Source organism: Lactuca saligna, chromosome 9 (genome assembly GCF_052625555.1).
Source record: "Lactuca saligna cultivar CGN05327 chromosome 9, ASM5262555v1, whole genome shotgun sequence".
NCBI classification, from domain to species: Eukaryota; Viridiplantae; Streptophyta; class Magnoliopsida; order Asterales; family Asteraceae; genus Lactuca; species Lactuca saligna.
The window spans coordinates 192,574,608-192,646,696 of record NC_136425.1 but is presented as its reverse complement, the minus strand read 5'-3'; the positions used below and the strand labels follow the sequence as shown (position 1 = coordinate 192,646,696).

The window sequence follows — 72,089 nt, the reverse complement described above, 5'->3', positions numbered from 1 at the left end:
TTTTAGGATTAGATGGATATTACCGAAGGTGTATCCAATGCTTTTCTTCGATAGCTGCTCCATTAATAGCTTTGACCCACAAAGAAGCTACATATATGTAGAGCGAGAAGAACGAATAAGCATTCGAGAAGCTAAAGAAGAAGTTATGTGAAACACCAATTCTTTCTCTAACCGATGGAATTGAAGAATTCGCAGTATATGGTGATGCTTCGGGAGTCGGGTTAGGATACGTTCTACCTCAAAGAAAAAAGGTGATAGCATATGCATCTCGACATTGAAAGAACATGAGAAGAACTACCCCATTCATGATTTGGAGTTGGACGCGCTAGTATTTTCCCTAAAGATATGGAGGCATTATCTCTATGGCACAAAGTGCAAACTTTTCACTGATCATAAGAGTCTCCAGTATCTCTTTAATCAGAAGGAAATGAATATGAGGCAACAACACTGGCTAGAGTTACTCAAGGACTATGACTGTGAGATACTTTACCACCCCGGTAAAGCAAATGTTGTCGCTGATGCTCTAAGTCGAAAAGTCAACTATGAAAGAAAAAGGACAAGAGCATTGAGAATAGAAGTTGTCTCGACTATTGTGGAAAGTATCAAGAAAGCTCAGGAAGAAGCTTTAGAGAAAAATGACCGAAAGGAAGAACGTTTAGGAAAAATATTAGTGTTCGGTACAAACAGTCAAGGATTACAGGTATTCCAAGATTGGATCTGGGTACCTAACACAGGAGGAGTAAGAGATATTCTGATGGAAGAAGCTCACAAGACCATGTAATCGATTCATCCTAGCATCACTAAAATGTATAAGGATCTAAAACCCTACTACTGGTGGCTGATGATGAAGTTCGATGTTGCAAAGTATGTGGTCGAGTGTGTAAGTTATGCAAGGGTTAAGGAACAACATAAGAAACCGTACGGGAGTTTAGAACCTTTACCTGTACCCATGGGTAAATGGGAAGACATCACCATGGATTTTGTGACTAAACTGCCATGATGAAGAATGGTCACGGCATGATTTGGGTACCCGTGGATTGTTTTACTAAGAGTGCACACTTCATAGCAGCCAATGAGAGATGGTCTATCGATAAGCTCGTAAACGCTTACGTGAAGGAGGTAGTAAGACTTCACGATGTTCCTCTAACAATTGTATCAAATCGTGATAGTCGTTTCACGTCAAGATTTTGGAGAAGTCTACAAGACGAATTGGGTACGAAATTGTGTTTAGTTACAACATACCATCCGCAGACTGATGGTTAGGGTGAAAGAATGATTTAAACACTTGAAGATATGCTAAGAGCAAGTACCTTAGAGTTCCAAGGTAACTGGGATGAACACTTACCTTTGGTAGAATTTTCCTACAACAATAGTTTCCACTCGAGCATCAAGATGACGCCTTATCAAGCTTTGTACGGACAAAAGTGTTGTACGCCGTCTTGTTGGCTTGAGGCTAGAGAAAAGCAATTTATGGGACCCGAAATAATCCATCAGACTGCTGAAAAGCTGAAGGTGATCAGGGAAAGAATGTTAGCAACTCAGGATCGTCAAAAGAGCTATGCTGACAAGAAAAGACGATCGATGATATTTGAAGTTGGAGATTCAGTTTTACAAAAAGTCTCACCGTGGAATGGACTTATAAGATTCAGGAAATGAGGAAAGTTGAGTCTAAGGTTTATTGTCACAACTAAGTATTTTGAGGCCTTGTAACTACAACATTTATAACAACTATGAATCAATAACATGAGAGCATGCATGATGCTTATCCTATAACAACAAAACTTCATCAAATACTTCATTCTAACACTACAAATGGTCAACAAAGAATTAGAAGCCTTTGAAATCCCGATTTAAGTCCATTTTAGACTAGGATTTCCTTATTGGGCCTAATGGACTAATAAACATCTTGAATCTAGAACTCTCTAATGGGCCCTAATTGGACCCATACATATGAAACATAATATTTTGGGCCTTAATGGGTCACAACCAATTTAATTTAGCCCTAATAGGTCATAAAAATCATATTTTGATTTATTTGGGCCAAAAATCACCTAACTTAACCATAGAATGGGCTTAAGCATTCAAGGCCCAATTTTCTTTTCTTCCCTCACCATTCTCGGCCCAAACCACCAAAGCAAGGAAGAAAGAGTTGAATTTAGGAGGTTCCACCTCCTTATTGCACACCATGCACCCATACATGGACTAGCATGTATCTAGACAAGTCACTTCACACTCTCTCTTCCCCTTTCTCTTCTTCTCTCGGCTGAGAACCCCCCAAGACACACTCACACTCACAAAAATTCATCTCCACTCTCTCCAAATCCTCTGAAGAACACTTACACTCATTCATCAAATTTTCGAGATTAAGGGAGCTTTCAAGAAGATCTTCCCACAAATACATCATCTAAGGTAAGATATTGCTTGGATCCATAATCTAGATACTTCATTTCATCAAAAATCTCTTCTAAATCTATTCAAACTTGTGATCTTACATCCAAGAAGCCACTAAACTCGAGATCTACCAAGAGGACTTGCTAGGATCGAAATTTTCTTCCTTTCTCTCTTCAAAACCGAAACTACAACTCAAGGTGAGCTTCTGTAACAACGTAAATTTTCAAAACAATTTTTCATTTCTTTAAAACATAATTTCATTCAAGACAAACCATAAAATCCAACGTAACATAGTCATAATACAAAACATATCAAATCCCAAGATCAAATATATCCAAATCCGCCTGTGTGTGTGTGTACGAGTCATGTCGGCACCTTCCCACGGTCCTCGCTAGTACCTGAAACACATAACACAACAACTGTAAGCATAAATGCTTAGTAAGTTCCCCAATATACCACTTACACACATACGCCTTTCCAGGCCATACTCCACACGACCTTCCGGTCCATGTGTCTCAGGGGACTTCCGTCCCAACCCGGTAAACCTTCCGGTCCTACCCGTGTCGACCTTCCGGTCCATGACTCCCAGACCTTCCGGTCTACATCATAATGCCTTCCGGCCCATATCATAATGCCTTCCGGTCCATATCAAGCATAGCATACATATCGCATACAAAACATACAACTCATAGCATATAATGCATATATCTTATAGCGTACCAGACCTTACGGTCACACATAGGTACCCTTCCAGGTACAATATAGTGAGAAGACTCACCTCGTATGATGTCTAGTGTCTCACGTGCTCGATATCTTTGAATCTCAAAACAACGACCTAGCCTCACCTAATCACATCAAGTAATCATTCCAAATCATTAACGACTCTCAAGGATATACTCCATTCCTTTCTACACTTCCACAGAAGGGTAAAATACCATTTTACCCCTCCCTGACTCAAAAGTCCACATGTTGACCAAAACCCTAAAAGTCAACAGCAAGCAGTACGCGGGGCGTACCAACTCTTGTATGCGGGGCGTACCCTTGCACTCCAGAATCGGGGAACGCGACCCCCTACGCGGCGCGTACTGGGATTACGCCCAACGTAAATCCTAGTTTCTTACTTTCTTCATTTTAGGTCTTAAACAGTTAAGACATAATCTCACATTCCAGATCTGGCCATTCTAATACCTCTTAATCCATAAAGTCGAAACCTTTAAACCTTTGCATGGCTATAAAGGTTCCCACACCTTTTAACACCTTTCCTTTCTCCTCCAAAAGTCTAGATTTAATGCATGGTCCAACATTTACGTCCAAGATTGCATTTTTATGAACATACAACTCATATACTCCTGGAATATGATAAATCTAGGCCAATGGGGACTATTTTCTCATAAAGTTTCCATTTTGGGACCTTAACCCCTAGAATTTGGTCCAAGAAGCACACAACACAAATAACAAAGCAAGTTCTGAACTTTATACCTCAGGAAGAAGCTCCAACCTTTGTAGACCTCAAATCTACTCTTTCCCACCAAATTCTAGCTCCTACAATGGCCCCCTCTTCTCTTTCACCACCTTAAAATGGCACTTTGAAGCGTAGAACACTCACACACAAGCTAATGACGAAGGGAAAACTCTCTTAGGGGTTCTTTCTGTGAGATGGTGGGTGAGAGACAAAACCCTCTCATTCATTTAATAGCCCTCAATATTAGGGTTTTGCATCTGGGCTGGTTAAGCCCGTCGTGACCTTAGGTACGCCCAGCGTACCCGAATGAATCCGCGTACAAAATAAGCGTGCGAGTACGCGCAGCGTACTCACAAGCCTAGAATTTACAATAAGGGACCTAACATGACAATCTTGGAAAAGAATAAGGGTTAAATGGTTGAACCTGAATTTCGGGATGTTACAGCTTCATATCCCACTCTTTTCGGTTTTTATATGTTTTATGGGGGAGAATACAAGAAAATGTGTAGATCTATGTGTATGTGTATGCTATCTGTGATTTTATGCATGTATGTGTATATTTATGTGTTTTTGTGATAAATATGTAATTAAAAAGGGGTAAATCTTGAGATCTATGGTATGAGGAGAGAAACAAATATAATCTAAGTTATTCTACACTAATCAAGTCAAGAATAATAATTTATAAAGTTATGATAAACATCTTTCAACATATTAACCCATATTTGGGCTTAAAATGTCAAGTATACAAAACTAGGGTTAAAAATGGCCAAGTCACGGTTTCTTAAGGGCCAAAAGAGTCAAAATAGATTTCACAATTGTTTTTCTGAATAATAAAATTTTCAACGGACTTAAAATGTAAATTTTTAGCTTAATGGGCTAATATTGGGCTTTTTGGCCCAATAAGCCTCAAGTTGAGAAAAATGACAAATTTAAGGGGTTGAAAGGAAACTTTTTGTAAAACAGGGGATAATTAGCATAATAACACTATTTTAAGGGTCAAAAATGTTTTTCACTATCAAAAAGGACAAAAAATGTAAAGTTTTTAGATTTTGGGCTAAAACTGTAAAAGTTGCGAAAAATGGGGTTCTAACCGAGAAACACCATGTAACAGCCCGAAATCTCAAGTATTGTTAAAATTACATTTTTGGGGTGTTTTAAAGGGGGGACTCGGCGAGTTGGAGCCAGACTCGCCGAGTAGGATCGCAGATCGGGTCACGGGTTCGCGACTGGACTCGACGAGTCCAGATAGGGACTCGGCGAGTCTGTGCTGTTTAGCGAAAACCCTAACCGTTCAGGTTGGGACGTATAAAGGGGATCATTGGCCGTCATTGTTCCCTTTTAGCCGTCTGAGAGGAGCCCTAAACCGATTGTGTGCATCTGGAGCAAGGTTAGAGGCCATGGGTGATTGTGAAGGAGTTGTTGTGCAAGGAAGGGAAGGTTTTGGCTAAAGGAACAGCAAGGGAGTCACATGCTGAAGATTGGGGACACAGAGAATACATTATCCAGGTATGAATTCGGGTATACTCTGCTATGTTGATATATTTAGAGGATTAGGGTTTACGGAACCCTTTTGTGGATAGATTGAGTGTTACCCAGGTCCCCCAAGCGATTGTAACCCTGTGTTGGGACCTTTGGAGGTCTAGATTATTCCATGTCTGGGCATTTCGGGAATTGGTGAAGGTTTTGGATTGAAATCCTTATGCCTTAGGTCAACATGTAAACCATAAGTCTTGGGGTGTAGCATGAGCACCTAAATGAAGACCTTATGTAAAGGACCAGTCGAGGAAGGCCAGACCTATGAATGGTCGGAGCAGTTATGACCTTAGGAAGCAGTTTGAGCGACTGCATGGCATGGACTCGCCGAGTCAGATGAGCAGACTCGGCGAGTAGCTTGAAGAATAACTGGGACTCGCCGAGTTGTTCCTCAGACTCGGCGAGTGGAGTCAGGGTGGCCCCGCGATTCTTCCAGGAGTAACTCGTTGGGTCAAGGAGGATACTCGACGAGTAGAAGGGAAACTTTAGAGGACTGGAGGATGACTAGACTCGCCGAGTCGCCAGGGTACTCGCCGAGTCCGGTCAAGTTGACCGTGGACTGTTGACCAGAGTTGACCTAGGTGTGATTTCTTAGGGTCAGTTGTCTTGAAAGATAAAAGTGTTAATAAGGGACATACGATATTACAGGGAGTCTGTAGCTCGGCGGATCGAGTACGAGGGATTTCAGGAGTTGCTAGCTTTCAGTATCCACGAGGTGAGTCTTCTCACTATACTGTACCCGGAAGGGTTTGATTGTGTGACCGGAAGGTCGGATATGATATGTGTTATAAGTGCTATAAATGGAAAGGTAATTGCTATGCGTGCTATGTATGTTATGTGGGCCGGAAGGCAGTATGTTATGTGACCGAAAGGTCGGATATGATATATGATATATGTGCTATATGTGTTAGGATAAATGTATTATGTGCTGTGTATGTTTATGGGCCGGAAGGCAATATGTTATGGGCCGGAAGGCAATATGTTATGGGCCGGAAGGCAATATGTTACGATCCGGAAGGCAAATATGTTACGGGCCGGAAGGCAAATATGTTACGGGCCGGAAGGCGATTATCTCATGGGCCGGAAGGCATTGTGCAGTGGACCGGAAGGTCAGGGCCTGGAAAGGCGTATGTGCGTAAGGTGTATATTGGGGAACTCACTAAGCTTCGTGCTTACGGTGTTTTATGTTATGTTGTTTCAGGTTCTTTCAGTAACGCGGGATGGCACCGGCTCGATTGTACACACCAAAGAAAGAGTTGTATTTTGGAGGATCCTGGTTTCTATTCAAGTGAAAATGGAAATATGTTTTGTAATTCAAATATGAATAAGATTTTAAACAAGTGTTTTAATTTTAAATTGATTATTTAAATGAAAATTTTGTCTTGAAAATCACGGTGTTACAAATTGGTATCAGAGCCTTGGTTTGAGGGATTCGGATACGCCTTCGGGTAAATCTGGACTCAAACTGAGGAAGTAAGAAAAAGTTTTCAAATAAATAGTTTTCTAAAAGTGAATAAGAGTTCAAAGAGAAAGCAAGAAAGAGCAGTGTGTACAATCAGCCAGAGCCAAACGGTGATTTCCCAAAATACCCTTACTTTTGTGTTATGAAATATCTATGATGCACTTTATGAGATATTATTGCATGCTAGAGACAGGCTAGGTATTTCATATCTTAGGACTAGAGTGGCCTGATTTGTGATGCCTTAGCCTAGGGTTTGTTGTTATATGTGCGTTATGCTTTTGTGTGTATGTGATGAGTGAGGGTATCTAGTTAGAACGCACGAGGGGTAGAGCTACAGAGTTCAGTGGTACTTCCGAGGATGAGCCGAGAAGGTGGAGCTATCACAGATAGGGAGTCCTATGTATTCTTCGATGCTCGAATGCTGCTTGCTTTGTGCTTTGTGGAATTCTCGATGATGGGAGTCACCTACTAAGTGAGTATGACGATATTCAGGAGGTAGATGGCTGGCATCATTAGGAGCTCTTCAGCAGCTGATAGCAAAGAAGTGGGAGGACGACGGAAGGGACTAGGGAGTAAACCTAGCCAGATGAGTGCGCTGGTAGAGTAGAGGATTTCGCTGGGGAGCGAGCACGCGCGATGGGATTGGTGAAAGAGCAGGTCGATCAGCTACTTAGGAACTCTGGGATGGTCCGTGTGGAAAGTATGGGTAGATGTGGCAGGTAGTATGGGCCCGTACTACTGGATACAGAGGACCCATACTTGATACAGGGAGCATTCTGAAGGTCCTAAGGAATGGGATGAGAAGTGATGTGATGGTTCGAGTACCATACATCGGAGCGGATTGCGGAGTGATGTTATGGTCCGGGTACCATACATCGGAACAAATTGAGGATAGATGTTGTGGTTCGAGTACCATACATCGGAGCGGATTGCGGAGTGATGTTATGGTCCGGTTACCATACATCGGAACAGATTGAGGATAGATGTTGTGGTTCGAGTACCATACATCGGAGCAGATTGAGGAGTGATGTTATGGTTCGGGTACCATACACCGGAGCAGATTGAGAAGGGATGTCATGGGATGAGTACCATGGTTCGTAGTGGATGATGCTTGTGACTATCTTGTTATCAGGTCATGATCGATGAGGTAGAGATCGGATGCTATGGGTTTTAGGCCTGCAGACCATGATTGAGTATGGAGAGGTGTCCTCGAGGGGAAAGGCGAGTGCCTATCAGAGTATTTTGGTAAGGAGTTAAAGACAGAGGAAAATTTCGGTTGGGTCGAGCAATCAGTCGATAGAGGAGAGGTCACCTTCTAGGTGGGTGGTGCCATTATGTTCGTGTGCAAGACACGAGAGGCCTGATGTTTCAGTTTTGGATTGGGAATACACCCTGCAGGTCGTTATCGATAATGATTTCCCTCAGGGTATCAGGTAGCAGGTGTGCTGCGAGACAGTGACTTGTCGTGAGCGGACAGTCAGTTGGGACGGAGGTAGTCGAGAACCACACCACACCTAATTGAGAATAGTAGGTTGTGTTATAGTGGTAGCAGTGGGGAGTTCAGTCGAGTGTTGCAGTGCAGAGAGTTTTCGTCTATGTTGGGAGTGGGTCCCTGTCCTTGGGACAATTCCGGTGTTGGAACATGGGTTGATGAGTTGAGGTAAGAGGAACGATGATTTTGCAGTGCAGTCTATGAGCCAGGGATGTTATGGAACAGTTGAGATGCTTAGTGTTAGATTGGTATGGGATTTGGAACGATTAGAGGCAGTCGTGAGGAGAAGTTCTTGGAGAGTTAAGCAGAGGTTCAGAGTATAGAGGGTTGATTGACTTCCTTAAGGGGGGGGGGGGGAATTATCGGGCGTTGCGTAGCACTTCCTGGAGCAGGTGCGATTTCGCTGGTGAAAAATAGTCATGGGTTGGTTGTGTGCTAATTGGTGATGGTTCGAACCCTAAGTGGGGGAGAACCGGGTGCAGTATGTAAGAAAGCAAAGATTTGTCAAGAGTAGTTATAAGTGGAGTATAGAGATATGCTGTAAGAAATCATGAGACCAGAGGTGTCGGTGGTCGAGGAAAAAGGGTCAGAGTGAGTTAATGCGGGAAGTACTTGAGGAGGAGAACGAATGTATCCATGACAGGTGTTTGGTGTTGTTGCAAGTAGACAGAGAATGAATGGGTCGGTATGCGTATCCTTATTTGGATTTTGAGTGTCGGGACAAAGGGTTTCGGAGAATTATCAGCATATTCCGTAATGTCAGTGTTTTCTCATATTCCAATCGAGAAATTAGATGCACCGAAGTTGTAAGGTGGAAAAATTATAGATCTAATTATGGGGATCAGAAGAAATGTATTATTGTGTCTATATGATGCTTGGGGCAGGAGATCAGTGGTGGTGGCAGGATCTTGTGATGTTCTGTTGGGGTATTCTGAGATATTCGGGTATGATATCTTTATTTCGGAGTTATTCGTGAATCTTGAACTGAATCGACGTGTGGCATATCAAGTATCTGCGGATCTAGTGGGAGCCTTCGAGTATGGGCATCCAGGGAGATTATTTGGGAGAGTGGATTTTCGCAAGATGGGCGTTTGTTATGATGATTGCCTCCATAGTCTATGATGGATATTCGAGTCGCGGTACTTACAAGACAGAGGGCGTTGTGATACTGCGGAGAGCTGAAGTACTCACTAGATGGCAAGACAATTTCGATGTTGGAATGTTTTCGAACAGTGTATGAGGTGGAAGAGTTGTGAGTTTGGGTAGCTCTGGTATTGGTTCAGTGGCAACCTCGGAGGGGATCCGAAGTGACTGGGGAGCCGGAACGTGAGATGCGGGAGCAGCATCCGAGACTATTTTCAGAGTGAGACTTCGAGGGCGAAGTCTGATTCTAGTGGGGGAGAATTGTAACAGCCCGAAATCTCAAGTATTGTTAAAATTACATTTTTGGGGTGTTTTAAAGGGGGGACTCGGCGAGTTGGAGCCAGACTCGCCGAGTAGGATCGCAGATCGGGTCGCGGGTTCGCGACTGGACTCGACGAGTCCAGATAGGGACTCGGCGAGTCTGCGTTGTTTAGCAAAAACCCTAACCGTTCAGGTTGGGACGTATAAAGGGGATCATTGGCCGTCATTGTTCCCTTTTAGCCGTCTGAGAGGAGACCTAAACCGATTGTGTGCATCTGGAGCAAGGTTAGAGGCCATGGGTGATTGTGAAGGAGTTGTTGTGCAAGGAAGGGAAGGTTTTGGCTAAAGGAACAACAAGGGAGTCACATGCTGAAGATTGGGGACACAGAGAATACATTATCCAGGTATGAATTCGGGTATACTCTGCTATGTTGATATATTTAGAGGATTAGGGTTTATGGAACCCTTTTGTGGATAGATTGAGTGTTACCCAGGTCCCCCAAGCGATTGTAACCCTGTGTTGGGACCTTTGGAGGTCCAGATTATTCCATGTCTGGGCATTTCGGGAATTGGTGAAGGTTTTGGATTGAAATCCTTATGCCTTAGGTCAACATGTAAACCATAAGTCTTGGGGTGTAGCATGAGCACCTAAATGAAGACCTTATGTAAAGGACCAGTCGAGGAAGGCCAGACCTATGAATGGTCGGAGCAGTTATGACCTTAGGAAGCAGTTTGAGCGACTGCATGGCATGGACTCGCCGAGTCAGATGAGCAGACTCGGCGAGTAGCTTGAAGAATAACTGGGACTCGCCGAGTTGTTCCTCAGACTCGGCGAGTGGAGTCGGGGTGGCCCCGCGATTCTTCCAGGAGTAACTCGTCGGGTCAAGGAGGATACTCGACGAGTAGAAGGGAAACTTTAGAGGACTGGAGGATGACTAGACTCGCCGAGTGATATGTGCATATTTAGTGTGTATTAAGTGTAGTTTATTATTCATATATTAGCTAAATTGTTGCATATTATGGACGAAAGGTACTTAAAAGTGTTAAATTGTGTTTTTCAGTCCAAAGATGAAGCTCGGAAGCGAAAGGAAGCAAGAGAAGCGGTTAAGAGCTCAAGAGTGGAAAGAAGAAAGAAAACAACCAAAATAAGGCTTCTACTCGTCGAGTTATCTCTTGACTCGACGAGTCCGGTCGCGGATTCAGAAAGATAAGCATTCGGAAGTCAAGACAGTTATCAGGTTACGACTAATGTGAGAGGGACTCGACGAGTCGCCATATGACTCGACGAGTCGGTATGCATATATAAAGATAACTCTTTAATGCGAAAAAGAGAGAATTCTGGGAAGTTTCAGAGGTGTTAAGCTGCGAATAAGAAGCCAGAAGAACCCTAGAAGTCGACCAAAGAAGCTAGAATCCAATTCCGGAAGTAATTGAGGCGTAATTTCATCATTCTACTTAATTCTTTTGTTTTGTCAATATGATTAAGCAACTTGAACTTATTTGTTTGCTGTTATTCACCTTAGTTATGAACTAATTTCTTTATACTTCTGTTTGGGGATACAAAGTTGACAATATGGTTTGATTGATTGGTAGGATTAATTCTAAGTTGGTGATTAATTGTTATTTTAGCTTGCTAAAGAACCTTGTGTATGAATGATAATTTATTTTCTGTTAATAGGAAGATAGTTAATTAGCATGAACATCTATTAATTATCAACCTCATATGATAAGTGACCACTAAATCATATGTCTAGGATTAATGAATATGAAACTAGGATTAATAAGTAAATTGAGTAAATTCATGTGCAAGCTTGTAAGATGACTATTGAACAAGAGGTTAATTAAAAATAACAATTTAATTGGCTATTGCAAGTCTAACTTAACCCGAATAATTAATCTAGTAAATATAATTAAGTTAAGCAATTGGCCACTGTTTGAATTAGTTTATTTGCTAAGGATTAGGGTAGTGAACACAACTTAATCACTTGAATCGGTAACCAACGAAAGAATTAATCCATTGCACTATTACCTTAAAAGCAACCATAAAGTTAACCGAGTTGAACTAAACAGAAGTTTCTTTCCCATTATTGAATCTAGTTAATTTGTTCTTTTCTAGCCTTGCATTAGTTTTGTTTAATAAGTTTCTAGTCTTGTAAAACTAGAGAAAAACCCTTATTTGCTAAAGTAATTTAGATAGAATTAGTTTTTAATTTAATTTGCCGTTCCCTGTGTTCGATACCCTGCTTATTTAGCTATACCACAATTGATAGGTTCACTGCCTTTTGTGTGTTATTTGATAATTAAAGTAGGATTAAAACTAAGTGAGTTTTACACACATCACCGAGTCGCCAGGGTACTCACCGAGTCCGGTCGAGTTGACCGTGGACTGTTGACCAGAGTTGACCTAGGTGTGATTTCTTAGGGTCAGTTGTCTTGAAAGATAAAAGTGTTAATAAGGGACGTACGATATTACAGGGAGTCTGTAGCTCGGCGGATCGAGTACGAGGGATTTCAGGAGTTGCTAGCTTTCAGTATCCACGAGGTGAGTCTTCTCACTATACTGTACCCGGAAGGGTTTGACTGTGTTTCCGGAAGGTCGGATATGATATGTGTTATAAGTGCTATAAATGGAAAGGTAATTGCTATGCGTGCTATGTATGTTATGTGGGCCGGAAGGCAGTATGTTATGTGACCGAAAGGTTGGATATGATATATGATATATGTGCTATATGTGTTAGGATAAATGTATTATGTGCTGTGTATGTTTATGGGCCGGAAGGCAATATGTTATGGGCCGGAAGGCAATATGTTATGGGCCGGAAGGTAATATGTTACGATCCGGAAGGCAAATATGTTACGGGCCGGAAGGCAAATATGTTATGGGCCGGAAGGCGATTATCTCATGGGCCGGAAGGCATTGTGCAGTGGACCGGAAGGTCAGGGCCTGGAAAGGCGTATGTGCGTAAGGTGTATATTGGGGAACTCACTAAGCTTCATGCTTACGGTGTTTTATGTTATGTTGTTTCAGGTTCTTTCAGTAACGCGGGATGGCACCGGCTCGATTGTACACACCAAAGAAAGAGTTGTATTTTGGAGGATCCTGGTTTCTATTCAAGTGAAAATGGAAATATGTTTTGTAATTCAAATATGAATAAGATTTTAAACAAGTGTTTACATATAACATCACGGTGTTACACACCATTATGGAAGGGCTGAAGCTGTTAACAAAATATATTTTGGGTTAAAACTGTCCTTTCAACAAATTTATGATACAAAAGGTTCAAGAAAGTGTTTTAAGGACTAAAAATGAAATTCTTTTATATAAAGGACTAAAAGTGTTATTTTTATAAAAGAAAGGTAGTGAAAAGGTCAAATTCTACTTTTAAACAAATTAATTCATTAAGACAAAATACAAGATCCACGACTATTGACAAAACGGAAAACAAATACTCATTCAACACCAAATATCGTTATAAACGAATTGATTCGGTCTCGAATCAATGTGTGACATCCCCAAAGTCACGGCCAGAAAAGACCGGTTTTGTTTATACTTTATTTCAAAATCAGAGTTATCTTTTAATAAATGGTTTGCGGAATTTGTCCCAAAACAATAATATGATAAAGATTTATCAAAAGCATTTCCATAGAAATGTATTCATTAAAAGACTCGGGATGTCATGTTCGTACAGATCAAAAGTATAAACAGTACAATATAAGTCTTACTACATTATTTCATATCTACAGGTCTATATCCGTAATCCCTCGTCCAAAACATCACACCTATGCTCATGCGCCACTACCTGTAATACATAAAACTGAGTGGGTCAGGCTTGGGAGCCTGGTGAGCACATAGGGTTTTCAACCCACAATAAATAAGTTTATTAATTTCATCAATCAACAATAACCCGATTACCCGTTCCCGTTATCCTCACTTTACGTCCCTAAACACCTATCATAAGGGACCTAGCCTAAGGATTATCATCGGGACGAACACTACTGCTAAGGGGATTCCTCAGCAATAAATGTCCTAATAGGCAACCATGTGGGGGATGGAGTACACCGGTGAACACATCGTTCACAACACCTACAGGTTGCGAACCTGCTAGTGTTCCACTGGACTGTCTAGAAGAGTCCGTGGTCGTCATCTATACTCCGCTAGATGACTGGATCAACAACAACATCGAGGCCTCTCATCATTTTATCACACATCACCTATTACATCTACCCATGTTTTACCCCAACATTTTCGTAGATATAAAATACATATACAGTTTAAATCATTGAAAACATGTATAACAACGTTCATCTAGCATAGATAGCAAGTATTCAGATAATATGCACACATAGCACGTAATTTATATAAAATACTTCATATCTATGTGTAAGTTGAAGGTAACTATGCACTCACCGGAAAAGGTGGTGATTCCGAACTCAGACAGCGCTTCGCTTCTTAAAAAGAATTTTTCTTCGACGAAACCTAGTATTATTACCACTAGAGTTTAGTTTATTATTCGTCGAGACTAATTAATAGTCTAGCTATTATTATTATTATATAAGCGTCAAAAAAAATACTTATATAACCCATAATAATAGCCCAAGTATTTATTATAAGTTCCTAATAACGTTACTATAATTAAATAAAAGTTATATTAAAAATAGCGTAGGCGTAGCTCACTTACAGCGGGTTTTATAGAAAACCGGGCTTTGCTTGGAGCAGCGTTCCCGAGCCGAAAAGCTATTCTTCTCGGAGCCTTCAAGCACTCCGGGGCTTCCGCCTCGTGCTAGGGAGGTTCCCTAGGCTTTTCGGGGGATTTCGGGGCTAGAGAGAGGTTCTAGAGAGAGAGAGAGAGAGTAAAGAGAAGAAAGAATGGGAAAGGTGTGAAGAAAATGAGGGTGGGAGAGGTGGTATTTATAGGGTGAAATGTGGCTGAACTTGGTGCCACATGTCACCATCTGGTGGCAAGCCTTGGGGAGAAAGCAATGGCCAAGATTGTGCCACATCACCCATTTTCGCACAGCACACTTCCGACTTCTAAAATCCGTAACTTTCACATACGACCTCCGTTTTTGACGTTCTTTATATCCACGCGTAGGTAATAATAAGATCTACAACTTTCATTTTGACACCGTCAGCTAATTCTCGACCGATCTTAAATTTAACAGTACAAGGAGATTATACTGTTAAACGTCTGCGTAAAATTAATAACTTCTACATACGGACTCTGTTTTTGTCTGTCTTTTTACCGTTGATTTCCTATTAATGAGATCTTCAACTCTCATTTATGTTGCGTAAGCCAAAAACCGCTCGAACTAAAATTCGAGTTTCAGGCCGTGCACTGCTAAGCCGAATCTTAGAAAAATCATAACTTCTTCATACGAAGTCAGATTTGGGCGTTCTTTTTATCGATGTTCTTAGTTTAACATATTCTACGACTTTTGTTTAGATTGCTAAGGCTAAAAAGTCTTCTATCGTAAATTCACTATTTACGTCTCCCGGTGTCGTGCCGGTTTTGTCGTAAAACTTCGGCGGGCCATAACTTCTTCTTTATAGCTCGGATTTCGGCATTCTTTATATGCACGGAAACCTTGGGACATATTCTACAACTTTATGTAGAGATATCGGGATTATCTCACACTTTAATTTTGACGCTCATTTTTATTCTTTATTAATTATACATTTATAATTAAATAATAAACACATAAACACACATAATTCACATAATACTCAAATATTTCATATTTATTACTTCAAAAAGAGTTACAATAGTTGACCTAGACTATTATATTGACAAAAATGCTTAGCCCTGAAAACCCGGGCGTTACAATTCTCACCCCCTTAGGATGATTCCGTCCCGGAATCATGCATCAGCAAACAGATGTGGATAGCGACTCATCATGTCATCCTCTGTTTCCCAAGTGAGATTCGGCCCATTCGAATGTTTCCATTGGACTAGCACCAAGTCGACCATCTTGCGTCGTAACTTCTTAGTCTTACGGTCAATAATTGCCTCAGGCTCTTCGATCAGCCTTTTATTCTCATCCATCCTTAATTCCGAGATTGGAATTATGTCGGGAACATCTCCCATGAATTTCCTCAAATAACACACATGGAAGGTGTTATGAATACCATTGAGTTCTTCGGGCAATTCCAGCTTGTAAGCTTGGTTCCCAATTCTCTGAAGAACTTTGAATGGTCCAATAAACCTTGGACTCAACTTTCCTCGTTTCCCAAATCGTATAAGTCCCTTCCACGGTGAGACTTTAAGTAAAACGGAATCCCCAACTTCGAAGGTTATCGGTCGTCTTTTCTTGTCGGCATAGCTCTTCTGACGATCCTGAGCTGCTAACATTCTTTCCCTAATCACCTTCAATTTCTCAGCAGTCTCATGGACTATCTCGGGGCCCATAAACTGCTTCTCTCCGGCTTCAAGCCAACAAGACGGCGTACGACACTTCTGCCCATACAAGGCTTGATAAGGAGCCATCTTGATGCTCGAGTGAAAACTATTGTTGTAGGAAAATTCTACTAGAGGTAAGTGTTCGTCCCAATTCCCTTGGAATTCGAGGGTACATGCTCTCAGCATATCTTCCAACGTCTGAATCGTTCTTTCACTCTGACCATCAGTTTGCGGACGGTAAGCAGTACTCAAACACAACTTTGTACCCAACTCCTCTTGTAGACTCCTCCAAAACCTTGACGTGAAACGACTATCACGATCTGACACAATCGTAAGAGGGACACCGTGAAGTCTTACAATTTCCTTCACGTAAGCATTTGCGAGCTTATCCATAGACCACTTCTCGTTGGCGGCTATGAAGTGTGCACTCTTGGTGAAACGATCCACGACTACCCAAATCATGTCGTGACCATTCTTCGTTCTGGGCAGTTTAGTCACAAAATCCATGGTGATGTCTTCCCATTTACCCATGGGTACAGGTAAGGGTTCTAAACTCCCATACGGTTTTTGATGTTGTGCCTTAACTCTTGCACATGTTACGCACTCAGCCACATACTTTGCAACATCGAGCTTCATCGTCGGCCACCAGTAGTAGGGTTTTAGGTCCCTATACATTTTAGTGCTACCGGGATGAATCGAGTACATGGTCTTGTGTGCTTCTTCCATTAGAAGATCTCTTATTCCTCCCGTCTTAGGTACCCAAATTCGATCTTGGAATACCTTCAGTCCTCGACTGTTCGTACCGAACACTAACGTTTTTCCCAAACGTTCTTCCTTTCGGTCATTCTTTTCTAAGGCTTCTTCTTGGGCTTTCCTGATACTTTCCACAATCGTCGAGACGACTTCAATTCTTAACGCTCTTGGCCTTTTCCTTTCAAGATTGACTTTCCGACTGAGAGCATCAGCAACAATATTTGCTTTACCTGGGTGGTAAAGTATCTCACAGTCGTAGTCCTTGAGAAGTTCTAGCCAGCGTCGTTGCCTCATGTTCAACTCCTTCTGATTAAAGAGATACTGGAGACTCTTGTGATCAGTGAAGAGCTTGCACTTCGTGCCGTAGAGGTAATGCCTCCATATCTTTAAGGCAAATACTACTGCTGCCAACTCCAGATCATGAGTGGGGTAGTTCTTTTCGTGCTCTTTCAATTGTCGAGATGCGTATGCTATCACCTTTTCTCTTTGGGTCAGAACACAACCCAACCCGACTCCAGATGCATCACTATATACTGCGAAATCTTCGACTCCATCGGGTAGAGAAAGTATTGGTGCTTCACATAACTTCTTCTTTAGCTTCTCAAATGCCTCATCGTGTTTCTCACTCCATGTATACGTAGCTCCTTTATGGGTCAAAGCTGTTAATGGAGCAGCTATCGAAGAAAAGCCTTGGATAAATCGTCGGTAATATCCGGCTAATCCTAGAAAGCTTCGAATCTCCGTGGGATTCTTCGGACGTTCCCACTTCATTACAGCTTCGATCTTGGCAGGGTCAACCATTATTCCTTCTTGGTTAACAACATGACCCAAGAATTGGACTTCCCGTATCCAAAAGTCGCATTTGGAGAACTTTGCAAAAAGCTTCTCCTTCTTTAACACCTCTAACACTTCTCGTAGATGCTTGCCATGCTCCTCCTGGCTTTTCGAGTAAATGAGAATGTCGTCGATGAACACTATCACGGATTTATCGAGGAATGGTTTACAAACCCTGTTCATCAAATCCATGAATGCTGCGGGAGCATTGGTTAGTCCGAATGACATAACCAAGAACTCGTAGTGTCCATATCTTGTTCTGAATGCAGTCTTCTCAATATCCTGCTCTCTCACTTTCAGCTGATGATATCCTGACCTAAGATCGATCTTTGAGAAGTAGCTCGAACCTTGCAGCTGATCGAATAGGTCATCAATCCTCGGCAATGGATACTTGTTCTTCACCGTTGCCTTATTCAGCTCTCGGTAGTCTATGCACATCCTCATGCTTCCATCCTTCTTCTTCACGAATAACACCGGAGCTCCCCAGGGTGATGAACTAGGTCGAATGAAACCGCTGTCCAACAGCTCCTGAAGTTGCGTCATGAGCTCCTTCATCTCCGTTGGTGCTAATCGGTAAGGTGCCTTTGCTATCGGTGTTGTTCCTGGTAATAAGTCTATACGAAACTCTACTTGCCTATCAGGTGGTAATCCGGGAAGATCTTCGGGAAAGACTTCTGGATAATCGCACACAACCGGTATATTCTGCACCTCTTTCTTTTCCTTCTTAGCATCAATTACGAATGCCAAGTATGATGCACATCCTTTGGACAAACATTTCCTGGCTTTCATCAGGGAGATGATTCCAGAATTTACTCTGCGTTTGTCCCCGTACACCATAAATGATTCCTTTCCGGGTGGGTTTATCCTAACTATCTTCTTTCGGCATAATATCTCGGCATCGTTGGCGCTAAGCCAATCCATACCCAAAACGATGTCGAAACCGTTTAACTCTATGGGTAATAGTTCCTCATGGAATTCGTTTCCGTTTAGGTCAATGACGATGTTCCTAATACGATTACTAACAGGTACGAATTTGCCACTGGAAACTTCTACAATTAGGGCGTTATCAAGTTTTTCTACAGGTAATGCTAATTTCGCACTAAATTTATGCGACACAAAGGAGTAGTTGGCTCCGGAATCAAACAGTATATTTGCAGGCAAACCATTTACAAGAAAGGTACCTGAAGCGACGTCTGCTGCCTCCTTTGCAGCCTCGAGCATCATCTGGAAGGCTCTCGCCTTCGGCTTTGGTGGTATGTTGGGTCTTCCTGCCTCCTTCTTCTTCGGGCAGTCCTTCAAAATGTGCCCTTCTTCATTACACCCATAACAGGCCTTCTGGTTAAGAGTGCATTCGTTGGCATAGTGCCCAGGCTTTCCGCATTTGTAACAAGTGACCCCTCCATCACACTTCCCAGAGTGCTTCTTCTTGCACTTGTCACACCACTTTGCTTCTGATCCTCCTCCTCTCGAACTAGACTTCGAGAATCTACCTTTCTTACCGGACCTCGAGGATCCGTCAAATTTCCGTTTCTCTCCCACTTCCGCTCTCTCCAGACCCTTTTCTCGTATCTGGGTCTCCACATTCTTAGCAGCCCAGATGGCAGCTTTTAGAGTGGTAGTTTGCTTGACCATTGGACCAAAGTCCGCTGGTAATCCGAGGGCAAATTTGTTAACCTTGGAGAGTTCAGTTGGGACGAGGTGAGGAACAAGCTTCATTTTCTCAGTAAAACTTGCAGCGTATTCAGTAACGCTTATTCTTCCCTTCTTCAGATTCTGGAATTCGTTGCTGATCTCCAGAAGATCCTGCTCAGAGCAGTATTGCATCTTCAACTGTACCAGAAAATCCTCCCACGACATTTTGCTTGCTTCACCTTTGGGCATTGAATCAGCTAATAGCTTCCACCAGCTTAGTACTCCAGATTTCAATAGAGGAACTGCAAGAGCAGTCTTCTGCCTATTGCTACACTCGCAACTCTCAAACATTGTCTCCATCTCAGAGATCCAGTTCATGACTTCCACCGGCGTCGGGCTTCCGGATAGACTCGGTGGCTTGGATGCCATGAAATCCTTGTATTTGCATCCACGTCCATCATTTCCTCCATCCTGGTGGTTTTGCCTAACTATCGGTGGGTTGGCTTGACCAATAGTCCCACTGTAGTTTCCTTCTTCAGTCTGCCCTTCGTTTAACTCGGGCTGTTCGAGTTGAATAGTCGCTTCCTCTCGATTTTGCTGGAGCAAACGCCTTGTTTCCTCCATTTGACGATCCAACATTGCCTGGATCATCGCTTGCACTCCGGCCATCGTTATTGGTCCGGCAGCGGCTTCCACAACTGGTATTTGCTCGATCATGGGGGGTTGGTGTCCGTTCCCATTTGCGTTTACGTTTCCGCTACGGGTCCTTACCATCTTGATCTATATACCGAATAAGGTGGATTTAGATCTTTATTTAGGAGAGACGTTTTAAATCGTCCTTATCACTCCGAAACGTTTACATGCTAGTTCTAATATCGTAGTCGTACGTTTAGAATCCTAAACACATAAGGTTTCCAGATCCGGTCGGCAACAGACCATAGATCCGAACAAAATAACAGCATATCATGCATAAAGCATTTAGCACATAAAAGCATTTTAGGCACAATTCCTAAAATAAGCTAGTGCTCACACCTCACAATCATCGCTTAGCATTCTAAGTTTAAGTCTAGAAATCCTACAAATTCCTAGTTCGCTTAAACTAATGCTCTGATACCAACTGTGACATCCCCAAAGTCACGGCCAGAAAAGACCGGTTTTGTTTATACTTTATTTCAAAATCAGAGTTATCTTTTAATAAATGGTTTGCGGAATTTGTCCCAAAACAATAATATGATAAAGATTTATCAAAAGCATTTCCATAGAAATGTATTCATTAAAAGACTCGGGATGTCATGTTCGTACAGATCAAAAGTATAAACAGTACAATATAAGTCTTACTACATTATTTCATATCTACAGGTCTATATCCGTAATCCCTCGTCCAAAACATCACACCTATGCTCATGCGCCACTACCTGTAATACATAAAACTGAGTGGGTCAGGCTTGGGAGCCTGGTGAGCACATAGGGTTTTCAACCCACAATAAATAAGTTTATTAATTTCATCAATCAACAATAACCCGATTACCCGTTCCCGTTATCCTCACTTTACGTCCCTAAACACCTATCATAAGGGACCTAGCCTAAGGATTATCATCGGGACGAACACTACTGCTAAGGGGATTCCTCAGCAATAAATGTCCTAATAGGCAACCATGTGGGGGATGGAGTACACCGGTGAACACATCGTTCACAACACCTACAGGTTGCGAACCTGCTAGTGTTCCACTGGACTGTCTAGAAGAGTCCGTGGTCGTCATCTATACTCCGCTAGATGACTGGATCAACAACAACATCGAGGCCTCTCATCATTTTATCACACATCACCTATTACATCTACCCATGTTTTACCCCAACATTTTCGTAGATATAAAATACATATACAGTTTAAATCATTGAAAACATGTATAACAACGTTCATCTAGCATAGATAGCAAGTATTCAGATAATATGCACACATAGCACGTAATTTATATAAAATACTTCATATCTATGTGTAAGTTGAAGGTAACTATGCACTCACCGGAAAAGGTGGTGATTCCGAACTCAGACAGCGCTTCGCTTCTTAAAAAGAATTTTTCTTCGACGAAACCTAGTATTATTACCACTAGAGTTTAGTTTATTATTCGTCGAGACTAATTAATAGTCTAGCTATTATTATTATTATATAAGCGTCAAAAAAAATACTTATATAACCCATAATAATAGCCCAAGTATTTATTATAAGTTCCTAATAACGTTACTATAATTAAATAAAAGTTATATTAAAAATAGCGTAGGCGTAGCTCACTTACAGCGGGTTTTATAGAAAACCGGGATTTGCTTGGAGCAGCGTTCCCGAGCCGAAAAGCTATTCTTCTCGGAGCCTTCAAGCACTCCGGGGCTTCCGCCTCGTGCTAGGGAGGTTCCCTAGGCTTTTCGGGGGATTTCGGGGCTAGAGAGAGGTTCTAGAGAGAGAGAGAGAGAGAGTAAAGAGAAGAAAGAATGGGAAAGGTGTGAAGAAAATGAGGGTGGGAGAGGTGGTATTTATAGGGTGAAATGTGGCTGAACTTGGTGCCACATGTCACCATCTGGTGGCAAGCCTTGGGGAGAAAGCAATGGCCAAGATTGTGCCACATCACCCATTTTCGCACAGCACACTTCCGACTTCTAAAATCCGTAACTTTCACATACGACCTCCGTTTTTGACGTTCTTTATATCCACGCGTAGGTAATAATAAGATCTACAACTTTCATTTTGACACCGTCAGCTAATTCTCGACCGATCTTAAATTTAACAGTACAAGGAGATTATACTGTTAAACGTCTGCGTAAAATTAATAACTTCTACATACGGACTCTGTTTTTGTCTGTCTTTTTACCGTTGATTTCCTATTAATGAGATCTTCAACTCTCATTTATGTTGCGTAAGCCAAAAACCGCTCGAACTAAAATTCGAGTTTCAGGCCGTGCACTGCTAAGCCGAATCTTAGAAAAATCATAACTTCTTCATACGAAGTCAGATTTGGGCTTTCTTTTTATCGATGTTCTTAGTTTAACATATTCTACGACTTTTGTTTAGATTGCTAAGGCTAAAAAGTCTTCTATCGTAAATTCACTATTTACGTCTCCCGGTGTCGTGCCGGTTTTGTCGTAAAACTTCGGCGGGCCATAACTTCTTCTTTATAGCTCGGATTTCGGCATTCTTTATATGCACGGAAACCTTGGGACATATTCTACAACTTTATGTAGAGATATCGGGATTATCTCACACTTTAATTTTGACGCTCATTTTTATTCTTTATTAATTATACATTTATAATTAAATAATAAACACATAAACACACATAATTCACATAATACTCAAATATTTCATATTTATTACTTCAAAAAGAGTTACAATAGTTGACCTAGACTATTATATTGACAAAAATGCTTAGCCCTGAAAACCCGGGCGTTACACAATGCAAAACAACAATCGTTAAATCAAAACATCTTCAATAGATACGTGATGACTACAATGAGTAAATCTATAAACTTTGGGCTTATGAGTTTCAAATCATGCTTGTTGGGTCTTGCAAGCCCACCAACATGATCTTTGGGCCCAAAGGGATAACGCTTATATGTTATTGGGCCTTCAATGACCCAATATTTTATAAAAGGACTTTCAATAGCTTTTATGTGCTAGTGGGCCAAAGTGTCCCGTTAGAAAAGCTAGTAAGGTCACAATAATCACATGCGAGTTGGACCATTGTGTTTTTCGCATCCACGATGGCCCAAGGTACTTACGATAGTAGTGGAACATAATACTCCCCTTCTCTTCATTCGTTAAGGCTTACGAGAAATCAAAGTAGACAAAATTAGGACGATATACAATGTGGATTAATCAATATTCATTCGTTAAGACAATACAAAAATCAGTAATCACGAATACATTTCAACAATCGGAAAACATCGAGTTTTCCGGGGAATTCAATATTACTCGTTCGAAATTTAATAACTATAATACAAAATACCCTTTATATATATATATATATATATATATATATATATGTGTGTGTGTGTGTGTGTGTTTTTGAAATCACTCATGCATCAACTTATGGATCTTCACAATTTGATAAACAAAAGTCTTTTAAGAAAATATCGGATTCTCTGGGTTTTACAAACTACACAAATCATTTATCACAACATTGCTTATGAACTCATCAACATTTCATATGTTGATGTTTTTCCAAAATAACTTGTATTCTTAGGTAACAGGTAAGCAGAAGAGTAATATGAAGCAATGTTAGATGTTATGTTGTTAAAAGCACTCAAGAAGCACTCAAGCAATTTATGTTATGAATGTGTAATGTTAAAACAATGTACTTGATGTGAACAATTCCAGTTGTAATATATTGATGCATGGTGACGTTTATGTTATGATTCATGTATATTCATTGTGATGATATTCAATTTAAGTCACGTGAGGCCTCGGACGTTTCCGCCTTCTGGTTCGAGGGTGTGACATTTATAGGACCATTCAAAGTTCTTCAGAAGATTGGGAATCAAGCTTACAAGCTCGAATTACCCGAAGAACTAGATGGTATTCATAACACTTTCCATGTGTGTTATTTGAGGAAGTTCAAGGGAGAGGTTCCCAATATAATTCCAATTTCAGAGTTAAGGATGGATGAAAATAAGAGGCTAATCGAAGAGCCCGATATAATTCCAATTTCAGAGTTAAGGATGGTCGACTTAGTGCTTGTGCACTGGAAACATACGAATGAGCCAAATCTCACCTGGGAAATAGAGAGTGACATGATGATTTGCTACCCACATTTGTTTGTTGATGCATGATTCCGGGACGGAATCATCCTAAGAGGGAGTGAATTGTAACCCCCGTGTTTCTGGGCTACACATTAATATAATGATGTAATAGTCAAGGTCAACCATTGTAACCTATTTTAAAGTAATAAAGATGAATTGGTTGAATATTATGGGAATTATGTGATTTTATGTGCTTATATATTGGTTTATAAAGACATAATAAAAATAAGAGTAAAAAATAAAGTGTTAGATAAACCCAATATCTATACATAAAGTTGTAGTGGTTGAAACAAGGATTTCGGATATATAAAGAACGTCGAAATCCGAGTTATAACGAAGAAGTTATGACCTATCGAAGTTTTACGGCAAAACCGGCACAACATCGGGAATTGTAAAAAGTGATTTTTTTGATAAATTACTTTTTAGCCTTAGAGATCTAAATGAAAGTTTTAGTATACGTTAAACCAAGAACATACATAAAAAGAACGCCCAAATCTGACGTCGTATGAGGAAATTATGATGTTTCTAAGATTTGGCATAAGAGTACACAACCCGAAATTTGAATTTTAGATCGATCGATTTTTTGTCAACGCAACGTAAATGAGAATTGAAGATCTCATTAATAGGAGCTCAACAATAAAATGACATACGAAAACGGAGTCCGTATGTAGAAGTTATGAATTTTACGCAGTCATTTAATAGTATAATCTGCTCATACTGTTAAATTTAAAATTGGTCTAGAATTAGCCGATAGAGTCAAAATGAAAGTTGTAGAACGTCGAAAATGGAGCTCGTATGTGAAAGTTACAAGATTTAGAAGTCGGCAGCGTGTTGCTGCAAAAGGGGTGACATGGTGCAATATATGCTACCCACGTTTTGCCACCATAATGGTGACATGTGGCACTAACTCGATGAGTTGAGCCATATTTCAACTATAAATAGAGGTGCGAAGGTGCCTTCATTCCTCACACTGTTACCCTCTTCTTTCTCTCTCTACACACTCTCTAACTCCCCTCCAAGCCCTAGGGAACCCACCTATCGCTTGAAGAAAGCCCCGGAGCACCCGAAAGCTCCGAGAAAAAGAGCATTTCAGCTCGGAAACGCTGCTTCAGCGAAGCCCAATTTTTAATAAAAACTCGTTGTAAGTAAGATAAGCCTACCATACTTTAAATATAGCTTATATATAAATATAATATCGTTATTATGAACCTATAATAAGATTTATTAGTAATTCAAAGACGTTATACTGATTGAACTACTTACGGGAGAGGTGTCTAGAATGGTCATGTTGGGTTTGGTTGTTGGATTTCAGAAAAACTATATGCCGAAATGGTCCTGCCTCCCAAATGTCCTGCATGGCTGATCCTTACTTGATAAATCATGAAGTAGACTTTGAGTTAATAATCCAACGATGTGAGCCACCTCCCACCGCTCATTCGTCATCTCCGATAGCATCATCGTAAGGCCATAAGTTCGTTTCTAGATATGCAAATGAGACCAATGTACCATATCTATTCTTTAAACATGTTGATCTACAAATTCATACCCGAGGAAGAAGAGAGATGTGTTGAACCCTTCAAATCAAAGTCATCTTCTTTTAAATCCATCGATTTTCCGTCGTTTCAGGTCTTTGTGGATGTTGAAAAGATGGTGGAGCTCGACGAAGCTTTTGATTTGATTTTTCCAGTAAGATCTGGGAGTGAGAGGTATTTGGTATGGTTTTCCATAAAAAAAATCCGATGAAAAGTGGTTTGGTGGTTAGTGGTGAACGGTTATCAGGTTAAGGAAGGAGACGTGGGGTGGGGGAAATGGAGGTGGTTAGCAGCGAATAGTGGTGGGGAATGATGAAGTGGTAGAACCGTAAAAGAAGAGAGAAAGAGAGATTGTGTATGTGTGTGTATGTGTTCTTCAGAGGATGGTGGAGAACAACGATGATAGCAGACAAATCATGATGGTAAATGATGATGGTGGGATATGTTAGGTGTTATTGGGAAAGTGGTAATATGAACAATAATTGAGGTTTTTAGGTGTAACTCAAATTTATAACATTTTGTAACATCTAGGACATCTATATTTCATAATGCATTGAATTCTATAGGATTCAATAAACTATCACATTGCCATTCAATAACAATGCATTAAACTTTATTAGGTACCAAAGGGCTTGTAGCCCAGTGGTATCTAATGTTGCTCTCCCTCTTTGAGGTTGAATGTTCATGTCCCGTTGTGAACATAAGTGGATTTAAGGAGTAGTTTAAGAGTTGATTAGATTTGACATTTCAAAAAAAAAAAAAAAACTTTATCAGGTTCAATGAAATACACTTTAAACATTATCTAAGAATTAAAGAATTTTCCTTTTTCATATTGAAGATATTAATGTCAATATTCTAAATTCATTGAATGTTTATATGACATCTCATAAGGATAACATTTTATCTATTAAATAACAATTAGGTTTGTTATCTTGTTAAAATCTTCCAACCATGCATTATGATGCACTTAATGTAATTATACATATTTCAATAAGGGGCGTAGCTACACTATGTGAAGGTGGGTCCTAGGACCTACCTTTTTTCATTTTTAATAGAACAATTCTATATAAAAAAACATAAAGAACTACCTTATTTTTTCCAAAAACCCTATATTTTCATACTTTTTTCCATTTCATTTATATAAGGAACCATGTTGATTTTGGTTCTAGATTCGCCACTGTTATGATACATAACTAAAATACTTGATTATACCTATATTAACATATTAACAATTAGTATCATGAAGACGATTGAGTAATTGACCAATATAAATGGTATAAACATGCTAATTTTTAACGAGATCTATATTTGATGTTGGTTTTGTTATATTGGTAGAGACCATTTTTTTATCTTGATTTATATGAATGACATTTTTTAACGAGATCTACAATGTTTTTTTTATCTTGTTTTATAAATTTGGTAAAAGAAATAAAAATAAAGGGTGGGACTTGGGTGTGACACTACTTTTAAGTTTTGACATCAAATCAAGATCAAAATAAAAAAGATTGAAGTCGTGAACGGTGAAATGAAAACAAACTCTGTCACCAACTTGTCAGAAACCCAAAAGCCCTCATCTCTCTCTTTCTCTATTTCTCTCTCATCACTTGCAAAGTGAATAGTGTGTGTAGTATCCAAAAGATCAAAAAGCCGAAAACTTCTCTATCTCTCATTCTCATTCTCATGGAGAGAGAGAAACCCCCAGTTAGATAACTGCAAGACACAAATATTTCACATAAATTGTCCTAAAAACCAGAAAAAAAAAGCAATCAGATCAACCATCTGCTCATCCTCGGTCGTCTGTCAGTTGATTGATTGTGAAATGCACAGGCTCTGGTCGGGTAATTTTACCAAATTCGTCGAGGTGAGCAATGTTTTTTTTTTGTTTTGGTGTTGGTTTTAATTGATTTGAGTTATTCTTAGTCGGTATTATTATGCGTTTAACAACACTTCATCATTTAATATTTTAATTCGCTTTTTATGATCGTGTTTAGATTAAATTTGGAGTGATTTCGACTTAGATCTGACTGATATTGAAAATTCTACCTCATTTGATTAATTTTTATCACGAACATAGGTTTTTGCGTGGAATTATTTGGCAGTTTCCGTAAGTGTATATGGAGTGTAGCAGTCGTTGCCACCTTTGCTGCTACTCATCCGGTGTAAAATGGCTTCTGCCAGCCTTGGACATGGCGGAGTTGGCAGTTCCAGAGCTGTTACTGGCTTCAATGATTCATCTAGTTCAATTGACTGGCTGGGGAGGGAGATGCTTGAGATGCGACTCAGGGACAAGGTGGAACATGATGATGAAAGAGTGAGTGTAAGTTCCTTTTTCCCTTACCATAAACTTTCTTATACATCTTTCATAAAATTCTTATATGTCTTCATTTATTGATAACCTGTTCGTGTTGGATTTATATTGCAGGATAGTGAACCAAAGATAGTACATGGTGTGGGTGCTGAAGCAGGGCATGTGATAAGAACAACAATAGGTGGTCGCAATGGTCAGTCTAAACAGGTTGGCAATATTGATTTTTTTCAAGAATTAGCCTTTTTCATGGCAATGGATCAAATTACATAAATACCCTTTCTTTGATCTTGTGTTGTCAGACTGTCAGTTACATAGCTGAGCATGTGATTGGAACTGGCTCTTTTGGTGTTGTTTTCCAAGTAAGTTGACGATTTTGTTGAGTCATTGTTTTAAAATATAGATTCTTAGTGTGATTTTTCTTTTTTCTTTTTTCCTTTTCTGATTTTGTTTTTGGCGAAGGCAAAATGCAGAGAAACTGGAGAGATTGTTGCTATAAAGAAAGTTCTTCAAGATAAGAGATATAAGAACAGGGAGCTACAAATCATGCAAATGTTGGATCACCCTAATGTTGTGGCCTTAAAGCTAGCATTCTTTCTTTTCAACAACTGATAAAGAAGAGCTATACCTCAGTCTTGTTCTTGATTTTGTTCCTGAAACAATTAGCAGAAGTGCTAGGCATTACACTAGAATGAACCAACGAATGCCCTTGATATATGTCAAGTTATACACCTATCAGGCATGTGCATGTTTCTTCTTTGTTCTCATTAAAGGGCTTTTTTTTTTGTCTTAATGGGCTTACTGGTTTAAACACTCAATCTAGATAGAATGACTTAATGAGTTAAGCCAAGAAACCTAACCAGTGTCTTAAGACAATAAGTTATTTTTCTCATTTCTTTTCTTTTTTCCTCCCAACTTCTCTCAGGTTAAATTTGATGTATACAATACTTAATCCATACATACTCATACATAACTTAATGGGAAAAGAAAGAAACATCCCATAAGTGTTGTTTGGATAAATGATGTTTAAAAATATTTGAGAAAATGATGACAGACTTGATGAAATGGAAGAAGAAAGTTAAATAAAGGCAACTTTGTAAGATATTAGGACTTAATGGGGAAATCCTCATTTCCCTGACTTTCTTTGTTAAGCTGTTCTTTTTGCATTAAGTTAAAAAAAATACTCGCTTTTGTTTGCAGATATGCAGAGCACTTGTTTATATTCATAATTGCATTGGGATCTGTCATCGTGACATCAAGCCTCAAAATCTGCTAGTAAGATTCTTTTGTGTAATATTAAGATTGTTAGATTATATAAAAGCTTTCATACTATAGTCGTCTCGCTTTTACACACTTCAAGAAACAATTAAAAAACTCAAAAAATTTCCATTCTTGTATGGTTCCTTATTTCAGGTGAATCCACACACACACCAGCTTAAACTATGTGACTTTGGAAGTGCTAAAGTTCTGGTAAGTTACATAAACATGTTCATGTTAGTTTTAATTTGTTAATTTATATTCTTTAATTTGTTTTTATAGGTAAAAGGAGAGCCTAATGTTTCATATATCTGTTCAAGATACTATCGTGCACCAGAGCTTATATTTGGTGCCACTGAATATACACCAACTATTGATATTTGGTCAACAGGTTGTGTCATGGCTGAACTACTACTTGGATAGGTACTTAGCTTTTATATTTTTGTAAATTTTCCCTTGATAGTATATTTTCAAAAATATAAAATCCATTGAAGCTTCATAAATTTTTCATAAAAAACGATAAAAGTTTAAGTTTTGTTTTTTGTTTTTTTTTTGTTTTTTTTAAATGACAAAATAGCGAACTTACCAGTTGCAAAGAGTATGATTACATAAAGAATGACAAATAATTGATTATTCTCATAGTAATTTTGATATGCAGCCATTGTTCCCAGGAGAAAGTGGTGTTGATCAACTAGTGGAGATCATTAAGGTAAGCTAAATCAACTGTTAACACACGTTTTTTTAAGCTTAATTGTATTTTTGATTTATTTTCTATCGACTTTAAATAGTATAATTGTTATACAGGTTCTGGAAACTCCTACAAGAGAGGAGATAAAATGCATGAATCCAAATTATACTAAATTTAGGTTTCCTCAAATAAAACCTCATCCATGGCACAAGGTATGCATTGTATCATCAATAAATTATATATATATATATATATATATATATATATATATATATATATATATATATATATATATATATTAAATTCTAAATATAATACTTCAATAAATATGGGGAGAGAGAATCTCAAAAGTGATAATTTTGAAGATTCAAAGAAACGAAAGGACAAAACATATAGATTTATTATTGGATAAATTATTTTAAATCATAAATTTTATTTGACTTGTTCTTTTAGTTAAAAAAATAATATTATGAGTAAATTACCTTTCTGGTCCCTGAGTATAGCTGGTTTCTGCAATTTTGGTTCTAAATTTTTTTTCTCACAGTTGTGGTCCTTTTTAACAGGCTCTTGTAATGCTTTTAATCCGTGTTTCAAGTAAAATGATTATTTTTGGTCCCTAAGTATAGCTGTTTTTGCAACTTTAGTTCCAAAAAAATAGTAATTTTACTCGGAACAAGGACCAAAATTACACGAGAAAACTTTTAGGGATCCAAATTGAAAAAAAATCAACTATATTCAAGCACCAAAAATGTGATTTACTTTAGTATTGTTTAGTTATTTATTTATTGAAAAAAAAAAGATGTATTGTAAGTATAATTATTAAAGAGTAAATTTCATTTGTGGTCTCTGAGCTTAGCTGATTTTTTCATTCTTGATCCCAAAAAGTTGTTTTTTTTGCAATTTTGATCATTATTTGATGATTTTGTAACGTTTATGGTCTCTGTTCCAAGTAAAATGACTATATTTTTTAGACCAAAATTGCAAAAATTAATTATACCCAAGGATTGAAAATAGTCATTTTATGTGGAAGAGGGACCAATAACATCACATGAACCTGTAATAACTAATAAGACCCAAATTTGCAAGAGAACTTATAGGGACTAATATTGAAAAAATCAGCAATGTTTCATGGAGTAAAAATGTAACTCATACTATGGTAAATAATTATTAATTAGATTATGTTAAAGTCAACCTAATTAGAATATTGTTTTATTTTTCAGGTCTTTCAAAAGCGTTTACCTCCAGAAGCAGTGGATTTAGTTTGTAGGTTTTTTCAATATTCACCCAATTTGCGCTGCACTGCGGTAATTTATAACTCATAACCTTTTTTACTATAAATTCAGTCGTAAAGTAGTAATTAAAAAAAAATAGATTTTTTATTTATTTATAAAATAAAATTGCAGTTGGAAGCTTGTGTTCATCCCTTCTTTGATGAATTGAGGGACCCAACCACCCTGTTGTTTGTAAATAGAAGAAGAGGAAAAATGGATAATATTTCACTGCTTTTTAAAACTGAGAAATTACAGAGCTTAAATAGGAAACAAAAACATGAACTGAAAGAAAGATAAAAAGACAGACTAGGACTCTTGACTTTTGTAACTGAAAAACAGCTTTTAAGACTCTATTAATGCAGTAATTAAAGACACATGACAGTGATTATTTTGAATCAATTAACCAACACTCCCCCTTGATTCAAAGTTGCATACTCCGAGCTACATTCTAAAGAACTCATGTTTGGCTTGAGGAAGAGATTTAGTGAATATATCTGCTGTCTGCTCATTTGTTCCACAAAAACTCAGTTTAATCTTTCTATCAGTGATCAACTTGCGAATAAAATGGTAATGCACATCTATATGCTTCGTACGAGCATGGGAAGCAGGGTTCTTGGCCATTGCAATGGTTGATCTGTTGTCACAAAATACCTCTGTTGCATCTTCTTGCTCAACACACAAATCAACAAGAACTTTTCGCAGCCATAAGGCTTGTTGAGCTGCTGCGTTTGCTGCTATGTACTCAGCTTCTGATGACGATAGAGCCACTGTATCTTGCTTCTTAGAACTCCATGTTATAGCTCCGGAACCAAAGCTGAAAACATTGCCTGATGTGCTTTTGCGATCATCTACGCACCCAGCCCAATCACTATCGCTGAAGCCAACCAGCCTAAATTCAGAAACTCTTGAATACCAGATGCCATAATTCTTGGTATCTGCTACATAATGAAGAATCCTCTTGGCTGCACGAAGATGCAATTTTGTAGGACTGTGAAGAAACCTTGATACTACACTAACAGGAAAAGAAATGTCCGGTCTACTATGTGTCAGGTAGTTCAGACCACCAACTAGACTTCTAAACACACTTGAGTTTGTTTTATCGGATCCATCTTCATGTTGTAGCTTCTCATTGATGTTCATTGGTGTTGTTGATACTTTACCACCAGTCACATTGAACTTTTTGAGCAGGTCCGTAGCATACTTCTTTTGACATACAAAAATTCCATCTTTTCTTTGCAGTACTTCAAGCCCAAGAAAATATTTTAACAACCCTAAATCTGTCATCTCAAATGTGCTCATCATGCAAGATTTAAAATCATCAATTAAGGACTTAGATGTTCCCATATAGATGATATCATCCACGTAAAGACAGACTAACAAGAATTCTCGATTACCTTGTTGCTTAAGGTAAAGAGTGGGCTCATTCTCACTTCTTTTGAATCCGTTTTCTTGAAAGAAAGAATCAATCTTACTATACCATGCACGTGGAGCCTGCTTCAAACCGTACAAAGCCTTTCACAACTTGTAGGCTTTATTTTCAGCATCTTTAACAACAAATCCTTGAGGTTGAGCTATATACACTTCTTCACTTAACTCACCATTCAAGAAGGCGGACTTCACATCAAATTGAAAAACAGGTAGTTGAAATTGTGCAGCCAATGCTATAATTATTCTAACTGTCTCGAATCTAGCCACAGGGGAAAAGGTTTCCTCATAGTCTATACCGTATTCTTGTGAATATCCTTTCGCAACAAGACGAGATTTGTGTTTTTGAAGACTTCCATCAGCATTATACTTTGTTCGATATACTCATTTAAGTCCTACAACATTCTTGTCTTTTGGAACATCAACCAACTCCCATGTTGAGTTTCTTTCAATGGCTTGTATTTCTTCTTTCATAGCTTTCTGCCACTCAGGTTGCTGAACAGCTTCTTCATAATCGGTTGGATCTGTTGCATACAAGGCAAATGTACAGGAGTTGTAAACATCAGCCACAGATTTGAACTTCTTCGGTGTATCATCATAAGTGTCTCTCGGTGGTGGATTATTTGATGAATTGTCATTATCTGAATTTGAACTTGAAGAACCTTGATCGCCCTGGGGTATTTCTGCATTATCTCCTGAACTTGTGGATGGTACATCTTCAAAGTTTATAACCTGATCTCTTTCTTTTTGGGTATTAGGTATCCACCTTGCTTCTTCGTTAAACTCAACATTCCTGCTTATTATCACTTTGCCACTAAGAGGGTTATATAAACGATATGCTTTGGATTGAGGACTATACCCAATGAAAATACATTTTAGAGATTTTTCATCAAGTTTTGAACGAGAATTTACCAAAGCATATGCTACACAACCAAAGACTTTTAAGTGACTTACAGTGGGTTTTCTACTTGTCCAAGCTTCATATGGTGTGCGATTCATAACAGCTCTAGTTGGAGAGATATTTAGAATATACACGGCAGTTGCAACAGCCTCTCCCCAAAACTGATCAAACAGTCCCTTCGCTTTCAGCATGCTTCTTGCCATTTCTTCCATTGTTCTATTTTTCCTCTCTGCTACCCCGTTTTGTTGGGGTGTTTCAGGTGCTGTTAATTGCCTGTAAATGCTATTTTTATCACAAAAATCATTAAACTCATTAGATAAAAACTCGCCACCACGATCAGTTCTGAGAGCCTTGATGTTCCTACCACTCTGTTTCTCCACAAGTGCTTTGAAATTCTTGAAACACTCAAAGGCTTCTGACTTGAGTTTTAGGAAATAAACCCAACTCATACGACTGAAATCATCAGTAAGCAGGAAAAAATACCGACTTCCGCCAAATGTCTCAGCTTTCATAGGACCACACAAGTCAGCATGTACAAGTTCTAGGCAATCTGAAGCTCTCCAAGAACTTGCAACGGGAAACGACTTTTTGCTTTGTTTTCCATAAACACACCCTTCACAAAAACCAACTTCACCAATATTTGCCAGCCCGAAAACCATCTCCTTTCTACTTAGCAATCTCAGCCCATTTACATTCAAATGCCCATATCGTAGATGCCAAAGCCTGGCCTCATTATCACAACTAACCGTTAAGGCTTTATAATATTTTGTAACATCGAGAGGGAACACTTGATTTTGAGTCATTTGGACAATTACCATAGGCTGCCCAGATTTCTTGTTAATTATGGAACACGTGTCATCATCAAATACTACACGATGTCCACTTCTCATTAGCTGTCCAACACTCAGTAAGTTGTATGCTAAACTTGGTACAAATTGAACATCATGAAGAACTTTAGTATTACCTTGCATGGTTTCAATAGTGATTGTACCTTCGCCTTTAACTTCAATCTTTCGGTCATTCCCAAGTCGGACTTCACTTTTCTTTGTTTCATCAAGATCTCGAAATGAAGATCTTGAACCAGACATGTGATTCGAACATCCACTGTCTATATACCACACACGATCTGAAACATTAGTAGTTGTAAACATAGTCATAAATAGCCTACCTTCTTCTTCCACCTTTTCAGTAAAGTTAGCTTTATTTTCATCTTTTTGCTTGGTCCAACAATAAGCTTCAACATGTCCAGATCTATTACAATACCGACATTGCAGGTTGCTCTTTTGGTAACGTTGATCTGCAAAGTTTCCTCTTCCTCTTCCACGACCATGATCTCGAAAAGTGCCTCTTCCTTGCCCACGACCACCGGAAGAACCACCAGATTTTTCTGGTCTGCCTTTAAAAGAATTGCCTCTTACTTGGAATGCTTTCTCATCACCTTTTTCGCTGCCCCTGTTTAATCTTTCTTCGTGTGCAATCAAAGAACTCATCAACTCATCAAACGTGTAAGTTGATAGGTCCTTAGATTCTTCAATCGCAACAACAACATGATTAAATTCCTTGGTCAGGCTTCGTAGGACTTTGCTTACTATTGTTTCTTCACTAACATTTTCACCATAAGTTTTCATGTGACTGACAAGTCCAGATACTCTAGAAAGAAATACTTGCACAGATTCCTTTTCTTTCATAACCAAAGTTTCAAATTCACGACGAAGTGATTGAAGTTTCATAGTGATTACCTTTTTTATCACCCATATATTCTTGCTTCAAAATTTCCCATGCCTCCGTGGATGTTGATGCTGCAGCAATACGAGGAAATATTTCATCATCCAACGCCGATTGAATGTATAGAAGAGCCTTTGCATCCTTCTTACGAGTGTCCCGCAACGGTTGATCTGGTTGAGCCGGTGCTGGAGTTGGCTCTATGTATCCATTCTCCACCAATTCCCAAAGCTCCTGGGATTTGAACAAAGTCTTCATTTTTAGACTCCACAAATGATACTTTTCTCCTTTGAAGACTGGAATCAGAGGCTGAGTTGCAGAACTGTTGTTGTTGCTTGCCATTGCTATCTCTCTTAGGTGTTTCACTCAGTTACTCCTTTCTTTTGCTTGATAAAGAAAGAAGCGGATCAGAACCTGGAACTGCTCTGATACCAATGTTGTTTGTAAATAGAAGAAGAGGAAAAATGGATAATATTTCACTGCTTTTTAAAACTGAGAAATTACAGAGCTTAAATAGGAAACAAAAACATGAACTGAAAGAAAGATAAAAAGACAGACTAGGACTCTTGACTTTTGTAACTGAAAAACAGCTTTTAAGACTCTATTAATGCAGTAATTAAAGACACATGCCAGTGATTATTTTGAATCAATTAACCAACACACCCGTCTTCCTAATGGTCGTCCACTTCCTCCACTCTTTAATTTTAAACCACAAGGTACATAATTAGTTATAATTAAATAATGTATGTAGTAGGGTTGAAACTATACATTGTATATAGAATTTTTTTTTATTAATTAATTAATTTCTATGCCCATTCTGTTCCTTCGTTATTCCATGCTTTACAACCAAACAAACCCTACAAGTTTTTATTATATAAGTTATTTTTTATTTATCAGGGTGTTACGATTGGGTAAGTATAAGTGCTTTGGACTTAAACTGTAAGATTGTTTGTGATGCAGAGCTTGCAAGCATCCCTTTCGAGACTTTGCAAAGGTTGATACCAGAACATGCTCGAAAGCAGAACTTATTCATGGCTTTGAACACCCACCAAGTTTGTTATTATTATTATTATTATTTTTTTCCTTTTCTTTTTGTGTTAGTATCATTATTATATATATAAGAGCTTGCATATAGACTTGTTATGGTTTTCGTATATGGTAATGTTATGAGGCATGGAAGGAAGATGATGAAGAATTGTTATGATTCTAATATTATATATATATATATATATATATATATATATGTATTACCTTAGTTTGAAACAATTTTTAAGAGGTTTAATCATTCATATATAATTTTGTTCCATTGTTATGAATAGTTGGTAATATAAAAAGAAACCGGTTACATCATACTTGATTACTATAAATATTTCACATGAACAACAAGTACAATTTGCATGAAAATAAATAAAGTAGTCAATACAATGTGCAAAAAAACCGGAAAACCGAGCCGATCCGATCAACCCGAAACCGAAAAAACTAGGTACCTACAGGTTTGTTTCGGTTTGGATATTTAGATACCTGTAAATACCGAACCGAACACTCATATATATATATATATATATATATATATATATATATATATATATATATATATATATATATATATATATATATATATATATATAAGAGTTTATTTTAGACGAATATAATTTTGTAAGAATATAATCTTGTAATGTGAGACCAAATTTTTTTTAGTAAAATATGCTAATATTTTATTGTTCGTAATACACATTATATTCTAATATTATATGTTTTCGAATATTTCAATATAAAATATGTTAAAATTATTATTTTAGAATATTAGAATATTATCCATATTTAATTTTTATAAACATTAGAATATTAAAATATTCACTAGAAAAAAATGGTTTTACGGTCTCACAAAATTAGACCGTCTTACATGAACCTCACCCTTTAAATTACTAATTATATATACAATCTAATTTGATTGTATCTTGAATATCAAAGAAGTAATTGTAGTTTAACTATAACACATTTTTCATGCTTAAATCTAAAAATATCTTACATGAACCTCACCCTTTAAATTACTAAATTGTATATACAATCTAATTTGATTGTATCTTGAATATCAAAGAAGTAATTGTAGTTTAACTATAACACATTTTTCATGCTTAAATCTAAATGTATGTGTATATTATCAAGCATTTTTTTTTTTTCTTTTTGATTTTTTTTTTAGAACAATGGAGTTTGTAATTTTGATTGATTTCTATTTTTTATATTTAACGGATACCTGTGAACCGAACGATGGTTACCCGTCTTTATCTGGTTTGGTTCAGTTACGATTAGTGCTAGCAAGGTACCCGTCCCGCTATCGCGGTTCACATTTTATTACTATCCGATCCGAACCATCCCATTAACACCTCTAATATCAATGCGATATTAAAACTGCGATCATTACATATAACATCAACATCAATAGTAAGTAGTAACATCACAACAATACCCCTATTGTATTACATATTACTTGATTGTGCAATGTCGTTACACAAGTTATTATTGTTGATTGTTTGTCCATCTCAGGTTTGAAAAGTTTGAGGAAAGATTTTAAATAGATGAATTAGAAGAAAAAGTTGTTCGATTACGATGGCTAGATTCCTAGCTCTTAGTGTTTTAAATTTGGAACGAAACTGAACTATGGTTACTATTTGGTGAAATACTTTCGATTAACCTTTCATGCCAAATCCTTATTGGTTTCATCATTGAAGGATTGGTTCATGTTGATAAGAATATACAACCATTTCTGAAGTAGTCAAAAAGTTTATCTTTCTGCCAGAGCCGGACATGAAACATAAAGATGTTATTTATTGCGACAATCAAAGCATAATTCTATCTTGGGAAAAATCCAATATTTAATATTAATATGAAATAGATGTGTGTGACATTCATCAAAGAAGTGATCAATAATGGTACGATGTTAACAAGAAAGATATTTGGTACGAAGAATCTAACACATATGTTTACCATGATGTTGACAGCTAAGAAGTTGAAGATTTATATAGCTTCAACAAACATTTTATATGAAAGTTACAAAATTTTAGGTTTATAATAAGTGCACACCTTGAAAGGCAACCAATTTGTTTATCAACCTTCAACACGATATTGTTAGTTTATAGAGTTTGAAGATTGTTAGATGACTTGATAGGTGCTAGAGTGACCACAAAGTGGGGAATAGTGGGTAGCGTTCAAGAGGCAACACTATCTGGACTGATTCAAGACGATTTGAAGTCCCAGACAAAATAAAAAAAATAAGGCCCTTAACAGTAATATTTTTAAGTAAAAAATTGATTAATTGCTTAGAATTCTTGGTTGTAATCTCTGTATTCACCAACTTTGGCTCTAATCTCGTTTTTTTTTCTTTTTTTTTTTTTCAAATTGCTTGCGACGACTTAATATCAAACGTTTTCCTCCTGTAATAATATAAGTAGATATAAACAAAATGAACCCTAGAATTTTGGAGGCTCTAGGTCATCATCCATACCGCCACATCTACTGATACGATCCTGATTCATTTGTGTTTCTCAATTTCCATTTTCATATATTTCTTTTGGAACTTGCTTTTCTCTAACTCATTTTCCATTTATATTTGGCATCTTGAATTCCATTTATTTCCATAATTTGCAACTTGTATTTTTCCACCTTCATTTCCTTTATTTGTAGATTAGGGTTCTTTGTCTTCAACATCAAGTGTTGTTTAAACACTTGTTTTTGTAGCAATTTAGTATATCTTCACCAACACAATAAAAAAACCCATATTTCTTTGTAGGGTGTTTTTCATAAAAGATTAAAAGTAGTTCAAAAGCAACAGTTACATATTAGCTTTTAAGAGTCAATATAAATACCTGAAATTAAGGCTTCCAAATAAATATCCTTCTAGGGTTGAGATCGGTCAATCACATTGAGTTAGATCTCTATAATCACACTTAACATTTTGAGCAGATCGAAAACCATGAAGTCAATTATTAGAGCTTGAAGAAGATATTTGTGTTTGACTAAAACTGGTGTACTGTAAAATGCACATAAACCCTAGTTCTTTTGTAAGGAGACCTTATGTGTATACTATTACCTACATAAGATAGAAATGTTAACAAGTCTCATGGGACCCCGTTTTCGTGGGTGCTCAATCCCGTTTGGGGGTATTTATTAAAAAAATCGGGGGAGGAGGCAAGATTAACCTCCATTTTAATTTCGGGGTGGGGCATGGGTGGATAGTCTCGTACCGAAACCCTATGGGGGAACATTAATAAACTATACATATATTTGCATATGTTAATTATATAAATATACTAAAGGGAAAATGACTTAAAATGGTAATATAGTTTTCGATTTTAATATATTTGGTATCTGAGTTTTTTTTTTTTCCTACATTTACCTCTTCAACTTGTTAAACAGTACACATTTTAGCCGGTACATTTACCTCTTCAACTTGTTAAACAGTACACATTTCAACTTGTTATAACTGACTATTACAGTTTAGCCGGTAAAAATGACTTAATAGGGTAATATATTTCTCACTTTGTACATATTTAGTCCTTACTATTTTTGTATATATTTAGTCATTAAATTTTTTTGTTGCAAAATAATTCATTTTTGTTTTTGTACTTATTCAATACTTATGAATGATTTCTTTACGTTTTCTCACAATATCTTATTTGGAACAGTCATTAATGAGATGCTTTGGACTTTTAATGCTTATGTCCATTGCGATCTCGACTACTTGGTTGCTTAGACCATGTGTTCTGAACGTCATAACTTTTTCATGTGATCTCGAATTTTAATGATTTTTATGTCTATGCGTTCATATTTTAGTTTATTACAACTTTCATTTAGATTACTTCTGTTAAAAAGTAATATATTTTTTACTTACGATCATTATATTCATACGTTTTTTTTTTTTTTTTTATTTTTTTATTTTTTATTTTTTAAATAAATGTATGTATGAATGTTTTTTTTATAAATTTGTAAGTAAAAAATATATTACATTTTAACAGGAGTAATCTTAACGAAAGTTATAGTAGACTCAAAAAACGAACACGTGAATATAAAAATCGTTAAAATCTGATATTGTATGAAGAAGATAGGACGTTCAGAATACAAACCTAAGTCAAACCACAAGACCTATACACCAAAGCAGTCGATGTCGCTATGGACATAAGCATCAACAACCCTAACCTCATCAACGATTGTCCCACGTAAGATGTCGTGAGAAAAATCCTAAAGAAATTATTCATAAATAGTGAATTAGTACGAAAATAAAAAAGAATTTATTTTGAAACAAAAAATATTAAGGATTAAATGTGTACAAAAATATTAAGTACTAAATGTGTACAAAATAAGAAATATATTACGCAATTAAATCATTTTTTCCGGCTAACATGGTGTAATCGGTCACAAGGACTGAATGTGTAAAATTTAACAAGTTGAAGGGGTAAATATGGACGAAAAACTCAATAACCAAATGTGTACAAATCGAAAAATATATTTCCCTTTTAAATCATTATCCCTATACCAAATAATAACATGATTTTGAGTTTCCAAAATTCAACAAAGAATATGTTTCTAAGTTGTTAGTATAATGTTTTTAGATGCCATAATTTTTTTTTTGAACATGTAAAATTTTGCTATAAATAAATATTTGTTACTTAAAAAATAGTTTCTTTTAACTCAAAAAAGTACGGCCCAAAATCAATCGGAGACGGGAGAACGAGGCTGGGGGTAGGAAGGCCGAACATTTTGGGGACGGGAGCGGCGGTAGAAAGACTGAATATTTTATGGGGCAAGGGATTGTGAAATTTCGGGGGCAAGGGTGACACTCCCCGTACCGCTTTCACTGTTGACATCTCTAACGTAAGTTGACATGTAAGTTAATTACAAACTATGTCAATACTTAAAACTTTGCATAACCGACTCTAACAGATAAGAGTAATCACAATTACTTTTGTTCAAATTGAAAGTTTTTTTTTAGAACAAACGAGAAAATAAATGGTTAAAACTAATAAAATCTTACAATATAGTGACTTCTACGATTTCTACGGTCCATGACATATATTTTTGGAATGATTTTCCATTGTTTCAAAGGCAATTGAAATATTGAAAGCAGCCCATATCCTGACCATACAATTTGGAGAGGAAGAAGATTCTAGAGCCGTTCACGTGTCCCTACCTAACCCTCTCCTCCCAATCTCCGTCCCCTTTTTATCTACTCTTCTCCCCCAAAACCTCACCATTTCACTCTCATTCTTCTTCTTACTCCTCAATTCTTTAGGGTTACACTCACACCACCCCTAGATTCTCTTAAAACTCTATAACAATGGCTTCATCAACAGCCCAGATTCACGCTCTCGGAGGCACTCCCTTTGCCTCTACTCAAAATTCACCCAAAACCGTCTTCTTCGGCAAAGGATTAACCAAATCCGTTTCGTTTTCGCACCAGAAATCATTTGTCAAGCTTAAGAAATCAAGAAGAAATGGTCCGCTTAGAGTTGTGGCTGAGAAGGTTGTTGGAATCGATCTGGGAACCACAAACTCCGCCGTCGGTGCCATGGAAGGTGGGAAGCCTGTTATTGTGACTAACGCCGAAGGCCAGAGAACTACTCCGTCGGTGGTGGCGTACACGAAGAACGGAGATAGGTTGGTGGGACAGATTGCGAAGAGGCAAGCTGTTGTCAACCCTGAGAATACGTTCTTTTCGGTGAAGAGATTTATTGGGAGGAAGATGTCGGAGGTGGATGAGGAGTCCAAACAGGTTTCCTACACGGTGGTGCGCGATGAGAATGGAAATGTCAAGCTCGATTGCCCTGCTATTGGGAAACAGTTTGCTGCTGAAGAAATCTCAGCACAGGTAATGGAATTATGATTTGTTCAACTGGTTTATAAGAATCAAGTCATTCATATGTTCCTGACATAGCAGAATTAGCAATGTTTCACAGTTGTTGTTGCCCGATGATGTTTAATTGTAGCTTAGTGGTATACACTATAGAGATAAGATCTTCAAATATAATGTCCAAGCACGATAACATGATATATAATGACTTCCTTTCGAGTTTATCCTCAAGGTTTACAGCTAAATGTACAATAAATATGTTATTAACTGTAGATAAGGTTCACAGTTTGATGGTTATTTGGAATCTTTCTTTGACATAACCTTCTTGTTATTACTCTAATATCCAGGTTTTGAGAAAGCTTGTGGATGATGCTTCAAAATTTCTGAACGATAAGGTTACCAAGGCTGTTGTAACTGTTCCTGCTTACTTCAATGATTCTCAAAGAACAGCAACCAAGGATGCTGGTCGTATTGCTGGTCTTGAAGTCCTGCGTATTATCAATGAACCTACAGCTGCTTCACTAGCTTATGGTTTTGAAAGGAAGAACAATGAAACCATATTGGTGTTTGACCTTGGAGGTGGTACTTTTGATGTTTCAGGTAAGGAAATTTAAAGTTATCGATAAGTGAACCATATTGTTGTGTATACAATCTAATAAGCCAATTGTCAAACTCACCTTCATTTTTGTATATCATTTGCAGTTCTTGAGGTTGGTGATGGAGTCTTTGAGGTGTTGTCTACTTCTGGAGACACCCATCTTGGTGGTGACGATTTTGATAAGGTGTGAATTCTCTTAAGGACTAGTTAGTAATTATTGCTCATCATTTATATCTGGTGATCTTTAAATTTATGTTTCTTGTATGCTATCATTCAGAGAATTGTGGATTGGCTTGCTGCTAGTTTCAAGAAAGATGAAGGCATTGATCTCCTGAAAGATAAACAAGCTCTGCAACGATTGACTGAGACAGCTGAAAAGGCTAAAATGGAACTATCAACTTTGACACAAGCAAATATTAGGTATTACATAACTCATGATCATGGTATATATTGGTACCCAATTTGATTTTATGTTAATTTGCTGATTTATAATAATTGTATAATCTTTCTTTCTCAGCTTGCCATTCATTACAGCCACTGCTGATGGCCCTAAACACATTGATACTACCCTTACAAGGGCAAAGTTTGAGGAACTATGCTCAGACCTACTTGATAGGTACCTACTTTGCTTAATAGCATTTAGTAAATGAAAAAAACCGAGAGGGCAAATTTGTAAAAAAAAACTTTGATCATTCCTTCAGGCTTAAAAGACCAGTTGAAAATTCTCTAAGGGATGCAAAGTTATCTTTTAAAGATATAGATGAGGTGATCCTTGTTGGTGGCTCAACACGTATTCCAGCTGTTATAGAAGTTGTTAAAAGTTTAACCGGAAAGGAACCAAATGTTACTGTCAATCCAGATGAAGTTGTTGCCTTGGGTGCTGCAGTTCAGGTATACACCCCACTCCCTTGAGACAATTTGTTAATGGATTAGGAGGGCGTTTATGCCTTTTGCATATAGTTGATATTTAATTGTTGTTGATTTGTAGGCTGGTGTTTTGGCGGGTGATGTAAGCGACATTGTTCTTCTAGACGTAACACCATTATCAATTGGTCTAGAAACTTTGGGAGGTGTGATGACAAAAATCATCCCAAGAAACACAACCTTGCCAACATCAAAATCCGAGGTTTTCTCCACAGCCGCCGATGGCCAAACAAGTGTGGAAATCAATGTCCTTCAAGGTGAACGTGAGTTTGTTAGAGACAACAAATCTCTCGGAAGCTTCCGTCTGGATGGAATCCCACCGGCCCCACGTGGGGTCCCACAAATCGAGGTCAAATTCGACATCGATGCAAATGGTATCCTTTCTGTAACTGCCATTGACAAAGGCACAGGAAAGAAACAAGATATTACAATTACTGGTGCTAGCACGTTGCCTAGTGATGAGGTATCTTTAATTCTTATCTCTTTATCTTTTTTTTAAAAAAAAAAAAAAATGTACAGGATTATTATAATAACAATGAAACATGAAAAAACAGGTACAAAGAATGGTTAGTGAAGCGGAAAAGTTTGCAAAAGAAGACAAAGAGAAAAGAGATGCGATTGACACAAAGAACCAAGCGGATTCAGTTGTGTACCAGACAGAAAAGCAGTTGAAGGAGCTTGGAGAGAAGGTTCCGGTGGCTGTGAAAGAGAAGGTGGAGGCCAAACTTGGGGAGTTGAAGGAGGCTATTTCCGGCGGATCAACACAGACCATTAAAGATGCCATGGCGGCACTTAACCAGGAGGTGATGCAGCTGGGACAGTCGCTGTACAACCAGCCCGGTGGTGGTGGTGCACCAGGGGCTGGGGCGGCACCTGGTGGTGAGGCGTCTGAACCATCATCATCGTCATCGAGTAAGGGACCTGAAGGAGATGTGATTGACGCTGATTTTACAGATAGCAAATGATGAATTTTTGGGTTGATATTTTTTGTTTTGTTTTAATGGTGGAAAAAGTATAATAGGATGGATGGTGGTGGTACTATCACTATCATATGTAGGTAGAATTTAGAAAAAGTGGTTAGATGCCCCATTTTGCTTTGGGATACGATGCCATGGATTTTGTCTATTATATCATTGTATTACTTTTTATATTTTTAAACTCGATTTTTGTTGGTTCGGAATGTGTGTTTCGTGGTTTTCATACTTCCGAGGAATTCTTTTAGATTAGATCTGTTACAATGCTAGGCGTTTTACCTCAGAAATTTATTAATATTCGTTTGTGTTGCAATTTATTTTGCAAATGAAATTTTTGGGATTGTTTAATAGTGATAGTTATTTTGCAAATGGAATTTTGGGAAAGTATACCAACTTCCTTTAGAGGGCTTAAATCCAAAATGATTACCACTAAGCCATATTTAATTATTTATTGTGGTTAAATCAATAATCAATAAAATACTTAACACAACTACATCATACAATACATGCTAAAGAACGAAGTTCTACTTCAAAAAGAAAAAACCCTCCTCGCAGGTGGTTGTGATTAGAAAGCACATGATCTTTTTATATATGCACATGCAAACGACATGGTATGTCCAAAATGTAATTTAAATAATCATTACTGTGCACCTCAGCGCTACTATAAACCTATGAAGGATCCTATTGGAGAGGAAAATTGTAGATGATCTCAGTGGAGGGAGGACAATCATGGTCATGAAAGATATTAGGCCATCCATAATACTCTCCACGACCAAGATCATGGAGAGCTTCCAAGTCCTCCACCTCCACCGTGAGCAACCACGAACCACCCAAACAACCGGAGTATTATCCACAACCACAAAGAGAAAGAAAAGAAAGAAAGAAGAAGCCTGAGAGAGAAGCCTCTCGACAACGACCACGAACGAAAGGCCATGGTGTGTACGAAACACGCTCGTGGCCACATCAACCACGAAGCCTCTCGTATGTATTGTGGACAACCTTATGTAATCGTTGTTGCAAGTATTTTTCAAATCGTTTATGCTCATTCATGCATTGACCACACATGCACTAATTTTTATAACCTGCTTGGGTGACCTTTTCTTGTAGCATCAAGGGCATATTAAACTCTCCCGATTATTCAAGTTGAGCTTCTTTTCCCTTTAATCATTTAAAGATGTTTCTTGACTTTCTCTTGCTCGCTGAATAAAAAAAACACAGTTTGAATTGAACCAACAAATTCAAAGTTCTAGTATTGTCTCACAAAACTTGTAGTTTTTGTGATGCAACTCAGACAGTTGTCATACAACCGGCGTACAAACAGCTCGGTGACTGAGTAGGGGCATGGGTAGCAGCACTTGGTGGACACCTTCACCTACAACTTTATTCTTAAATCTACATCTTAATTTGACTGATGGACACATTTTCATCAAATCTTGATACCGATAGACCACAAACATTTTGGTACATGCACATCCGAGTATAAATAAGTTCAAGATTTGAAACGTTACTCATTAACCATTATATGATCCTGTACACTTCTAAAAGTGTATTTTTCTCCACACGACGACAAAATAATCGCTTAACCACCAAACTATCGTTTATATGACACACATATATGCTTGATCTGAGGCCTCGTGCGGAAATTAAAATAAGGCCATATAAAAGTTTTCTTGTAAAATATTATTAATTAAATTTGTTACCACTAACGCTACAAGGAATGATGCCTATGCCGACGCCATATTTAGCCACTATATCGACGACATGTCGTTGGGAAAGCGGAAAGCCTATACTGACGACTTATTGTCTGTACAAAGTCGGCGGCATAGCCTCCCCAATAAAAGTGGAAAATATTGTCGGGATTGATATCGTCGGTACAGAAATGCCGATGACATGTCGTCTGCAAAGGGTCATCCATAGTGATTTTCGAGGAAAAGAAGTTTAATTATGTACCTATTCTGACAACTTATCATCAGTATAAATGTCACTTTTACTGACGACATGTTGTCAGGACAGGTGTAAGCAATCCTGACGACTTGTGGTTGGTAAAAGGGGGTGACAGACAACTTATGTTCTAGTTATAGAGATGACATGCCGTCAGTAAATGTGAAACCATTTTTTATAGTTATAAAGCTACACCGACCACTTATCGTCGATATGACGTTTTTTTTTTAATTTTTTTTTTTTAAAATTTTTATTTATTTTAATATTTTTCACATTTTGTTATATATACCAAACCTATTATTTAAAACAAATACAAACAATATATAAGCAAAATAATACTTAAGAACCATAACAAGCCACTAAATTCAAATTCAAAATCTACTACATACCAAAATAACAAAAAGGAAAAAAAAAATTTCAACAAACATTATACAAAATAACATAAAAGATCGATCAAAAATCTTCATTGTTCTCGTTCTCCTCGAGCTCGTTGGTTGGTTCTGAGGTATTATGTGAAAACATATTGGGATTGAATAGAAATTGTGACATTGGTTGTGGTTGGAAAGTTAGGAGTGACGGATACGAATGTGTTATTATACATTTGTTGCATCTGTAGCATTTATTGTTGCATGTATTGCACAACAACTTGAAAATTATCTTTATTGTATGAAGATTGGGATGCGGAAGTTTTTGTAAGGTTGTAGAACTCGCTACTCGGTACCTGTTCGACCAACTGCCGAGTAGCGAGTACTCATGAGTATTCAGATTCAGTAATTCATGTAGTAATATTTTTAGGAAAATTATATATGTCAAAATTATAAGTTGATTGAAATATATTAACAAAATTAGATACATATGAATATACAAATACTAAAAAAACACACAATGGTCTCTCTTTGTGAATAATCACATGTGTTTGTGTTAAATTATATTAAGTATATTATACATATTAATTACCGAGTTGGCCGAGTTTTACAATATTTATCGCTTCAATAAGGGTCTGATTAGGAAGTACTCAGATTCTTTAACTCGTCTCGGTAAGGGGCCGAGTAAGGCGTACTTAGCCGAGTAATTGGCCAACTCGACAAGTTTTACAACACCGAGCTTTGGAACATTTTGAATGTTCATTTAGAAATAAATTATTATTGATGTTTAGTTTCCTTCCAACTCCACAGATATATACGCATTCCATGGGGGTTAGTTGGTAGTGAGACTATATGGTGTGAGAGGATTAGTAGGCAGTAGTGAGTTCTATGATTGTTGTTTGCCTGTATTATGTGCATATTTGATCCTGATTGTTTATATGTAGACATATTGCGTTTGGTTTGGGTTGAGGCCGTCCTGCTTTGTGTGGTAAGCCAAGATACCCGGTGCAGGCCGACTGTAAGCCGTAGGCACAGAGGCTCGGGAAGAGCGGTAGGGTTGATGTGGTAGGCCAACAAACCCTGGGTATTCCACCCCGATGGCTGATTTGACATGTTGTATATTGGCGTTCCCACCTGGGGTATTCCATCTCGATGATGATTGGACCCGGAGGTTGATTGGGCCTGGGGTATTCCAACCCGATGGGTGATTGGATCCGACGTGTTTGATTGTATATGTGATCTGTTTATATGGTGATATTTTGGGGGAAACTCACTAAGTTTTGTGCTTATCCAGTTGTTTATTGTTTTAGGTATCATTGGTGTCTATGGGAAGGCGAAGGCGAGACTGTACACACGCATCAACAACATTGAGAATTCCATATTTTCTATAAAACTCTGATTTTGAACAAAATGTAATTTGGAATAAATGGTTTTCTTAATGGGTTATTGTCACTATAACCCAACCAACTTTAGTATATTGGTTTAAATGGTCCCTCATGACTTTTTTTGGTAGTTAAGGGGCATAAAATCTATTTTTACCTGCTAAAAAAAATCCCATGACATATTATTACCGATATTCTTGATGACATGGCTTTTTTTTTTCATAAGTTATAAACTAAATATAATTATTAAAAATAGAAAAACAAATAACCCCTATCAAACCCAAACCCACCCTTACCCCTCCTCTCGGTACTCAATGTTTTCTTTCTTCTTCCCCTTACTCCTCTTTTCCTTCACAAATCAAGCCACCGCCATAGCCACATGCCCCCATCTTTAAGAAAAATCCGGAGTCCAACAACCAACATAGACGATATGTCGATGTCTGATTCTTCCTAGGGTTTGAATCTCGACATTGAATCCATGGTCGTGAGAAAAACCACGGCTCATGGATGGCAATCTTTTCACTGCAACAAGTTTGATGTTGGGCATGCTGCATTTGTAAACAATCCTGACTCCTCCTTTTCCGATGATGTTATCTTCCTTTAAAGAATTGAGAACATCATCGCAAGTGAAATCTAGGCATTGGAAAGTAGTAAGCTTCCATGATCGAGCTTTGCAAGCTTTCTTGATACATCAAGCTTTGATGATTGCTGCAATGGTGAAGGAGATGGAACAGCGGAGTATGCCAAGAACGAGAAGAAGTTTTACAGAGGCGGAGATTGGTGATTTTGAATGTGATTGATGGGTGACGTTTGTGATTCCTTCTTTACAGGGTCCATCGAGTAAAAGCTTCTGCACATCGGAAAATTGGCTAATGGTGGATCGGTAAACCAATTGTTGGACTAACTGACCCGACCGAGATTCGCTGACACATAATCGGTCACCGTAAATTCGCCGAAGAGAAGATTGTTCTGAAGTTCAACCTGTGAGAGATGAGGCAAACTGAAAAGCCCTTTTGGAATCGAACCATTGTTGAAATTTTCTCCCATTCAGATTCGATTCAACGATTGACATTCACCAAGAGACTCCGAAATCGGTCCAAATAAAAAGTTTCCCAAAGAGATTATCATTTCGAGTTTGTTTCCATTGCATAGATTGGGAGGAAGTGATCTTGATAATTTGTTGGAATATAGATCAAGGATCTGTAGCTTTCTGTTCCTACCAAGGCCTTGAGGAATGCTTCCAGTGAAGTTGTTTTCCCAGAGCTGTAATATCTCCAGCTTCGACAGTTCGCCCATGAAATCAGGAATTGATCCGTGGAGTTTGTTTCAGAACAGATTAAGTAAGGTGAGATTATTTAATTTAGGGAAGAATGAGGATAGTAGGCAGATACGATCAAAGAAGCAACGAGAAAGAACAAAGGCTTTCACCGCCGACATAGTTTTAATAGGAAAAACCGTAGATGACATATGGGCGCCATGTGGACCATTTTCAGTTGACCAAATGCCAAGTGGCATATCAAATCTGATGAGTATGAAGGGGTTCACCGGGTGACCCCTTCATATTTTTTGTAATGGCCTTTTAAAACGGTAAAACACAAATACATACCCCTAAAAGGCCAAAAAAGTCACGAGGGACCATTTAAACCAATATACTAAAGTTTATTGGGCAATAGTGACAATAACCATTTCTTAATAATGGAATTATAAATTGGAAAGTTTTCACCTTAATAAAAATGAAAATTTTTGGTTGTGTGTAACACCCTGTTTATTTAATAAATAAATAGCAAATTAATGAATGAATAGTAACCCTAAAATCAATAATTATAAAGCAAGGTGTTGGATGCGAGGAGTTAATCGGCACAATTTAGAAGTTGGGGGTTAAAAGTGTAAGTTCCGGATTGGTTTTGTAAATATTTATGAAGGTAGGGACTACTTGGTAAATTATTTGGACTTAACTGGAAAGGATTTTGAAGACTAAGGGCTGTTTGGGTAATTTCAGATTTAATTTGAAAGGAAAAGAGGTGGAAGGGATGAATATGTCATAATTGAGATATTGGGGGTTAAAAGGGTAACTTCTGGACTGGCTTTGCAAAGAAATTCAAAAACGGAGGACTGTTTGGTAAGTATTGTACTTGATTTGTAATGAATTTTAATGCTGAGGGTTAAAAGGGTAAATTATGGGTTAGTTTTGAAAATATTTCTGAAGGGAGGGGCCATTTGCGTCATTATGGCAGTAAGTTTGGAAGGTGTCAGGTATATAACCCTTCTGTTAACCCTAACCCTAGGAGTGATATCAGCCGCCACCTTCTCCAACCTCAACCTTCGGTTGCCGTTGTTTAGTCGAGTTCCACCACCACCCCTGCACTCACTGCCATTAAAGACGAGAAGCCACAGACCCGACGTCGTAGTTGGGGGATGATAGGACGAACAAAGCTCGCAAGTGCTGCTCCACGCCGACTGCCTTTCACAGCGGAGCTCGACCGCCGCTCTTGGTTGATGACGCGCCGCCATCGTTCCCTACGGTGGTTTTCTGATGAGTTCCGGTTTCCATCGTCATCTCAAGGGTAGCTCTGTGTAACGCCCGGGTTTTCAGGGCTAAGCATTTTTGTCAATGTAATAGTCTAGGTCAACTATTGTAACTCTTTTTGAAGTAATAAATATGAAATATTTGAGTATTATGTGAATTATGTGTGTTTATGTGTTTATTATTTAATTATAAATGTATAATTAATAAAGAATAAAAATGAGCGTCAAAATTAAAGTGTGAGATAATCCCGATATCTCTACATAAAGTTGTAGAATATGTCTCAAGGTTTCCGTGCATATAAAGAATGCCGAAATCCGAGCTATAACGAAGAAGTTATGGCCCGCCGAAGTTTTACGACAAAACCGGCACGATACCGGGAGACGTAAATAGTGAATTTACGATAGAAGACTTTTTAGCCTTAGCAATCTAAACAAAAGTCGTAGAATATGTTAAACTAAGAACATCGATAAAAAGAACGCCCAAATCTGACTTCGTATGAAGAAGTTATGATTTTTCTAAGATTCGGCTTAGCAGTGCACGACCTGAAACTCGAATTTTAGTTTGAGCGGTTTTTGGCTTACGCAACGTAAATGAGAGTTGAATATCTCATTAATAGGAAATCAACGGTAAAAAGACAGACAAAAACAGAGTCCGTATGCAGAAGTTATTAATTTTACGCAGACGTTTAACAGTATAATCTCCTTGTACTGTTAAATTTAAGATCGGTCGAGAATTAGCTGACGGTGTCAAAATGAAAGTTGTAGATCTTATTATTACCTACGCGTGGATATAAAGAACGTCAAAAACGGAGGTCGTATGTGAAAGTTACGGATTTTAGAAGTCGGAAGTGTGCTGTGCGAAAATGGGTGATGTGGCACAATCTTGGCCATTGCTTTCTCCCCAAGGCTTGCCACCAGATGGTGACATGTGGCACCAAGTTCAGCCACATTTCACCCTATAAATACCACCTCTCCCACCCTCATTTTCTTCACACCTTTCCCATTCTTTCTTCTCTTTACTCTCTCTCTCTCTCTCTAGAACCTCTCTCTAGCCCCGAAATCCCCCGAAAAGCCTAGGGAACCTCCCTAGCACGAGGCGGAAGCCCCGGAGTGCTTGAAGGCTCCGAGAAGAAGAGCTTTTCGGCTCGGGAACGCTGCTCCAAGCAAAGCCCGGTTTTCTATAAAACCCGCTGTAAGTGAGCTACGCCTACGCTATTTTTAATATAACTTTTATTTAATTATAGTAACGTTATTAGGAACTTATAATAAATACTTGGGCTATTATTATGGGTTATATAAGTATTTTTTTGACGCTTATATAATAATAATAATAGCTAGACTATTAATTAGTCTCGACGAATAATAAACTAAACTCTAGTGGTAATAATACTAGGTTTCGTCGAAGAAAAATTCTTTTTAAGAAGTGAAGCGCTGTCTGAGTTCGGAATCACCACCTTTTCCGGTGAGTGCATAGTTACCTTCAACTTACACATAGATATGAAGTATTTTATATAAATTACGTGCTATGTGTGCATATTATCTGAATACTTGCTATCTATGCTAGATGAACGTTGTTATACATGTTTTCAATGATTTAAACTGTATATGTATTTTATATCTACGAAAATGTTGGGGTAAAACATGGGTAGATGTAATAGGTGATGTGTGATAAAATGATGAGAGGCCTCGATGTTGTTGTTGTTGATCCAGTCATCTAGCGGAGTATAGATGACGACCACGGACTCTTCTAGACAGTCCAGTGGAACACTAGCAGGTTCGCAACTTGTAGGTGTTGTGAACGATGTGTTCACCGGTGTACTCCATCCCCCACATGGTTGCCTATTAGGACATTTATTGCTGAGGAATCCCCTTAGCAGTAGTGTCCGTCCCGATGATGATCCTTAGGCTAGGTCCCTTATGATAGGTGTTTAGGGACGTAAAGTGAGGATAACAGGAACGGGTAATCGGGTTATTGTTGATTGATGAAATTAATAAACTTATTGTGGGTTGAAAACCCTATGTGCTCACCAGGCTCCCAAGCCTGACCCACTCAGTTTTATGCATTACAGGTAGTGGCGCATGAGCATAGGTGTGATGTTTTGGACGAAGGATTACGGATATAGGCCTGTAGATATGAAATAATGTAGTAAGGCTTATATTGTACTGTTTATACTTTTGATCTGTACGAACATGACATCCCGAGTCTTTTAATGAAATACATTTCTATGGAAATGCTTTTGATAAATCTTTATCATATTATTGTTTTGGGACAAATTCCGCAACCCTTTTATTAAAAGATAACTCTGATTTTGAAATAAAGTATAAACAAAACCGGTCTTTTCTGGCCGTGATTTTGGGGATGTCACAGTTGGTATCAGAGCATTAGTTTAAGCGAACTAGGAATTTGTAGGATTTCTAGACTTAAACATAGAATGCTAAGCGATGATTGTGAGGTGTGAGTACTAGCTTATTTTAGGAATTGTGCCTAAAATGCTTTTATGTGCTAAATGCTTTATGCATGATATGCCGTTATTTTGTTCGGATCTATGGTCTGTTGCCGACCGGATCTGGAAACCTTATGTGTTTAGGATTCTAAATGTACGACTACGATATTAGAACTAGCATGTAAACGTTTCGGAGTGATAAGGACGATTTAAAATGTCTCTCCTAAATAAAGATCTGAATTCACCTTATTTGGTGTATAGATCATGATGGCAAGGACCCGTAGCGGAAACGTGAACGCAAATGGAGGTAGGAACCAACCCCCAGTAGTTCAGCAAATACCTATTGTTGAAGAAGTTGCACCTGAGCCAGTTACCATGGCTGGAGTTCAAGCCATGATTCAGGCTATGCTAGCTGAACAAAGGGAAGAAATGAGACGGATGCTCCGCGAGAATAGAGACGAACCTACCATACATGTTGAACCGACGGACCCAGTTCCCGAGCCATCTGAGGAAGGGAATTATAGCCATCAAGTGAGTCAAATAGGGACTCAAGGTGAACAAAGGGATGGCCCAGAAGGAAGAAACAACAAGGATGGGCGGATGTACAAAAACTTCTTGGGTGCAAAACCACCAAGTCTCTCAGGAAGCCCAAAGCCTGTTGAGATTATGGACTGGATCTCCGAGATGGAGATGGTGTTTGAGAGCTGCGACTGCAACGAAAAGCAGAAGACTGTCTTCGCTGTGAGACAATTGAAAACTGGAGTCTTGAGTTGGTGGAAGCTATTGGCAGATATGATGCCACGAGGAAAAGCCCTGAAAATGTCATGGGATGAGTTCTTGGAACAACTAAAGGCGTAGTACTGTTCAGAGATAGACCTGATTGATCTGAACAATGAGTTCCAAAATTTGAAGAAGGGGAGAATGAGCATCGATGACTATGCTGCTGCATTTACGGAAAAGATGAAGTTGTTTCCATACCTAGTGCCAACCGAACTTTCTAAAATTGAGAAATTCGCAAACGGACTGCCGGCTGACTTTGGCCCAACAGTCAAGATGGCAACCACTCTGAAATCAGCTGTTCGAGCAGCTAAGAATGTGGAGACCCAACAAAAGGAAAGAGGTCTGGAAAGGGCTGAGGTCGGTGAGAAACGGAAGTTCGATGGATCCTCGAAGTCCAACAAGAAGAGTAGATTCTCGAAACCTGGTTCGAGAGGAGGAGGATTAGAAGCAAAGTGGTGTGACAAGTGCAAGAAGAAGCACTTTGGGAAGTGTGATAGAGGGGTCACTTGTTACAAATGCGGAAAGCTTGGGCACTATGCCAATGAATGCACCCTTAACCAGAAGGCCTGTTATGGGTGTAATGAAGAAGGGCACATTTTGAAGGACTGCCCGAAGAAGAAGGAGGCAGGAAGACCCAACATACCACCAAAGCCGAAGGCGAGAGCCTTCCAGATGATGCTCGAGGCTGCAAAGGAGGCAGCAGATGTCGCTTCAGGTACCTTTCTTGTAAATGGTTTGCCTGCAAATATACTGTTTGATTCCGGAGCCAACTACTCCTTTGTGTCGCATAAATTTAGTGCGAAATTAGCATTACCTGTAGAAAAACTTGATAACGCCCTAATTGTAGAAGTTGCCAGTGGCAAATTCGTACTTATTAGTAATCGTATTAGGAACATCGTCATTGACCTAAACGGAAAAGAATTCCAGGAGGAACTATTACCCATAGAGTTAAACGGTTTCGACATCGTTTTGGGTATGGATTGGCTTAGCGCCAACGATGCCGAGATATTATGCCGAAAGAAGATAGTTAGGATAAACCCACCCGGAAAGGAATCATTTATGGTGTACGGGGACAAACGCAGAGTGAGTTCTGGAATCATCTCCTTGATGAAAGCCAAGAAATGTTTGTCCAAGGGATGTGCATCGTACTTGGCATTCGTAATCGATGCTAAGAAAGGAAAGAAAGAGGTGCAGAATATACCGGTTGTGTGCGATTATCCGGAAGTCTTTCACGAAGATCTTCCCGGATTACCACCTGATAGGCAAGTAGAATTTCGTATAGACTTATTACCAGGAACAACACCGATAGCAAAGGCACCTTACCGATTAGCACCGACGGAGATGAAGGAGCTCATGACGCAACTTCAGGAGCTGTTGGACAACGGTTTCATTCGACCTAGTTCATCACCCTGGGGAGCTCCGGTGTTATTCGTGAAGAAGAAGGACGGAAGCATGAGGATGTGCATAGACTACCGAGAGTTGAATAAGGCAACGGTGAAGAACAAGTATCCATTACCGAGGATTGATGATCTATTCGATCAGCTGCAAGGTTCGAGCTACTTCTCAAAGATCGATCTTAGGTCAGGATATCATCAGTTGAAGGTGAGAGAGCAGGATATTGAGAAGACTGCATTCAGAACAAGATATGGACACTACGAGTTCTTGGTTATGTCATTCGGACTAACCAATGCTCCCGCAACATTCATGGATTTGATGAATAGGGTTTATAAACCATTCCTCGATAAATCTGTGATAGTGTTCATCGACGACATTCTCATTTACTTGAAAAGCCAGGAGAAGCATGGCAAGCATCTACGAGAAGTGTTGGAGGTGTTAAAGAAGGAGAAGCTTTTTGCAAAGTTCTCCAAATGCGACTTTTGGATACGGGAAGTCCAATCCTTGGGTCATGTTGTTAACCAGGAGGGAATAATGGTTGATCCCGCCAAGATCGAGGCTGTAATGAAGTGGGAACGTCCGAAGAGTCCCACGGAGATTCGAAGCTTTCTAGGATTAGCCGGATATTACCGACGATTTATCCAAGGCTTTTCTTCGATAGCTGCTCCATTAACAGCTTTGACCCATAAAGGAGCTACGTATACATGGAGTGAGAAACACGATGAGGCGTTCGAGAAGCTAAAAAAGAAGTTATGTGAAGCACCCATACTTTCTCTACCCGATGGAGTCGAAGATTTTGCAGTTTATAGTGATGCATCTGGAGTCGGGTTGGGTTGTGTTCTGACCCAAAGAGAAAAGGTGATAACATACGCATCTCTACAATTGAAAGAGCACGAAAAGAACTACCCCACTCATGATCTGGAGTTGGCAGCGATAGTATTTGCCTTAAAGATATGGAGGCATTACCTCTACGGCACGAAGTGCAAGCTCTTCACTGATCATAAGAGCCTCCAATATCTCTTTAATCAGAAGGAGTTGAACATGAGGCAACGACGCTGGCTAGAACTTCTCAAGGACTACGACTGTGAGATACTTTACCACCCAGGTAAAGCAAATATTGTTGCTGATGCTCTCAGTCGGAAAGTCAATCTTGAAAGAAAAAGGCCAAGAGCGTTAAGAATTGAAGTCGTCTCGATGATTGTGGAAAGTATCAGGAAAGCTCAAGAAGAAGCCTTAGAAAAGAATGACCAAAAGGAAGAACGTTTGGGAAAAACGTTAGTGTTCGGTACGAACAGTCGAGGACTGAATGTATTCCAAGATCGAATTTGGGTACCTAAGACGGGAGGAATAAGAGATCTTCTAATGGAAGAAGCACACAAGACCATGTACTCGATTCATCCCGGTAGCACTAAAATGTATAGGGACCTAAAACCCTACTACTGGTGGCCGACGATGAAGCTCGATGTTGCGAAGTATGTGGCTGAGTGCGTAACATGTGCGAGGGTTAAGGCACAACATCAAAAACCGTATGGGAGTTTAGAACCCTTACCTGTACCCATGGGTAAATGGGAAGACATCACCATGGATTTTGTGACTAAACTGCCCAGAACGAAGAATGGACACGACATGATTTGGGTAATCGTGGATCGTTTCACCAAGAGTGCACACTTCATAGCCGCCAACGAGAAGTGGTCTATGGATAAGCTCGCAAATGCTTACGTGAAGGAAATTGTAAGACTTCACGGTGTCCCTCTTACGATTGTGTCAGATCGTGATAGTCGTTTCACGTCAAGGTTTTGGAGGAGTCTACAAGAGGAGTTGGGTACAAAGTTGTGTTTGAGTACTGCTTACCATCCGCAAACTGATGGTCAGAGTGAAAGAACGATTCAGACGTTGGAAGATATGCTGAGAGCATGTACCCTCGAATTCCAAGGGAATTGGGACGAGCACTTACCTCTGGTAGAATTTTCCTACAACAATAGTTTTCACTCGAGCATCAAGATGGCTCCTTATCAAGCCTTGTATGGGCAGAAGTGTCGTACGCCGTCTTGTTGGCTTGAAGCCGGAGAGAAGCAGTTTATGGGCCCCGAGATAGTCCATGAGACTGCTGAGAAATTGAAGGTGATTAGGGAAAGAATGTTAGCAGCTCAGGATCGTCAGAAGAGCTATGCCGACAAGAAAAGACGACCGATAACCTTCGAAGTTGGGGATTCCGTTTTACTTAAAGTCTCACCGTGGAAGGGACTTATACGATTTGGGAAACGAGGAAAGTTGAGTCCAAGGTTTATTGGACCATTCAAAGTTCTTCAGAGGATTGGGAACCAAGCTTACAAGCTGGAATTGCCCGAAGAACTCAATGGTATTCATAACACCTTCCATGTGTGTTATTTGAGGAAATTCATGGGAGATGTTTCCGACATAATTCCAATCTCGGAATTAAGGATGGATGAGAATAAAAGGCTGATCGAAGAGCCTGAGGCAATTATTGACCGTAAGACTAAGAAGTTACGACGCAAGATGGTCGACTTGGTGCTAGTCCGATGGAAACATTCGAATGGGCCGAATCTCACTTGGGAAACAGAGGATGACATGATGAGTCGCTATCCACATCTGTTTGCTGATGCATGATTCCGGGACGGAATCATCCTAAGGGGGTGAGAATTGTAACGCCCGGGTTTTCAGGGCTAAGCATTTTTGTCAATGTAATAGTCTAGGTCAACTATTGTAACTCTTTTTGAAGTAATAAATATGAAATATTTGAGTATTATGTGAATTATGTGTGTTTATGTGTTTATTATTTAATTATAAATGTATAATTAATAAAGAATAAAAATGAGCGTCAAAATTAAAGTGTGAGATAATCCCGATATCTCTACATAAAGTTGTAGAATATGTCTCAAGGTTTCCGTGCATATAAAGAATGTCGAAATCCGAGCTATAACGAAGAAGTTATGGCCCGCCGAAGTTTTACGACAAAACCGGCATGATACCGGGAGACGTAAATAGTGAATTTACGATAGAAGACTTTTTAGCCTTAGCAATCTAAACAAAAGTCGTAGAATATGTTAAACTAAGAACATCGATAAAAAGAACGCCCAAATCTGACTTCGTATGAAGAAGTTATGATTTTTCTAAGATTCGGCTTAGCAGTGCACGACCTGAAACTCGAATTTTAGTTCGAGCGGTTTTTGGCTTACGCAACGTAAATGAGAGTTGAATATCTCATTAATAGGAAATCAACGGTAAAAAGACAGACAAAAACAGAGTCCGTATGCAGAAGTTATTAATTTTACGCAGACGTTTAACAGTATAATCTCCTTGTACTGTTAAATTTAAGATCGGTCGAGAATTAGCTGACGGTGTCAAAATGAAAGTTGTAGATCTTATTATTACCTACGCGTGGATATAAAGAACGTCAAAAACGGAGGTCGTATGTGAAAGTTACGGATTTTAGAAGTCGGAAGTGTGCTGTGCGAAAATGGGTGATGTGGCACAATCTTGGCCATTGCTTTCTCCCCAAGGCTTGCCACCAGATGGTGACATGTGGCACCAAGTTCAGCCACATTTCACCCTATAAATACCACCTCTCCCACCCTCATTTTCTTCACACCTTTCCCATTCTTTCTTCTCTTTACTCTCTCTCTCTCTCTCTCTCTAGAACCTCTCTCTAGCCCCGAAATCCCCCGAAAAGCCTAGGGAACCTCCCTAGCACGAGGCGGAAGCCCCGGAGTGCTCGAAGGCTCTGAGAAGAAGAGCTTTTCGGCTCGGGAACGCTGCTCCAAGCAAAGCCCGGTTTTCTATAAAACCCGCTGTAAGTGAGCTACGCCTACGCTATTTTTAATATAACTTTTATTTAATTATAGTAACGTTATTAGGAACTTATAATAAATACTTGGGTTATTATTATGGGTTATATAAGTATTTTTTTGACGCTTATATAATAATAATAATAGCTAGACTATTAATTAGTCTCGACGAATAATAAACTAAACTCTAGTGGTAATAATACTAGGTTTCGTCGAAGAAAAATTCTTTTTAAGAAGTGAAGCGCTGTCTGAGTTCGGAATCACCACCTTTTCCGGTGAGTGCATAGTTACCTTCAACTTACACATAGATATGAAGTATTTTATATAAATTACGTGCTATGTGTGCATATTATCTGAATACTTGCTATCTATGCTAGATGAACGTTGTTATACATGTTTTCAATGATTTAAACTGTATATGTATTTTATATCTACGAAAATGTTGGGGTAAAACATGGGTAGATGTAATAGGTGATGTGTGATAAAATGATGAGAGGCCTCGATGTTGTTGTTGTTGATCCAGTCATCTAGCGGAGTATAGATGACGACCACGGACTCTTCTAGACAGTCCAGTGGAACACTAGCAGGTTCGCAACTTGTAGGTGTTGTGAACGATGTGTTCACCGGTGTACTCCATCCCCCACATGGTTGCCTATTAGGACATTTATTGCTGAGGAATCCCCTTAGCAGTAGTGTCCGTCCCGATGATGATCCTTAGGCTAGGTCCCTTATGATAGGTGTTTAGGGACGTAAAGTGAGGATAACAGGAACGGGTAATCGGGTTATTGTTGATTGATGAAATTAATAAACTTATTGTGGGTTGAAAACCCTATGTGCTCACCAGGCTCCCAAGCCTGACCCACTCAGTTTTATGCATTACAGGTAGTGGCGCATGAGCATAGGTGTGATGTTTTGGACGAAGGATTACGGATATAGGCCTGTAGATATGAAATAATGTAGTAAGGCTTATATTGTACTGTTTATACTTTTGATCTGTACGAACATGACATCCCGAGTCTTTTAATGAAATACATTTCTATGGAAATGCTTTTGATAAATCTTTATCATATTATTGTTTTGGGACAAATTCCGCAACCCTTTTATTAAAAGATAACTCTGATTTTGAAATAAAGTATAAACAAAACCGGTCTTTTCTGGCCGTGATTTTGGGGATGTCACAGTCTGTCGGTGGTGCCTTCGTTTTAGTTCGTGGGTTTCTGCTCCATCACTTTTCTTGCTGATATTCGTGCGCCACCGCAAGGGTGGCGGGGTTTAGATGCATTTCCGACATAAACTTGTGTATTTTGACGTGTTTGCTGGGCAGTGGACCAAAAGAAAGCATCGCCACCACCAGAAGGTGGTGACTGTCACCGCAATCCGCCGTTGTGGCTGCTAGGGGAGCTACTTCTATCATCATTCACCACCAAGTGGTGGCTGTGTCTATATTTCTGAGCAAGGACTTGCTAGTGTGTGTTGTTGCTTGACGGGGAACCGAAAGAAACCACCGCCACCACCATGAGGTGGTGACTGCCATCCCAAATCCATTGTTGTCGCCGCCGTGAGCCACTAGGTGGGTGGCTGGATTGTATATTGCTATCTGAAGTGTTTGTATGTGTGTTTTGTCTATCCGGGAAACCAAGAAAAGGCCACCACCACCACCGTGAGGTTGTTGTGACATCCCCAAAATCTCGGCCAGAAAAGACCGATTTCATTTATGCTTTTTAAAATAATTTTCAGAGTAAATCCTTTTAATTTTAAAAGAGATGCGAAATTTGTTCCCAAAAACAAAACATGATAAAATAGATATTTATCAAAACATTTCATAAGACATATGATTTCATTTCATATTCAAAAGTCGGGATGTCATGTTCCGATACAGATCATAAAGCATAAACGATAGCATTACAAGTCATTCAACAAATATATACATATACAGACTTGTAAACAAAACAACTTGATGTTCGCCCATCTTAAGCTCTTGCGCCACTTCCTGTAAAATAAATCAACTGAGTGGGTCAGGCTTGGGAGCCTGGTGAGCATATAGGGTTTTCAACCCACAATAATTATATTTAATTTCAACAATCAACAATAAACCCGATTACCCATTCCCGTTACCCTCACCTTACGTTCCTAAAAATAACGTCTATTATAAGGAACCTATTTCAGGATTTTTCATCGGGATGGACATCACTGCAGAGGGGCTTCCTCAACAATAAGTGTCCTAAAGGCAACCATGTGGGGGATAGAGTACACCGGTGAACACGTCGTTCACAACACCTACAGGTAATGAGCCTGCTAGTGTTCCACAGGACAATCTAGAATAGTCCGTGGTCGTCATCCATACTCTGCTGAATGACTAGAATAACACCAATAACACCGAGGCCTCTCATCTGCTTATTACACACCAATTACCTACCCATGTTCTACCCAACATATTAGTAGATAAAAATATACATTTTTATACATTGTTTAAAAACCTGTATAACATGCTTTAAGCAATACATATTCCACATAACAGATGAGGCATACACACATAACACGTATTTCATAGAGAATACATCATATCTATAAGATAGAAGAGAGTGAATATACACTCACACGTATAACAACCAAATATATACACATAACACGTATTTTATAGAAAATACTTCATAATATTGCGTTGGAATGAAAATAACTACACACTCACTTGATCAGAAGATGATCGGGCAGCACTACGGCTTGCAGAAGAGGTGTTTCTCCGTAGATCTGGAAGATCTTCACAAAACCGGGCTCCTCGCGGGCAGCGTTTCGGCTCGGGAATAACGCTCTTCGGGATCCTCGGGGCTTCGGATCTTGCTTCGAGGCTCGGGAATATTACCGGGGCTTTGGGGTATAAACGGCACGCAAAACGAGGCAAAACTTAGAGAGAGGGAAGAGTTTGAACAAGAGAAAATGGCTGAATTCGAGTTCTATTTATAGGCTGCTGGGTCTGGGATTACGCGGGGCGTACTCGGGTTACGCGGGGCGTACTCGGGTTACGTGGGGCGTACTTTGACGTCACTGCATGCATCGACTGGTGGCACTCGAGTATTGGTCAGACAAGTTGCATCCGACTGAGTACGCGGGGCGTACTCAAATTACGCGGGGCGTAATTGACTTGTCAAACTTTTAAATTGCGTAACTTTCGCATACGAGCTCCGTTTTCGACGTTCTTTATATCCACGCGAAGGTCAGACCATACTCTACAACTTTCATTTAGACTCCGTCGGCTAATTTTGACTTTTATTTTTATTATTTATTTTTAGAAGGCCGGGACAGAAAAACTTCGTTATAAATTCATAACTTCTTCGTCTGACGTCCGTTCTCACCTAACTTTTCATCGTTTCGCTAATAACAACAAGATCTTCGATTCTCATTTAGATTGTTTCGACTAAAAACCGCTCGATCTCAAATCGAGTATTCGGGCTGTATACTGCTAAGTCGAAACTTCATAAAATCATAACTTCGTCATACGAAGTCAGATTTGGGCGTTCCTTTTATGCACGCTCTCGGTTTAACGAAATCTACAACTTTCGTTTAGATCGCTAAGGCTAAATATCGCTCTATCTTAAATTCATATTTTACGTCACTCGGCGTCGTGTCGGTTCTGTCGCGAAACTTCGACAGGTCATAACTTCTTCGTTATAACTCCGATTTTGGCATTCCTTATATCTCCGGAATCCTTGTTTCGACCACTACAACTTTATGCAAAGATGTCGGGCTTATCTCACACTTAAATTTTGACGCTTATTTTATTCTTAATTTATTAAATTATAAAAATTAAGAAAATACACACATAAATCACATAATTCAAATAATTCACAAATAATACATTCTTATTATTTCAAGTTGAGTTACAAGGTTAACCTAGACTATTACATTGCTAAAAATGGCAAGCCTAGAAACACGGGCGTTACAGTTGTGGCTGCCACCATGTGCCACCATCGGCCACCACTAGGGTGGCTGTGTGTGTTTGTATTAGTGTGTGTATTATTTGGGTTTTTGCTTTGTAATATTGTAACCGATGATAGAATAATAAAAGAAACTCGTAACCACCAACGTGAGGTGGTGGCCGCTGCGTGAGCTGATGTTGACCAACACTACCTGAGGTGGTAGTGGATGGTGCGTGACTAATGAAACCCTAATGAAACCCTAATGGGCCTTATGAAACTCTAATGGGTCCTTATGAAACCCTAACGGGCCTTATGAGACCTAGTGGTCCTAATGAAGCCCTAATTGATCTAAGGAATTAGTTTTAGGCCTATTGGGCTATGATTGGGTTAGAAACCCTAATTAGGGTTTAGAAAACCCTAATTTTGGAATTATTGGTCTGGACTTATCGGGACCCGCTTATTGGGCCATTAGAATGGAATTGTGAATTACACCCGATCACACCATATGATTTATCTAGCAGAATGATGGACTGAATGGATTAAGTCCTTAATGGGTTAAGTGAGAATGTAACACCCAAAGTTTTGAGGCCAAGAAAGGAAAGAAAAGCCCTAATTTTAAGGGTAGACTCGGCGAGTCCAAGGAGGGACTCGGTGAGTCCGAGCGGGATCCGGGTCGAGGAGTAAGCGACAGACTCGACGAGTCGGCCAAGGTGACTCGGGAGTCTGGTCTGAACGAGGAAAACCCTAATCCCGGGAGTTGTACCCTATTTAAAGGGTGTTATGTCCCTCCCTCAGCCCCCATATCACCCTAGAGAACCAGTACACCCTTGATTTCGTGAGAGCTTCCATCATTTGAGAGATAAAGCTTGGAGGAAGGAACTTTGGGAAAGGAACTTGAAGATCAAGTAGGTTGCTTCAAAGGAGGAGGTGTAGATCCGAGATCTACTTCAGTGGTGTTCATCTTGGGGGTAACAAGCTGCTATTTTTCCCTTCTTTGCACCTAGATCTATGTGTGTATTTGGGCATTCATGGCATTAGAGTGACCTTTCGAGCTAGGGGTTCAGATCTGAGGTTGTTACCTCAGATCCATGCTTATTTTGATCTAAAACCCTGTAAAGTATCAGCCCTTGAATTGATTTTGAAGCCCCTTGGCCTTAAACCCTAGTTTATGGCATATTTTGCTTAGATCTCCTTCTCTACACATAAAGTTTGCAACTTTACGTGATGAATAGGCTTGTGAAGGGTAGATCTACAGTTTGGAGTCCATGCATGACTCAAAAGTCCTCTGCATGTAAGGAGAACTGAAGGGACTCGGCGAGTAGCATGAAGTTGTGGAGAAACTCGACGAGTGGGATGAACAAATCGTCGAGTCGTATGAAGATTGCCTTGAACTCGGCGAGTCTGTTCTTGGACTCGGCGAGTCAGGTTGCGAAACCCCAAACCCTTCGAGTTGAGACTCGAATCAGTGAGTCGGGTGGGGACTCAGTGAGTTGGTTAGGTCAGGACTCAGAAATCGGTAGACTCGGTGAGTCATGGACTGACTCGGCGAGTCGAGTCGCGAATGGAAGGTTGACTTTGACCTCGGCGAGTCAGTAGGGTGACTCAGCGAGTAGTGTTGACCTGGAAGGTTGACTTTGACCATGACTTTGACCTTGGTCCAGGGTTGACTTGGTTGTCTTTCGGGGGTCAGTTAGACTCAGTGTTGCATTGATATTGGTAGTTCGGGGAGCAAGGGGAGCAGGAGTTCCGTGAGTTGTCAGGCAGCAACTAGTGAGATCATCAGCAAGTTCAGCTAATGTAGGTGAGTTTCCCTTTGTGTGAATGGGTCTAAGGCCACAATGCCGACCCATGTAGTTATGAGTAGAAGACCCGGGGGTTAGCCCGAGGCACAGTATGCTAGTATGATATTCAGGACGAGGTCCAGTAATAGCGAGCGGGTGCCCAAGGATTTGTTGTATGCTAGATTATACTTGTTGTCTGTGTGATACATGTAAGTGCATGGTAGGGAGGTGAGTGTGGGCGAGGTCCTGTATCTCACCAATAGCATTGTGTGGATGGGGTTCCATATCTCATTAGTAGCAGAATATGGGCGAGGCCCAAACTAGAACAGGAGTGAGAGTGGGCTAGGCCCGTACCTCACTACCATTAGGAGCGTGGATGGGGTTCCATGACTCATCAATAGCAGGACATGGGCGAGGCCCAGGATAGGCGAGGCCTTAGGATAGAACCAGTTGCATGTGTTTAGTTATGTGTCGTGAAATGTTTATGTGTTATTATTTTTGGTGGGCGAGGCCCTGTGACAGGCGAGGCCTAAGTAAAACAGATCTGTATCCGAGCGGGGCTGGAAGCCAGGCGGGGCCTAGAGCGGCGGGGCCGTTGTAGCGGGCGAGGCCCGAGGTAGGGGGCAAGGTCCAAGATAGCGGGCGTGGCCCAGTATGTGCAATATGTGGTTATGCATGGTGTGTGGTAGGGTGGGGAACTCACTAAGCTTCGTGCTTACGGTTTTCAGTTTTGGTTTCATGTACTTCTGGTAGCGGAGGGAAGAGCTCGGGGTGATCGCATGGCACACACCATAGATTAGACAGCCTGGGAATGTTTACTCTGATAATAAACATGTGTTTTGAAAACTTATACTCATATTATGTTTTGGAATGATGATTTTTATTTTAAGTAATGATTTATTAGAAGAATTTTTTAGTCTTAAATTTTGGGTCGTTACAGAGAAAAACTTAACCCTAATCGCCATTTTATGTGAAAGCCCTAATTTCACTTGGGATTTGAGTTGGGCCTCTCTATTGGGCTTTGGTGATTGGGCCATAGATGCGCCATAACTAGACCTTGATGATTATGAGATATTGCAGCATTATAATGCCACATGTTTGGACTGAATGGCTAGGCCTTAGGGTAAGACCATGAACAAGTTTGGGCCCAATTTGGAAAATTAGGCCAAATGTTAGGCTTGATTCATAGTGACCTTTGTGCCTTTGGATTGGGCCTTGAGCTTGAATCAAGCTAAGATAGGGGTAAAACAGTCTTTTACCCCAAGCATGGACTTATGGATATATGTTGGAACCCACTTGATGATTGGGTGTTATTTTGATGATTGACAGTTTGAGAATCTGTCATCCAACAACTTGAGTTTTGTCTACGGGACTTCAGTAGTGTGAGATGAGTTACCTTCCAGTAGAAGTGGGTCGAATGCACCAATGCCGACCCACTAGTAGTTGATTATAGTTGAGATGATTATCTTTGTGATAATTGTCTGGTATGCCACTATCTATTATGTGTTATGTGCTAGTGTAACACCGTAAAAAATTAAAACAATTTTTCATAGTTTAAAGCATACTTTTATTCACAATATTAAAATCTCATTGTTTCTCATAACAAGACAAAAGTCAAAAGCCCAAGATCAGAACATATGTAAAACTCCACACGTGTGTGTATTGATCATGCTAAAGCCTTTCCGCAAACCTCATTGGTACCTAAAACACATCACACAAACATAGTAAGCACAAGGCTTAGTGAGTTCCCCAAAATACCGCATACAACACATACGCCACTCGAGGCTACAGTAAGACCCTCCGGTCGATGTGTCTCAGCGGGACCCTCCAGTCCCATAGCTTGTTGGACCCTCTGGTCTGGTCATAGCTCGTTGGGCCCTCTGGCTCGGTCTGTATCGTTGGACCCATCGGTGCGGTCTGTATCGTTGGACCCTTCGGTCTGGTCTATATCGTTCAACCCTTTGGTCCGGTCTATATCGTTGGACCCTCCAGTCCGGTCTATACAACACATAACATCATTATAACACATAGTACATAAACACATACATACTCATAGCATATATGACCCTCCGGTCTACACGTAACTACCACTCTAGGTAATGTATAGTGAGAAGACTCAACTCGGGTGAAGAACAACTCCTATAAACGTTGTTGCCATGCACCGGCCTCTAACTCTGTACCAAACCCACAATTATCCTAGTTAGGAGCTAAGTCTAACTTCCTACTTATCAGGTCAAAGGATAGGCCACCGACCAGCCCACCAATGCCCTAAGCCCATTGGGCCCACCAACGCCCAATTATAAATGGGCCCACACACGACCCAATTCCTAAACAGAAAGGCAAGCCCACCCCAAGGGCCCCAAGCACAATTATACCCTCCCTTGGTCCAAAACTCTATTGCGTGATGTCCAAACTCCTAAAGCCCAACACAAAGCTTCGCCTAAAAACCCCCAGAAGGAGTTATGCGGGGCGTACCCCTTTGGTACGCTCAGCGTACCCAGACGTGCATGGATCTGATTGGGGCCTCAAACGACTATGCTGCGCGTTCCTAGACTTACACCCAACATAAGTCCCAGACTTACAATTCCTCTGATTTTGGTCTGAATGGGTTAAGACAAAATCTTAAAACTCAGATCTGGACATTCCTCAGTCTCCCAAACCATAAAGTCGAGACCTTTAGGCCTTTGCATGGCTAAAAAGTTTATAACTCACTTCAACCTTTTATCCCCTTTTCTCTTTAAGACCAAACTGATGCATGACTCCATAACCATGACCGAGATTGGATTTTTATGGCTCTACAACACACATATCACTGAAATGGGACAAATCTAGGTCCATGGAGTCCCTTTTGCTCATAAAGTCTCCACCTTTGGGACTTAAACCCTAGAAATGGACCATGAAGCATAAAACAAGACGGGCAAGGAAAGCTAGGAGCTTTTTACCTCAGATAGAAGCTCCAACCCATGTAGAACTCGGATCTACTCTTGCTCTCTAACTTCAAGCTTTTCCATTGGACTCCTCTTCACCTTCTTCACCTTGAAATGGCACCATCAAGCTTAAAAACACACACACCAGCCCATTACAGGTTTTCTTCTCTCTTAGGGTTCCCTTTCTAAATATTGGTGGTTAGGGGAAAGGCCTTAACATCCCTCTTATAGTGCTCAAGCCAGAATTAGGGTTTTGAGTCTGGGCTCACTACGCCCAACGTAATTTAAGGTACGCCCAACGTACCATGTATACTCCAGATCCAACTTAAGCGCACGAGTACACGCAACGTACTCCTTTGTACACTAGCATACTCATCTATGACATTTCTCATTGATGGGTCAACCTTGAGAATTTAGCAGAAGAAGAAGGGTTAAATAAATATACTCCAAATTCCCGGGTGTTACAGCTAGTATGCTATGTTCTAAATGATAGTGGTAGGAAGGGTATGATAGACCCCGATATCAGTTGTACGGACCGAAGGGTAGGTCGGGTACCCCAGATATGCCTGACAATATGTTTATGCTATGTTATTATGTGGTCGTAGTACGGGTGAAATAGTCTCCGTAGACGGTTGAGATAAACCGAAGGGTAGGTCGGTGCCCCAGAATTGCTAGATAGGGTAGGTCGGTGCCCTAAAATTACACTCTGATATTATTTTATGATAACGTGTTTGACTGTTGACGCTTTGGTTTTGACATGAGATGTTATTATGGATGTTTTTATACTTATGGTTTCATAATAACTTATTTACAAATGAAATTTTTGGCCTTGAATTTTTGGATGTTACAATTTGGTATTAGAGCCTTGGTTAGAGGGATTCAAGCACACTCTCGGGTGTGTCCGATCTCAAACTAAGGACTTGGTATGAAAATTTTCAAAAGTAAAATCATTTTATAAAAAGAAGTTTGAAAGAATGTGAAAATAGAAGAGGACTTTGAAAAGAACAAGGTGTGTGATGCGTGCAATCAGCCGAGCTCAAGTAAGTTTTCCCTAAGATACCCATACATGTTATGTTATGATATGATATGATTATGAGAACTGCAGGCTAGATTAGGGCTAAGGATCTAGAAATGATGCCTTATATGCCTACTGTATGTGCTTGTAGATCTGCATGTTAGTACTAATTAGCCAATGATATGATAACCTGTTTAGGTTATGCCTGATTGTATGAGCCTTTGAACTGCATGTACAAATTCCTGATTAGAGGATAGAATAATTTGATTGGAATATGATGGTTAGATTTTCCATTGTCTGAATGCTACTTGCTTTGTGCTTGGTGGGACTCTTATTAATGTGAGCTAGCTATTAAGTGAATATGCTAACTCACATGTGGCACAAGCTAGATAATCTTAGAGTGATAGATTTGACCATATCGCGCAACTCTTGTTTGAGTCCAACCATTCTAAGGATGGGTCTTTTACTCGAAGGATTATCTAATCTCTATTGCATGTGGCTATATTCATGAGGTGGCTAGTTGATATTACTGGGAATCTTTTAGCAGCTGAGGATTGGGTGGGTTTGGGAACCTAGGAAAGCCTAGGATATGTTTCAGTGGGTTAGTAGCAAGGATTAGTGAGACTTGGGTGCATCAGTTTGATGAAGTGACTTGGAGGACTCGGGAGGATTGCTAAGGAAAGTATGGATAGGTGTGGAAGGTAGTATTGGGCCTATACTACTGAAAGCACATGATCCATACTCGAATCGGTGAGAGTCTTGGAGAATCTGAGAAGCTTTGGGGAGGAGTTTGAGACCCGGTTTGGGGACAGAGGATGTTCCAGTTATTGCAACGTAGCCATTGGCAAGTGAGCTAGTGAGTCACCCCAAACTACCACATACCATACACATATTCATGCCACTAGGAGGTACGGACCCCGCCCGCACTCCGCTAACTGGGAGATACGAGCCCCACCCACACTCCGCTAACTAGGAGATACGGGCCCCGCCCACACTCTGCTGACTATGAGATACGAACCCCGCCTACACTCAACTACTGTGAGATACGGGCCCCACCCACACTCAACTACTATGAGATACGGGCCCCGTTCACACTCAGCTACTAACATGCATACAAGTATCACACAGACAACATGCACATCTACAACTATCAAACAATCATATATATCCATACTCAAATAATGCTGTGAGATATGGGCCCCACCCACACTCTACTAACTAGGAGATACGGGCTCACCCATACTCGGCTACTGGTCATACACATAGCATATACAAGCCGACCTTGGTGCCTTTAACCCGTTCTACTAGGGAAAAACTCACCTCTCAAACTGGATGCTGAACTCGTGTGTGAGGAATCTCTGCTGGCTACTCCCAAAACTCCCCGACTAACTCTATACAATAATACTTAATCAGAAAATATGATAATTTTGCTTAGGGTAAAATGACCATTTTACCCTTGGTCAAAGTCAACATTCTGATTGACTCGACTCGCCAAGTTAGCCTATCGAATTGTTGAGTCCTAAATCCTAATAACCCTGATTCTGTGATCCAACTCGCCGAGTCAACCCCTGACTCGCCGGCTTTCCGGGTTACTACGCATCGCGATTTAGCGAATCAATCCGCTGAGTTTCCCTCAGACTCGTCGAGTTCTAGCATGCTCAGAAACGGAGCAATACGACCCAACTCGTTGAGTTCCTTTATGGAATCGATGAGTCCTTCTGTCTGGTTGGGTCCTCTTAACAGATTAAGCGCCTACACTCTGGTCTTAAGCTCCATACACGCTGGGACTATCCTCTTATGGGTAAAGTTTCCAACTTTACCCGTTTATAACCCATCTTAATGGGTTTAGCCCCAAACCCTAATTCCTTAAGTTGCAAATCTTTGTCTAAAGGCCTTGTCACTCCAAACCAAAATGTAGAAACCTTGATCTAGGTCCTAAACATCCAATAAGCATGTAAAGTCTCAGACTTTACATCTATGCATGTCCATTTTGGGCTAAAAAGGCCATGAGAAAGTCTTTAAGCCTTCATGGGGATTCCATGGTCATAAAGTTTGCAACTTTATGCCATGGAACCCCTTCTAGACCCCAAATCTGAATCATAATTCACATGGGACGTCTAAATCCCAAAGACCAAGGTTCTTGAACCAAAACCATCATAAAACGGAAGTAAATAGATCTAAGAGAAGAATGATCAAGTTAGAGACTTGATTACCAGAAAACGTGGCAAATGGAGTGTAGCTTCTGGATCTACTCCTTCCCTCTTGAGCCCTCTATCTTCTTCTTATTTCACAAGCTTCAAAAGCGCACAAAGATCACTCAAAATAACTCACACACTCAAGAAAAGCTCTAGGGTTTCGTGGATTAGGTTTTAGGATAAGGAGACTGGAAATGAGGCCAAGGGGTGAGGGTTAAGGAGATTAAATAGGGTGCAAAAAAACACCAAAATTAGGGTTTCAATCTGGCCGAGCTACTCGTCGAGTCGGGGATCTTGACTCGCGGAGTAGGCAGCTCAAATCCTATGTATAATCTGCCTTCCACTCAATGAGTTAGGGCATCAACTCGTCGAGTCCCTCTATCAAAATAAATAAATAAATGAGTTAAATGTGTACCAGACACCAGGCGTTACATGAACGTTTCACCCTCTATTTATCAAGGCCCAAAATATAAATTCCATGAAAGCCCATTGAAACATCCCAAAAATACATCCAAAAAAAATCGTTCTAAATGATCGAGTTGTCCTTCAACTCGGTGAGTTCCTTTAAACCACAGAATCGTGATACTATGAATCAACTCGTCGAGTTCTACCTTAACTCATCGAGTTCCTTTATCAGAATTGGGACATACTTGTTTCAACTCACTGAGCTCCTTGTGAACTCGTTGAGTTCTTCAGTCTGTTAACCAGGCTTAATGCATTAAGCTATTTCTCTCGAATCCAGTAGCTCCAAACCTCATGTCCTTTCCATTATGATACCTAGAAGGGTAAAGTTTCCAACTTTACCCTCAAGAACCATCTACTAAGCTCAAAATTAATACCCTAATTTCTTTACAGGTGGTCTTGATCCATTGAGCCCCTAAACTCTTACTACAACCCACCAACATACATATCTGATGTCCTAAGGTGGGAAAGTCACGTAAAGTTTCCAATTTATGTTCATGCATGCTAGAAACATCCTCAAATGTCCATTTTTGGCTTCACAATGGACATATTGCATGTATGGGACA

General features: G+C 39.3%; 1 protein-coding gene and 2 pseudogenes across 2 annotated transcripts; 2 read left to right on the top strand and 1 right to left on the bottom strand.

The window, feature by feature from the left end:
• The first annotated feature begins 27,759 nt into the window (after window positions 1-27,759).
• On the top strand, window positions 27,760-37,822 carry LOC145017069 (shaggy-related protein kinase kappa-like; annotated as a pseudogene). Its single transcript, XR_013666362.1, has 15 exons — window positions 27,760-27,998; window positions 28,104-28,196; window positions 28,289-28,348; window positions 28,449-28,725; window positions 29,187-29,261; window positions 29,400-29,456; window positions 29,526-29,666; window positions 29,902-29,952; window positions 30,048-30,143; window positions 31,152-31,235; window positions 31,335-31,386; window positions 35,916-35,966; window positions 36,211-36,346; window positions 37,451-37,570; window positions 37,795-37,822. The product of XR_013666362.1 is annotated as a shaggy-related protein kinase kappa-like (transcript).
• A 3,650-nt stretch (window positions 37,823-41,472) lies between these two features.
• LOC145015168 (stromal 70 kDa heat shock-related protein, chloroplastic) lies at window positions 41,473-44,791 on the top strand. Its single transcript, XM_078973617.1, has 8 exons — window positions 41,473-42,112; window positions 42,442-42,694; window positions 42,797-42,876; window positions 42,970-43,112; window positions 43,210-43,308; window positions 43,394-43,583; window positions 43,681-44,079; window positions 44,171-44,791. Exons 1-8 carry the CDS (start codon window positions 41,582-41,584, stop codon window positions 44,579-44,581), a joined length of 2,106 nt encoding a protein of 701 aa, XP_078829743.1. The 5' UTR covers window positions 41,473-41,581; the 3' UTR covers window positions 44,582-44,791.
• Window positions 44,792-48,969: 4,178 nt separating this feature from the next.
• On the bottom strand, window positions 48,970-49,715 carry LOC145017068 (uncharacterized; annotated as a pseudogene).
• Window positions 49,716-72,089: the final 22,374 nt, after the last annotated feature.

Bases quoted from the DNA above. Each gene is read 5' to 3' on its own strand.
- LOC145015168 (XM_078973617.1), top strand. From the start codon at position 41,582: ATGGCTTCATCAACAGCCCAGATTCACGCTCTCGGAGGCACTCCCTTT. The intron at 43,113-43,209 runs GTATTACATAAC...TTTCTTTCTCAG, and splicing joins TTGACACAAGCAAATATTAG to CTTGCCATTCATTACAGCCA. The intron at 43,584-43,680 runs GTATACACCCCA...GTTGATTTGTAG, and splicing joins CCTTGGGTGCTGCAGTTCAG to GCTGGTGTTTTGGCGGGTGA.